The following is a 72,089-nucleotide window of genomic DNA, read 5'->3' as shown; positions in this document are numbered from 1 at the left end:
AGTAATATTTTTAGATTATTTCATATAGATTAATTAGTAATATATATGAAAATATAACTTTAATTAGATGTTAACATGTTTAGTTAATTAATTAATTAGTATCATGTTTAGTTAGATTAATTAGTAATATATATGAAAATAGTAATATGTTAGATTAGATGAAAATATAACTTGATTAGTTTGCTAAAAATTTGTAATATATAGTAATTGTCAAAAAATTTAATAATATGTAACATGTTCGATTAGATGAATTAAGTTAAAAGTAACATATTAAATTAATTAGTAACATGTTTAGTGTAATTTAATGTAATTGTAACATGTTTTGTTTTATTTGATTGTAGTTTGGTGACTTAGTAACATGTTAAATTTAATTTAAACTTATTGAAAATTTATTGCAACCGAGCTACGGAGGCTCGGTTTAGTATTTAGTATGTTAATAGGATAGTCTTGTTTGGTTAGATATGTCTTTTTTTTTAATTGCAGATTTTGGTTAGTCAATATTTTATGAGAAACTCTGCCGAATTTTTGGTAGAATAAAATCTATTTGTCAAAAAATTAACTCTTTCAATAATATATTTTAACGAATTAACTAATTTGTCGAAATTGGTTAACTTGTTAATGAACTCAGTAGTGAATTTGTATATAATAACGAATTCTAACTATTTTTAAAAATTAATATATGTCTTTCACAATTTCTCTTTCACTCTTACAAATTCGCTCTCGACTCTTTCAAATATTAACGATTCACTCTCAATTTACTAACAATTCATCACTCTCAATTTCCTAACAATTCATTCTAAATTTTAAATATTAACGATTTACTCTCAATTTTTACCTCTAAATTTCCTAACAATTTACTCTTACAAAATGAATTCTAACGATTCATTTTTATCTCTCAATTTCCCCTCTCATTCAGCGGAATTTCAAATTCAAGTAGAGATTGGATTACCGAGAACAATTGGTTGAGTTTGCATTATAAAACAGGGGTTAACGAGTTTATCCGCCTTGCAAGCAGACTCCCGAATGAAAACAGTCATTATCGTTGTCCTTGTAAGTCTTGCAATAACGTGAGATGGCAGGACATCGGGGTTGTAAAGAATCACCTTTTGAACAAGGGGTTTACCTCGGGATACACCGAATGGTATCATCACGATGAACGTCATGTGCTTACCCAAGTAGAAGATGCCAGCGAGACTAACCTGAAAGGAGTCGGTGGATTGCACGATGCTCTCCATGATATAATGGATCACGAGGACTTCGACGATTTTACGGATCCGACTCCGAGTGAAGCAGAGGAGCATGTGGAAGACTTATTGTTGGAAGCAGAATTGTACCTTGGATGCAAAGAGTTTTCACCTTTGTCGTTCCTGGTTTCGTTGATGCACATCAAAGTCACGAACCATTGGACGAACAAGTCGTTTACAGAATTGTTGCAGCTCTTGAGGAAGTCTCATCCAATTGGTAACCGAATTTCGGAAAAACACTACGAGGCTAAGGCGAAGCTAAAGCGTTTCGGCATGAGATACGATATAATCGACGCGTGCATCAACGATTGTGTGTTATTTCGAAAAGATCACGAGAAAGCTGAAGTGTGCCCAATTTGCAATGAGAGCAGATGGAAGCCAACCGGGAAGAATGTATCACAAAAGATATTACGATACTTTCCCTTGAAAGATCGATTGAAGCGATTGTACGCTTCTCGACACACATCGCTTGAGATGCAGTGGCACGAACGAGATCGCGTCAAAGAAGAAGGGGTTTTTTGACATCATGCGGATGGTTCACGTGGAAGAATCTAGACGAGAGATACCCAGATTTTGCTGCAGAGCCTCGTAACGTACGTCTGGGACTAGCTTCTGATGGGTTCAACTCGTTTGGGAAAATGAGTCTAGCGTACAGTACGTGGCCCGTGGTAATAACTACGTACAACTTGCTACCTTGGTTGTGCACGAAAAAAAGAGTACTTGATGCTGACGTTTTTGATACATGGACCGAGCTCACCTGGAAAAGACATGGACGTGTTCTTACAACCACTAGTTGAAGAGCCGAAAGAATTGTGGGATACTGGGTTTCAAGTGCGAGATGGGGCGAACGATGAAGTGTTTCGGTTGCGTGCCGCGCTTCTATGGACATTTGTTGTAAGGTATCTCGAAGATAAGAAAACTGTTGATGAAGTTCAAGTGTGGAAACTTTATGTTTTCTGGTCCGAAAATGTGTGCCTTACGGGATGATGAAGCCGATAGTTTTAGACGACGACCAGAAAGAGAAGGCGGAGTGGTACATCTATACCAATTGTCCATAAATCGATCCGTATTTGATGTAAGTGAATGGTTCATTTAAATATGTACATTACCTAGCTCATTGATTTACATCTAATTACGTAACGTTAACAGTGAGCATTTGAAACTTATTCAAAATAACTCTGAAGATGGAACTGAAGATTATGATATCGAAGCAATGCATAGAAAAAAAATTCAAAATTTGGTTTGCGAAAAAGGTAAAATGAAAGGAATCATTTGCTGAAAGCATACTAAAACTGCTAATGACATCATCTTCATTTGCATATTCCAGATTTATGACATGAAAGTTAGTGGTTTCGACGTGTCCGAAGAGCTTTATGCATTGTCCGCGGGATCTATGCAAATTGCTCATCAGTATCCGAGCTGCTTTGTGAATGGCGTGAAGTTCATCACTCGTCATCGTGATAACCAACGAATCATCCAGAACAGCGGTGTTTGTGTGCCCGTGAACGAGTTCAACTTTTATGGTCGAATGGAAGACGTCATCGTGCTGAATCATAGACATAACTGTCATGTCGTACTGTTCAAATGCATATGGTATGGTGACAAGTACAATGCAGGACGTATAGTGCACGTTGATAAGACCACCGGAGCAACGAGTTCGTATACCGCCAAAGAGTGGTTTACAGAAGAGCCGTATATACTCGCGACTCAAACGAAGCAAGTGTTTTACATCCAAGATCTCGTTAAGGGTCGCGAATGGAAAATCGTTCAGGAATGCACTCATCGAGAAATATGGGACATTCCTGAAGTTGACCCGACCACTTCAGCATCGATTCTCTTGACAATAGAATTGTCAAATATCGACCGTCTTAATCATCGACACGAAACCGCTACGGCCAAGCTTGTTACTATTGTTGAAGATGATGAAGAAGTGGATGAAGAAGATGAGGCATGCACCGTTTTTTAGGGAGACGATGTTGATGTCGATACTAACATTACATCGAGTGACGACGATGAATGACTAACACCATGTAATAACCACAGTCGTCGAATACTAATTAAATAGTAAATACTAACTACAATTCATTTTGCAGGATGTCGACTTCAGGTCAGGACCCATCAGGAGGAGATCATGATCCCCAGCAGATGCCGAGGAAGAAGCGGGGACCAACGACTATCCTCGTTTCCGCGAGAGTTGGTGTTGGGACTCCTGGAGTGAACATAGTTCGCTACGATCAGACACATCAGGCGTTCTACCAAGATGTCAGGGAGCAAAATCCATTGATCGCCTTCAGGAGATGCGGCAACAGATCGCCTTCCTCACCAAGATGCACAACCAGCCTCCCACGACTCCCCAACCTCCGCCTGCACCGCTACCAGGTGGCACAGATCAGCAATTGCTAGGTTTCACGCCGGGTTCTACGCCTGGTTCTATGGATTTCTTGCGAGACCGTCCTTACGGAAGCGACGGAACGAGCGGTCGCGCGTCAGGCAGCGGTGGACGAGGACGAGGAAGCGGTTCCCGAAGTTCTGGCAACTTATTCGATAGAGGGAATTCTACTATCGATAAGTTGTATAGGAAAAAAATTAGGAATTAACTTTTTCGTTTTTGTTAGACTGTATTTGTATTTTTAATTAAGAATTCTATTTTCAGAATATTATTTCTAATTTAGAATTTTGTTAATTAATTTTTATTTAATTATAGATAAATTTTGATTCAATTTTCTAATTTCTAATTTTGTAATTTTTTTAATTAAAATAACCTATTCGGTGCGACATGTCGCACCGAATATAATTGCCAGAAGATTATAAGTGCGACAAAATCGCACCGATATGAAATCACACGCCAATTTCAAGATTTTTGGCAGCAAAGCAGCTTGGGCATTATGTGCAACATGTCGCACCTGAAAGTGTCGTATATAAAGGTATCCATATTAGGTGCGACATGTCGCACCTAATACCTTTAACGACGGACTTTTAAGTGAGACTTTTGAGGCATTTGGTGCGACAATCGTCGCACCGGATGCCTATATATATAAGTTTGGGGCCTTAAGCATTTGCTTAAGTGGCCTACCATTAGGGCCGGCCCTGTATATAACCTGATTATTTTCATTTATTTTTCATATAAAAGAAAAATAATTTAATTTTCTCAAACGGCTAGCAATTTTTTTAAGGAAAACATACATAATAGTTTAGTGAATCTCAAAGAAACTTGCAGTTATATGTATATGTATGTATATGATATGTATATATGTATGTATATGATATGTATATATATGGCAGGCAGAGAGAACTGTTGAAGCGGCCAGGGTCCAGGAGGGATATAACAAAAGGATAAGGTTGGAAAAGAATAACGAAGGATATTTGTTCCTCGTGACATTGCCAAAGAGCATCAGATTTGTTCTTGGAGATCCATTTTGACTAATGATTAAAATGGCTGCTTTAAATATTCTATAATAAACATGAGATATAAATAAATAGTTGGAACTAGTAAAACTCTGATCAATCATATTTTCTTAGTTTTCGCTTGTATGAAATACTTTCGGTTTTTTAGTTCATTGTTTCTATTAAGTTGGGTATGATCATTATTTTGGGTGTTTTGGTCAATCTCTCAACTATCTTAATCACTAGTGTTAGTGTGGTTCCCACTTTGCTTGCACTTTTGTCACACTCGTCCCTCGTGGCAGCCATAGAAGATAATTGGATAAGCTAAGAGCACATTTCATTTTCTTTAAAAAAAAAAAAAAAAAAGAAAAAAAAAAAGAGAGCATATATCATTCCATGGAGTGCAAAAGATTATGCTAAAGTAATTTAGCAAATAAGGCCAAAAGCTAGCACTTGATATATCCGCTCTTGTTCTCTCTCTCCCTTACAAAACCAAAAGGATTTCCTCTCTGGAATTGGGCAAATAGATTTTCCTATTATTATTCTCACTCCTATTAAGGCTCTGTGGAGCGTAAACTCCACCGTCAAAAAAAGGAATTTATATATATACAGATACATACGTGTCTAATATTTTGTGTTTATAAAAAAAATACTAATATCTTCTAATAATAAGTTCTAGTCCTATATATACTCAATAACAATTTAACAATTTTAGAGTGAAATTCTGTTTAATTGATACTTATTAAAATTCAGAAATAATTTATGTATTGAGTTTCTAATATGCTTTAAATTTGTTTGGTTATGTGTGAAAAAAATAATTGAAAATTAGTAATTTGATAATCATTTTGCTTGTTAAACTAATGTGTCACGGGTGGGTGAAGTAATCTCCAAACCACTATAATTTAGAGTGAAATATTGGTTATTTTAGAGTTTTATAACTCCAACTTATAGTATACTTGGGCTTGTGGAAGAAAATGAAAATCCACTTACACTGGTCACAAAATTTCGTATTTGATGAGAATGAATTATCCATTCCAGTGTTGATCGGAATTTCACTCTCCATGGAAGGGAAATTTTTATTCCATTTGTGGAAATTTCTACTTCCATCCACTAAAAAAAAATCAAATAAATACTTTTTTTTAAGGATTAAAATGTAGTTTTTTTTAAATAAGGACTATAATGTAAAAGTGGGAAAATGAAGAATAATTTAACGAACACGGCCTCCTTAAAATCTCTCCGAGGGTCGATAGAGGAAAGAGTACCTTTATTTATATTCTTTGTGGTGGTTCACTTGGTATGGATCTTGATATGGTGGTTAGGGTTATGAATAATAAGGTTGAGGTTGTGAATAATAGGGTTGTGGTGGATATTGAAGAACTTGCTCGTTAGGAATTTCGACGATAAGAGTTACGATAAGATACGGACATTTTTAAAAATTAAAACTATATACTAAAAATATATTTGATAACTACATAAGAAAATTATATATGAGTACTATATAATAAGTATAAATATTTGAGAAGATTTAATGAGAATTTGAGTAATGGAACAGAATATGAGAATATTGTATTGTGAGATGTAAAGAAATATTGTGAATGAGAGTGATATTTATTGGAGAATGAAAAAAAAGTTAAAAAATAAATAAATTTTTTTTAAAATAATATTGTACATGACATTGAGGTTTAATGAGTCAACCATCTCATTTTAGGCCGTTGGATTTGCAATAGCAACAAATCCAACGGCCCAAATTTTTTTTTTTAAAAGAAGAAAAATAAAACAAACTGTCAGAGAAAGCAGCGAAGAGACGGAAGAAAGCTGTTCCGTTCGTTTTCGTTCAGCCACTGGTAGCTTTCATGCTGTTCACTGTCCTCCTTCCATGTCTTTCCGTGCCATTCACGGCCGGAAAGAAGCGAAATTCCGGCGTTATTCTGTGTCACAAGCCCATATAAGTTTTTTACTCTAAAAGTGCTGTTAATTTTAGAATTATGAAGTATAAATTATGATACACCAAATATATGTACAGTATCACTATTTCAACACTTTAAAGTAATAATCATTCTTTAGATTAATTTTGTAATTAACTTTTGAAAAAATAATTAATGAGATCAAAGTAATATAATAAATAATATTTTTTGAAAGAATCAATAGAGTAATTTGTGTAAATACCAGAATATAGTTAATTCATTGGAGTGAAAACATTTTTATGTGATATTTATTATAATTTATAGTAAAAGTAACTAGAATAAAGATTTGTGGTTGGAGATTTTTTCTATTAGTTTATGGACTATTTGTTAACATAAGTTAAGAAGTCTTTTGGATTTATGTTGTCTTGTCACGTGAAGTGAATACTGAGTTATATATTTAATAGTGGAGTGTGGAGGAGAGAGTGAATAATTACAATCAAAGCACTTGTTTTATTATGTTGAGTGGAAAGATTCTGAAGGAGTTACCGAATATGTGTACAAAGCCAAGCTTAGAGAACTGTTTCAGAAATATACGTGACTCATCCTTTCTCTTTCTTTTTCAGAATTAGTATCGAGTTTTCACCAGAGCAATATAACGTACTTGGACCGGGTTTTTTATTATTATTTTTTACTCCATTATTAAAAAAGAGAATATATATATACATGTATAATTGCTTCAGATCAAACAAGACCTTTGAATACCATCTAAAGATGTGAAAAATGGATGTCATAATCGAACCAAAGACTTTTTTGGCAAGGTGAGACAGCATGAATCTTCAATACAGTCCCAACACTGACCCATTCATGATTTATAATCAAATGAATTTCAAAAACTAAAAAGGAATCCATTCTTTTCTTTTCTTTATATATATATATATACATATACATATATATATATATGTGGCATACATAATCTTGTGTTAGATAAGAAAAATATCGGATAAGCTGTGTAATCCTATTTTGTCTGAAGAACATCGAACGTAATAGTTTAGAGGCTGCATAGTTGAAAAGAGCTTAAATGAATTGATTAATAATTGAATATTATCTATATCAACAAGATGCATATTTTTCTTCAGAAGCTTGTCGATTAAGAACTCTAAATTAAGAATGTTTGACTTGGGATAATATTTAGAATTAATTCATTTTTTACCCCCGGACTCGTACCTCGATTTCATTTCACCCCCTGGACTCGGAATTGTTGCAGAACTAATCTCAGAACTTAGACACGTGTTACAACTTGCCACTTCCGTCAGTATTTGGACGTTAAGTTTAACTTTTTGATGACGTGACAATATTTTAAAGGGTATAAGGGTATTTTCAATTATTCTAAATACTTTTAATATTTAAATATTATTATCATATTAAATCATTAAATATTTCTATCTCTCTTTCCTCTCTCTCTTTCATTTCTTCTTCTTCTTCTTCTTGTTTTCTTCTCTGCATTTTTTTCTTTTCTTCGATAATGAACAAAACTCATCAAACAATTCCATTTGTTTCACAAAAGATAGTAATTTTGGCAGAGAAAGGAATAATTTTTTTTTTGGAAAACCTCATAAATATCTCGAATAAATCCCTCAAAAAATATATAAATTAACATCAAAGAAGGGTAAAATAGTAAAAGAACACAGCTTCATCGTTGCTCTACCCGCCTCACGTTTCTTCTGTGGAAGTCTCGTCAGACCGAAAAAAGGAAAAGCTTGAAGCCATGAAAGCACTGCAATGCCATCTTCATCTTCTTCCTTCATCATCAAACCCTAACTTCTTCACATCCAAAAGCCCTAAATTCAACCTCGCTAGCTTCCACGTCACTCCCCGATGCTCTTCCCGAGACCTCTCCTCGTCGCCGGTGCTCGACCAGGTCGCCCGATCCGGCGTCGGAGACGCGTCCTTTCCGGTGGTTCGTCGTCCTGATAGGGAGATCTCCGCCGGCGAGGAAGGTCCGTCGCCGTCTCCGGAGGCGTCGGCGATCGACACTGGACTTGCGGAGATGGCTCGGAAGATGTCGATGTTCTCTCCATGAGAGAGAGTGGAATCGGATTCGCCGGAGAGGCCTCTCGTCGTCAATCTGGACTTAGCTTTGTACAGAGCCAAGGTCTTCGTTAGAAATTTCCGGTTCGCCGAAGCAGAGCAGATTCTCGAAAAGGTCAGCCAATCAGCTCAATTTTCTCATTAACTTTTGAACTGTTTATCTCTGAAGATTAGTTAGATTAAGAGTTAAATACAATTCCTTGCATTTTATGTAAACTATTGTAATTTGAGCAATTAATCTAGTTAATTACTATCTTTTGTGAAACAAATGGAATTGTTTGATGAGTTTTATTCATTATCGAAGAAAAGAAAAAAATGCAGAGAAGAAAACAAGAAGAAGAAGAAGAAAGGAAAGAGAGATAGAAATATTTAATGATTTAATATGATAATAATATTTAAATATTAAAAGTATTTAGAATAATTGAAAATACCATTATACCCTTTAAAATATTGCCACGTCATCAAAAAGTTAAACTTAACGTCCAAATACTGACGGAAGTGGCAAGCTGTAACACGTGTCTAAGTTCTGAGATTAGTTCTGCAAATTATTCCGAGTCCAGTGGGTGAAATGAAATCGAGGTACGAGTCCAGGGGGTAAAAAAGAATTAATTCTAATATTTATAATGGATGTCCTATTAAAAGCGTTTGGGTGACGACAAATTATATGTTGAAAGACTCTTGCTAATTGTACGCGTTTTAAGCTATCCTGTCCCGCGATAACGCTTCTTGTCCCAAAATAACTAAGCAATTACGCTTCGTGCCCCAAGTGCCTACACGACCCCGTTCGTTAACTTGTACGCCTTGCGCTACTTTATACCGCGATAATGCTTCTTGTCCTAAAGCCACTAAGCGATTGCGTTTTTTGGCCCAAGTGCCTAAGTGATCCTATGCGTTAGCTTGTACGTTTTACGCTACTTAATCCCGCAATGACGCTTCTTGTCCCAAGATGACTAAGCAATTACGCTTCTTGGCCCAAGTTCCTAAGCGATCCCATGCATTAGCTTAACGCCTTGCGGTACTCTATCATGCAATGACGCATCTTGTCCCAAGATAACTAAGCGATTATGCTTCTAGCTAGTCCCAAGATGACTAAGCGATTATACTTCTTGACCCAAGTGCCTAAGCGATCCCGTTTGGTAGCATGTACGCTTCGCGCTACTCTGCCTCGTGATGACAAAGGCCACCCCACGAGGCACGCCAGAAACGCCTCACCTAGGCGCACCGAAGACGCCCTAAGTGGCACACCAAAGACACCCTAAGTGACGCACCCTAAGACGCTCAATGTGGCACACTAAAGACGCCCCAAGTGGCGCACTCTAACACGCCCGAATGACGCATCAAAGACGCCTCACCTAGGCGCACCAAAGACGGCTCTCCTAAGCGCACCAAAGACGACTCACTTAAGCGTCACCTAAGACGCTCCGAGTGGCGCTTCAAAGACGCCCCACAAGGCACACCCAAAGACGCCACATGAGGCACGATAAAGACTTCCTCCGAGACACAATCAAAGCAATAACCGTTGAACAAACTAACACATGGTTTAAAGATGCCTACAAAGCGCGACAAAGCCGTTCACCTCAACGAGACACAGCGCGACATGATCGCTAATTAACAAAGACTCGCGAGAGAAAAATTCCCTAAAACAACTGGGAAGATTCTGAAAATTTGTAACTCGTAGTCCTACAAGCAACGACCTTGAGGGACTAATATTGTCGGTCGTTTTCGGAAATATTAAATTATTTACGACTTGCAAGGAGTTCCATGTCGAAACTCAAATGAGGCTCATAAAAAAAGTCCGATCCGAGCCCACAAAGATTAAAACTCTATCTAGGACGAGCTCAACAAGAAAGACAATAACAAAACGAAGAAAAAGGTCAAAAAGCCTCTAGCGTGTCGCGCGTTTGGCAATCCATAGATATGTTGATTTAGTAAAATAATGCAAGTAACAAAATTAATTGTATTGACAATAAAGAATACCTTTCTTTAAATTAGGAAAGCGATTACAATAAAAAATTAAAAATAATAATAACTACGTCATAGATATGTTGAAATATAATTGACGGCTTATATGTGGTAAATTTACATCGCTATGGACAATATATCTTGTTTTATATAGTATTGTTAATCTGGTTTTTGGATTAGCACTAAGAACCGTCCGTGGTTCGATCTAGGGCAGACCCTATGACCGCATGTATGTTGGGTTTGGTGAAGTTCTTCTTTTCTTATCGTGTTCGTGTTATTCAGATCTTTGGGTCTCCGGGTCCTTGAGTTTCCGGATCTTGGGATATTTCGCGTTCATCGTGTTCTTCGCGTTCTTCGTTGAGTTCTTGAGTCTTTGCTTCTATGAGTCTTAAACCCTTTAAATCTTCCACGTTATCCGTGTTTTTCACGTGTTCGTGTTCTTCGCGTTCATCGTTTTCTTCGGATCTTCAAGTATTCGGGTCTTTGGATCTTCCACCTTCTTCGTGTTCTTCACCGGATCTTTGAATCCTTGCACCTTCACCTAACTACAAGAAAATGTGAATCTAGAGGGACGCGGAGGGTTTTCCCTCGGCACGCGCTCTGACGCTCAACATTAGTCGTGTTGTATTGTGTTCTTGGTGAACGATTTGTACTTGTCTCTATGTTTTTGAGAGAGAGAGAGAGAGAGAGAGTTGTAGTGTGATTTTTGTAGAGTTTTGACAAGTTGAGAAAAACTTACATTATGTTGTGAATGAGTGAAGTATTTATAGGAGCCAAGGGTTTGGTGAATTGTACTTGGTTGAGTGGTGGAGATGGCCGGGTAGTCTTGGCCGAGTGAAGACGGCTGGATTGTCTTGGCCGAGTGAAGACGGCCGGGTGATCTTAGCCTAGTGAATACGACCGGGTGGTTTTGGCCAAGTGAAGATGGCCGGGTGGTCTTGGCCGAATGAAGACGACCGAGTAGTCTTGACCGAGTGAATACGACCGGGTGGTCTTGGCCGAGTGAAGATGGTCGGGTGGTCTTCTTTTTTTGACCGGCCGGGTGGTCATTTTCTTTGACCATCCAGGTGGTCATTTTCTTGGTCGACCGGGTGGTCATGTTTATGGTTTTGTCTTGAAGATTTATCAAAGAATGTAGCTTGAAAACATGCTTCGAGAGTCTATTTTGAGAGCTTATTTGAGAGACATCTTATGAGTGTTGATCTGGAGTTTGGCGCGTGAATTTGCTTGTGGGCTTGGGCGTTGCGTATGGGCTTGATATGTCATTTTTCGCTCTCGGGGTGTTATTTATACCAAGGATTTAAATACCATTTTCGGTGCCGTTTTGAGCCTCTTGATTTACGGAAAATCGACACGCTGACGGAAAATTGAATGGAAAAAATATATGGAAAATGGTAAATGAAATGCCGTTTTTCAAATGCCGTTTTCGATGAAAAATCAATTTGCCGATGGTAAACCGAACGGAAATAATGTTGCATAATATATTAAAAATATATACATACATATATTATCATAATACAATCATTAAGATGCATATAAACATCTTTTAATTTTTAAATTTGTAATTTATATGATATTTAAGCTCAATAATATCTATAGATTTAACATATAGACTTGATACATATTTAAACCAAATGGTGTTTATTTTTCTTTTGATTTTTTTAATACATTATTAAAGTTCACGTGATTGTGTGAATAGATGGTCTCAAGTAAAATAATGAGTAGTCATCATTTCTCTGTTGCATCCACTCTTTTGCTCTTTTCCCATGTCACATATAAGTACAATTTACTATTTAATATTAAAAAAAAAATTACAACCTCTTTCTTCTTCCTTAATAGCTCAGTTGCTCAAACATCTGTAAAAACTAAAAACCAATCGCACTAAAATCAAAGAGATAAATTTGGGTTTTAAAAATATAAAAAGACAAACCCCTCTCCTCCAGTTGCCGATTTTTTCTCATGCGCTTCGTTTCGTTCGATTTTCCCAAAATGAGAACGATATTTAGCGTGCTTTACAGATAAATAAAAATGAAAAGGTGTGGCCTTCGTTTTAACGAAACGACATGTCGTTTCCTGGAAAACCCATCAACATTCTACGACGAAACGAAAAAATACACGTTCGTCAGCTGTTAGGCCACCGGCAGCGGCGGCGCCGGCGAAAGTCGATGATTTTCACCGACGTTTGAAACTATGATTTATTCTATGTAAAAATAATGGCATAACCTTACCCCCCAGTTTCTTGAGCGACTTATCATGCGAGAAATTTAATTTGAATTCCCCGGAGCTTCGTCGTTGATGTATTTGGACCGTTTGGTTTTCCATTTGTGATTCCTCGGAGCGGCACGATATGGATATCGGAAGATTACGTCTCGAGGGCAAAGAGACTCGATCTCGGAGATTGAGCGATCATAAATCACGGGGTTCAGAATTTTCATGGCTAAAGAGCTTTAAGCAACACGATCACGAGGTTCGAGCACCCTAAACCACGGGGGTCGGGATTTTTGGAGCCACGGGGTCTTAAGCGACACATCACGGGGATCGAGCGACCCTAAACCACGGGGGTCGGGATTTTCAGAGCCACAGAGATCGTAAGCGACATGATCACGGGGATCGAGCGACAGGATTTTCGGAGCCACGAGTCCTTAAGCGACACGATCACGGAGACCGAGCAACCCTAAACCACGGGAAACAGGATTTTCAGAGCCACGAGGGCCTTAAGATCGTGCTTGAGGCAACACATTAGGTTATATTCATTGACAAATTTTTTTTTCACTAGGTGGATAACAAAAGTTTCCCTTCGCGGGAATTACATGTGGTGGGACAATAAAAGATGGTTATATAAAATAAAATAAAAAAGATTCCACACGGGGTCCGATCGTCGATGCGGATCACGATCTTATCTGGACGGTTTCTGGCTTTTAGGTGACAACGTTTAGGAGAGCTCTTTCCCCTTGAGCCACGTTTTCATCATTCCCCTTATCGACTGCTTTGCCGTGCTCACTTGTCGAGGCTTCGGTGTCGTTGACCATTTTGAGAACGACCTCTTTCAGTTCTCCTACTTGGATTAAGGACTCGATTTATCTCTTTAAATCGATGCATCAGAGGTCACATGTCCATAACACTGGTGAAACTTGCAGTACTTGGACCGGTCTCGTTTGGCGGGATCACTCCTTAGAGGCGCAGGTTCGGTAAACTTGTCGTGAGCTATCGCGAAGATCCTCTCAAGCGGGGCGTTCAACGGGGTAAAGTTCGAGTGGTCTCGAAACTTTTCCACCAGCAGACGCTTCGAGTCGGCATGAGGTCGTCCAGATGCGTCAGCACACACTTTTTCCTTTTCCAATCGTCATGCTCTTCATCCTCCCTTCAACGGTTTTCTTGGTCGCTTGTCCTTCGAATCTGGACAAACTCTTCCAGAGTGATGTATTTTCTGGCCCGGGCCGTGAGCTCGGTCATTATCTTTGGCTCTTTCTTGATCAAGGAGTTGAGGAAATCGCCAAGTAAAAGTCCATCGAGAATGGTTTAGTGTCGCTGTCTTCAAACTTGTCAACTTTGTTCAATTCCTCAGTGAAAGTCATAAGTATTCACACAAAGGTTCGCTTTTCCTATGATGTATTTTCCGGAGATGACTCTTTCCCAACGTCCTCTCTCTTAAGCCGCTGAAGCGGGTGAGAAATTGTTGTTACAACTCCTCGAAAGATTGAATGGTCCAAGGCCTTAGCTTGAGGAACCATTGATAGGCGGGGTCACTCAGAGTGAGGCAGAATGCCTGACACATGATCGTCGGTGAGTGTCTCCCCACTCTCATCCACATTTGGTACTGTTGGATGTGGCAAAGTGGGTCGGTTTTTCCATTGTAAGCGGGGATGCGTGAAAGAAGGAAGTCGCGTGTGAAATCCTCTGCGAGGATATTCACGGTGAATGGAGATACAACGTCTTCCATCATGTTGCGGATGTCTGGCGTCCATGTTTGGGCTGCTTTTATGCCTCGCACTTCGTCCCTCAGCTCTTGGAATAGTGTCATCACGTCCGTGTTGTCAGTGAGAGTTTCCGCCGGGGCAAGTCTTGTCCTGCATCCTCGCTCACTAGACCCTTGGTCGAGAGACGTGATGTGAGGTGTAGTCAGGTCGGCCGGGATTGGTCTCGTACCCGCTCAAGGGTTTGCTGGTTCTAAGGGGTGGGAATCCTGTGGAATCTCCCATCGAGCGTTGTGTTGTTGCCTTCGATCATCGCCATGGCGGGTCGCGGGTCTCGGGTCGTGGGCGCGTCTCGGTGGCGCGAACCTTCGAGTGTCTCCGCTATCCGCCATGTCATGTTCGTGGCCTCGGCGATCGAAGGCGGATGGACACGACCGATCCACTGTATCCTCTAAAAAGGAGTGAGAGCTTCGTGAGGCGGTCGGGTGGTTTTGTGGCCTTGACTCGGTAATCGTTCGACGAGTATCACGACGTCGGTAATGTTCACGAACTCCTCGTTCCCATTCGAGGTGGTTGTGGCCTATGTCCCGAATACTCAGATCGGGGACATTATATCGCTCTCATCTTGAAAGGGCTCGGGTGCTTCACCTTCGGGGTTATCGTTGGGGCCTTGCTCCGAGTCTTCAATCTCTGGTCCCAACGGGATGTACTCCGGTGCGCCTTTCTCGTCGAAGACATCGTTGTCAACAGCGCCTTGTGCTCCGAGTCTTGCGACAACGCCGGCGAGACGGAATATACTCGTCTTGATTGGCTCCATTCGTGCGTCTCGATCGCCTTGAATGGGTACAGGGAGAGTCTCCTCTCGAGGGGCGTTGTTATCTTAGGCTTGGTGGGCTCGGGCCCGAATGTTGAATGTGACGCTTCCCGCTGGAGGGGCGCCTCGCTCGGAGATGACTAGGTGGCTAGTCATTTATTGTTGGTTGTGGTCTACGGAGGAGGAAGTGCGTTTGCCGGTGGAGAGCTCGTGGTTGTTCTCGAGATCACCTCATTCTAGCACCAAAATGTTAATCGCATTTTTGGATTAGTACTAAGAACCATCCGTGGTTCGATCTAAGACCGGGTCCTATGACCGCACGTAGGTTGGGTTTGGTGAAGTTCTTCTCTTCTCGTCATGTACATGTTATTCAAATCTTCTGGTTGCCGGGTCCTTGGGTTTCCGGATCTTGGGATATTTCGCGCTCATAGTGTTCTTCGCGTTCTTCGTTGAGTTCTTAAGTCTCTGCTTCTTTTGTCTTCAACCCTTTAAATCTTTCACGTTCTCCGTGTTTTTCACGTGTTCGTGTTCTTCGCGTTCATCGTGTTCTTCGGATCTTCAAGTATTCGGGTCTTTGGATCTTCCACATTCTTCGTATTCTTCACCGGGTCTTCGAATCCTTGCACCTTTACCTAACCACAAAAAATGTGAATTTAGAGGGATGCAGAAGGTTTTCCCTCGGCATGCGTTCCGACGCTCAACACTAATCGTGTTGTATTGTGTTCTTGATGAATGATTTGTACTCGTCTCTATGTTTTTTAGAGAGAGAGCGAGAGAGATAGAGAGAGAGAGAGAGAGAGAGAGAGTTGTAGTGTGATTTTTGTAGAGTTTTGACAAGTTGAGAAAAACTTACCTTGTGTTGTGAATAAGTGGGGTATTTATATGAGCCAAGGGTTTGGTGAAATGTACTTGGTTGAGTGGTGGAGATGGCCGGGTGGTCTTGGCCGAGTGAAGACGGCCAATGATCTTGACTGAGTGAAGATGGCCGAGTGATCTTGGCCTAGTAAATACGATCGGGTGATTTTGGCCGAATGAAGATGGTCAGGTGATCTTGGCCGAGTGAAGACGACCGAGTAGTCTTGGTCGAGTGAATACGACCGGGTGGTCTTGGCCGAGTGAAGATGGTCGGGTGATCTTCTTTTCTTGACCGGCCGGGTGGTCATTTTCTTTGACCATCCAGGTGATCATTTTCTTTGGTTGACCGGGTGGTCATGTTTATGGCTTTATCTTGAAGATTTATCAAAGAGTCTAGCTTGAAAACATGATTTGAGAGTCTATTTTGGGAGTTTATTTGAGAGACATTTTATGAGTGTTGATTCGGAATTTGGCGCGTGAGTTTGCTTGTGGGTTTGGACCTTATGTATGAACTTGATATGTCATTTTTTTGCTCTCTCAAGGTGTTATTTATACCATGTGAAAATAACGGCATAACAAATATAATTTAGCTTATGTGTTACTAAGATACCACAAACACCAAAGGTTTAAATAAAGGTCAAGCTCATTCAAGCGTACGGCTGAAGAGGAAAAACCCAATATTACTTGAAATCAAGCTCATTAAAAAAGAGTCGATGTTCAACTTTATAACCAACTGAAAAAAAAACGACATTTGACTAATGACCTCAACTAGTTGATTTCATGCAAATTGATATCATTGGTGGACACGTCGTAAATTGATATCATCAATAGTTACCTCACAAATATATATATATATATATATATATATATATATATATATATATATATATATATATATATATATATGTTTATAAAAAATCCTTAAAAAAATATTTTGATAAAAATCAAATGCTTAAATTACAAAATTAGCGTAAAGAAAATTCAAAATTTTCTATAAGAAAAAGATGAAATGTGAATTACAAATAATTATAAATACAACAAAATAACATGTGATTATCCTTACCCGTCACAAATATTTATTATGAAATGTAAATGTCATACCAATACAATATTTAAGGGCCATTCGAATGATGAAGAGATGTTTAGTCATTCACTTAAATACTTGTACTCTGTATTAAATGCTTAAAATCTATCCGCTTTTAAAATCGATTTTGTAGTAGTAGAAAGAGGACATGGTCATATTTTATAATGAATTTCTATAATCATGTGGTCAGTTTATTTTTTTGCACTCGTATTTATTATTATAACGTACTATTGAATCTTCATTATTCACGATTTTCCATGGCAGAAAACAATGGGAAATCTAATTTACTTCTATGTATAATTTATCTTACCAGAGTATTATATATGATATATAGTTCCACATACTGTATAAAATCTTATATTTATGGCAATTCTACATTCACCACCACCACCATCCGTGTCTGCATGTATGATCTATAGCATATATATATATATATATATATATATATATATATATATATATATATATATCATTATATCTATAGCATATACGAAGTCAGAGACTGTATTCTTCTTGTATTTTAATTTACAAGTCCTAATTTGATCATCATATGCCTGTATAATTGTGTACATATAGTTTTATATTATTCATTTAAATATGAGATGATGTATGAAATAACAACAATCGATGACCAGACATATTCGATCAGATGGCTGTGTAACCCACCATCACATCAAAGTGCTATGGTTGCATTATTATTTTCAGTTTTGTTTCTTTCTTTCCCACTTTAGATGAAGATCCTCTTCACTTCAGTACGTTAATGATCTGAAAACTAAAATATATTCAGTCTGACGTATATAAATTTATCAACCCTCTCAGTTATAACTACTTGGTGTTCAATACTAAAAAAAACATCAAAGATTTGAATATAATAAAAGTTAAAAAAAAAACATCAAAGATTTGAATATAATAAAAGTTTATACTTCAATATTTGGCGAGTTATTCCACCGTTTTTTTCTTTTCTTTTTTTGCATGCGAATCATACTATCGTATTGTACTGCATGGGAAGTACGTAGTCAGTCCACATACTATGTAACTGGATTAATTATATTACCTATATAAATACCCAAAAAAAAAAGTGTTAGCTCTTTTTTTTTTCTTTTTCTTTTTTGCGCAAATAAAATGCAGGCTAAAGATATGCATAGATTCAAATTAAACAGCGGTAAGATCTGTTATGTAAGGCTGATATATTTTCCATCAGAGTGAAACTGTACACGAATAGTGTAATTTGATAACCCATTTTTTCAGCCTACACCTTCAAGTCGCAAAGTGAATCATAATGCTCTTCTTTTATTTTTGTCTTTTTGGTCAATTCAAATGTCACTATCCCAGTAGAAATCTTCTTATAATGCCCTTAATTAAATTTGATATTAAAGTTGATAAACACCTTTGTTTTTTTGGCTGCCTAGACTTTCAACGTCTAATTCTAGATGTATTACTACTGCTAATAAAACATGAATCGTAGCTATTATATGTTCCTTTTTTGGGGTACGATATGATTGCTCATTTTATAAGTAATAGGATTAGGATCATGGATTTGTCCAGTACGCATAAAGTTAGTAGCTCTTTATAACTATCCATTTTACTCAGTTATTCATTGTGTGAATGAGTAAAGTTTTTGCTTAGTCAGTGATGCTCAATTGATTTGTACGGAGTAGTGATTTGAATGACGACTTAACTCTCCGCTTATAATATTCTCCTTGATTATATGGATCCGCTGCAAATCTGAATTTCATTTATGATGAATTTGTATGTGTTTTTATTATATTTTTATATTTTTCGTATCTACTTTGATTTTTCGATTTTGTATGCTCTTCATATTTCAATTAAGATTCTTTTTTTAAGAAATGTTTCCAATTATAGAGCTGTCATCTTAGTTTTCTTTACCATATCAACAATACTGTACGATATTCACATATATAAACTCGTCTTGTTATAAGTTCAGGAATCAACAATACTGGATTAATTTTGTTTTGAATCAGCTTATGATCTTTGATGACATATTTCAAAATAATAAAATTAGTCTATGATCAGAGTGGTAATGATATCGCTGCTGGCTTTTTTTTTCACTCTAAATCATCATATCAAAAGTTTTTTTTTTTTTTTTTTTTTTCAATTTGATTACCTGTTGAATAGAGGCGCATCCCTTGACCGCCTAATATTTATCTTCTCTACAATATCGAACTTCTTAAAATTCACTTCTTGACCCGACAATGCCATGTATGTGCTGAGGCACTCCAATACAGTCCTTTCTTGCTCTCCCATGCCCTCGCAAAAAGACATGTATTGTTGTCAAACAAGAGGTGTGAAATGAATCATGAGTTTCGTAAAATAGTCAACGTTTTCTATAAATTGAAAAATAGCAATTAGCAACTTAACAAGTCCGTTTCATTAGAGTTCTATAAACAATGAGTCATTAAGATAGCTACAGCTTTTTTTGTTGTTCCAAGGGTATATGCTGTGCAATTATGTACTTTCTTTTTTTATAATGATTATCGATCATATCTTTGCTTCTTTCTTTGTAAACATATGTATTGCAGATGGTATCAACTCAAGCCCAAATTTTCGGGTTTTTTTTCAGCTAAATTAATTTTTGCCCCCCCACCTCCTTCCAAAATCTGGATCCGCCACTAGTCGTGATTATTTGGGGCGGATCTAAAATGTCACAATCTCTAGTTAAACCATGATAAGAATAGAGGTCGATTATGTCAGTCACGAAAATAATGTGGCATATTGTGGTTAAGCCCAAATAGCCACAATCTTCAAGGAGTCTCAGACAAGATGATCGAGGTGGTGGAAGTCAACTTGATCTCTTTGCCAAGAGGTTGGTTTTTGGTCTCCATCACCAATGTGAGACAAGCAAAAATGAGTTTAGAGGGTGCCAATTGATTTCTCCAGACGCACGTTGCGACATTCAACATTAGTCAATGGAGCTATGTGTGAGGTGGGGCTCTCATCTTTTCTTTAGAGTGTAGAGGAAAGGAAGTGAGGAATGAGAGAAAAATTTAGAAGAGATTTTCCTTGGTGAAGAATGACTTACCCCACTCGTGGGGTTGAGTGGAGAATTTATAGGGTTAGTTGTTGGACTTGCTCGTACGACCACTTGGGATTTTTTGGACGAGGTGCTAGGGCTGGGCAAGATGGAGAGCTAGTTTCGGCCATGTTCCCGGGGAGTTCGGCTTGCCCTGGGCTAAGATGGTGGAGAGAAGGGTTGCTCAGGCGCTGGGCGCAGGCAAGTGAGGCTCGTGCGGGGTAGGCAGCTTGTGCCCGAGCCTTGGCAAGCTAGGCGAGGGAAGGTGCTCGCATTGGGTGCTAAGTAAGGCATGAGCGAGGTGTAATGCTCACCCGGTTAAGTCGCTTGACGAGGAGGTCGGGTGCAGTGAGCCGCGCGACAAGGTGCATGCGAGCCAAATGTGGCACGGGCTGGCAGAGCAAGGTGCGGGCAAGTTGATTGGTCCGATTAGGCTTCAGACTATATTTTGTCTTGTTAGGTTTCTCAGCCATGTTTTTATGCCGTTTTTGCACTTGAGATGTCGTTTTTACTTTGTGAAAATGATGGCATACCAACTACTAATGAAAAATTAAAAAGAAAAAAATGACCAAAACAAACCACCTATTAACTTCCAATATTTCAAAATCTCACATAATTTGAGAAAAATTGTTTAAACAAAGAAAACATATAAAATCAATTAACATATTCAAAACTTCAAACCTTCCTATTCAAGAGTTAATATTGCTTAATCGTAATTACTATCTCTAGCTAATTACTCAATTAAATGGTGCTTAATCGATTAGCTCATTCTAATTATTGTCTCGTGAATTTCTAATTATTAAAACTATACTCAGTTATGAGTCACGCATAAACTTAAAATCATTAACACTCAATCAAGCAATCCTAAAAAGAATAATCATCAACCAATACAATGGAAATATTATCAGATCATATAATTTATATACAAATGCTTGCTCTATTCAACGTCGAGTAGGAAAAAATTAAATAGTTAAAGAAGAAGAAGAAGTAGAACTGGTAATAATGTTTTTTTTTAATTGAAAATGGTAATAATGCATAATGCTTCAATATAAACACGAGTTATTGTATCTTATGATATTTTCTTCCCTAATGACTTCATTGTATAGCAGAGTAAAGGCAATTATGATATTTTCTTCCCTAATGACTTCATTGTGTAGCATAGTAAAGGCAAAAAGGGGCATTATGGGAAAGTTTCCCTGGTATTTTCCGTGACCTGTCGGAGAGGTTGCCCACATAAAAACAATAAAAGAAAAATGTTTCTGAAATAATAATAAATTCGAATAAAGCGGATTAACAAATAAGAGCAAGTGCAACAATAATAAACATAATCCTCAAAAGAAGCACAAGTATACAATAAAATACGATAGAAAAATACCTCCAAATACTTCCATTTTTGCTCTTTACAAGCAACTTTCAGTATTATATTCTCCCTCTTTATATTAAAATAAAACTTTTTTTAGCTCTATAAAATTCCGCAGAAAGTTAGTCTACTCGCTCAAACAACTTTATATTTTTTTATACATATTTATTTGTATATCTTGCAATTTTTGTTTTAAACAACAGGTCTTGTAAATTTAGACACTTCAAGGAAAAAAAAAATACACAAATACTTCAATATCACCATTGAAAAATTAACAAAAATTTGCAAAAATAGTGGGCCAATTTACACTATTAACTCCATTTTCACGCACACTCACTCATACGCATATATCAAAAGTGAAGAGGGTATTAGCATAGCAGCACAAATAAAAAAGAACCCAGAAAAAAAAATAATAATAACCAAAGCAAAAGGAAAGGAAAAGAAAAAGAAAACCCAAAAACAACTTTCTTCTTCTCCATCACCACAACACAACACAACACAAGCCAGAGCAAAACCAAACCATCTTGTTTCTGTGTGTATAACACATATCCTCCATTTTGATGTCCATGATTTTAGAGCATGATTACATAGGGCTGTCAGAGACCATGGAGAGCAACAAAAACGGGTCTCTGAACCTCAAGGCGACGGAGCTGAGGCTGGGATTGCCTGGGTGCGAGTCTCCGGAGAGGGACGGTGGAGTCGCGGCCGCCAAGTCCAGCCTCTCCGTCAAGAGAGGCTTCTCCGACGCCATCAGCGAGAAGTGGGTTTTCTCCCACGGATCCAACGGCGGCGATGAGTCCGACCCCACCAATCAAACGGCTCTCAGAGATGCGGTCCCACCAGAGTCTCCCAAGCCTGCGCTGCATGGGAAGAAAACCTCCGCTCCTCCGGCATCAAAGTAATCTCCTCTTATTTATTTATTTCTTTCAAAAATAGTAGAATCGTCGCATCAAATAATTAGGCACGTTTATAAGAAGGTGGTGATGAGTATACAGGGCACAAGTTGTGGGGTGGCCGCCGATAAGGGCGTCGAGGAAGAACATGATGTCATCGCCGGAAAAGTGCGTTTACGTGAAGGTGAGTATGGACGGAGCTCCGTATCTCCGCAAAGTCGACCTCAACACCTACGAAGCCTACTCCGACCTCTCCGCGGCCCTTGAAAAGATGTTCACTTGCTTCACCATCGGTATCAAATATGATTCATCGTCTCAGTGATCTTCACGGACTGTGTATTCAAAGGTTTTTTTTTTTATTAGGTCAATGCGGGTCCAACGTCTCGGGGCTGAGCAAGAGCACTTTGATGGACTTGCTTCATGGCTCTGAATTTGTGCTCACCTATGAAGACAAAGATGGTGATTGGATGCTTGTTGGTGATGTTCCTTGGAAGTAAGTTTTTTTTTTTTTTTTTTTTTTTTTATAATTATTTTAGGCTTTATGATGAGCAAGTTGATGAGGATGAATGGAATTGAATGACCCAAATATAAACAATTTTGAGCCCAAAAATATAAATTATTTGTTGGTTCAACTGAATTTTTCTTAAGATCTTCACTACTGTTATAGCTGTGTTACCGGTCTTGTTTGTGTATGCTACATAACAAAAAAAAAAAAAAAAAAAAAAGGAAAATGGAACATATGCTATGAAATTTTATCAATTATTTTTTTTTGGTGTAAAAATAAATAACGGTAGCACTTTTGTGAAAAAGTTATTTTACTCTTTTTTTTCATGACAGATGAAATGACGGTTTGATAAATTTTGTTGTAGCATGATTGACTTGATGTGAATATTCCTCTCCTGTGAAAATGCTGTTATAACAGTAATTTTAAAAGCAAAAATTGAAACACCATACTGTTCCATATCTTTTTTTTTACTGTTTGCTTTCTGAAGGATGTTTACCGAGTCTTGCAAGAGGCTGAGGATTATGAAGAGTTCAGACGCTATTGGTCTCGGTACGTAATTCCTTTAAATTGTCGCTATAAATAAATAAAACAATAAAGCTTTATATACAAAGAATTTCTAATTGTTATTTTTAATTAATTTTCTTACAGCCCCAAGGGCCATGGAAAAGTGCAAAAACCGTAACTAGTTTGTGAGAACTACATGATCTGTGTGATATGGACCGAAACGAAGTAAAAATCTTCAAATGGGTCTTCAAAATCAGGCGTTCATGTTTCCATTATTCGTGTATGTTCTAGTGATATATACTATAATATAATGTGTAAGAGAAGAAAAAAAAATCTAGTAGGCGAGTTATGTAACTTTGAACTGTTTTTTTTTTTTCTTTTTCTTTTTCTTTCCTTCCCAAGATGTTGTGAATTTGATCACTCTCTTGCTCTGTACTATGTACTATTGTTTCTGTATGCTTTGAAACATACGTGATGAATATCTATATCTATATATGTATGTGTAAATGATTTGTTTGCCTTAATGGAGCGTGTTTAAGAGTTTGCGAGTTCTTGTTTGGTGGCCTTTAATCAAAAGTGCTTTTCTAAAGCAAAACAAAATTGACAATTCGGAAATCAATTGCAAATCAAAACAAACAGTGTCTACCAAATAGCAGGGTCTCACAGAACTGTACCCAAAAAGAAAAAAAAAAAGAAAAAAGAAACTCGGTGTTATATATTGTTTTTATTATTATTATTTGGAGGTATTGTCGAAGTTTGAGGATAAGGGTATAAATGTTGAGTGGATGGATGGACATTGCACTGGAAATGGACAAGTTACATGGTTTGTGATTGTGAGGGGTATTGTTGTCATTTAAATGTTTTTGGTGTTTTCCTACTTTTCCATATTTCAATTTCGCTAGTTGAGAAGATTGGATATGAGATGGGTTGGGTTGGTGTTAGGAGACATGTCTAAGCTGATGCCGATTGATGGCTTTGTAAGTATTTCGTCCAAATGCATGTAACCATGTGGCCCAACATGTCTTTTTTTGGTGGAATGCATTATTATACTACACTTATATTTTTTTGTTTTTGTTTTTTTATTTTTTATTTTTGGTTTATCATTTACTTCAGGATTTGGCCTCAATTCTTTAGTGCGTTTGGCTTTCAGCTCTTGCTCAGTTGGCAAGAGTAACGTGATTCTATATAGAGGGCTTCAGCGCTTTGCAACCGGAGATTTCGGGGCAGTTTGAGGTCTGGTTTCTAAAATCTTTATCGTAAACGTTTTCTTTCGGAGGGCGTTATGATAAGAGAAAATGAATTTTCTTGAACGTGTTTTTTTTTCATCATATTTGGGTTCATGCCATGCCGAAAGATTTACATTGTGTAGAGTGGTTGATTTGAGTTTAAAGGTTCGGTTAAATCGGTTGAACGTCTAGGCGTTTTAGACAATTAAAGGTTAACCGAAAAAATGGTCAAAAGTTTAACCGGTTGACTGTGAATTATTATTATTTTTTTTTAATAATTGATCCTAATTATCTATTGTAAGCTTGTAGTAAGTGTGTCATAAATTGCAACAAGTGGTACGTTGTTACAATATTTACCATTCTTTTGACTGGTTATCACCGCGAATTGTGAGATCTGGCTACAAAACTACATGATCTGTATGATAGCCAAATCTCACAATATCTAATTCGTAGTGTATTTTATGCAAGTGTTATTTTGAAGTGATCTGCATCATGATATTTATCTTCACCGATCAATTAGTTGCTATCTAATCCAAAACCTTAGCAATGACATCATACCTAAGACTTGGCTTTATAAAATAAATATTCTACTCATATGAGTCTTTTCACACAATGTGAATTTTCGAAAAGTGTGTGAGCAAAACTTGTCATAAACATCATAACGAAATAAACGATATATAATTTTCAATGTATGCACATGCATATAAAAATAGGTTTATAAATGTTTAAATTGTAAAGAGCGGGCGCGCGAGTTGTAGAAAACGTTGATAAGTGTATTTTATGTACACTTTTCTTCTATTTTCGAGCTCGAATTGTAGATTTTTCTCAGGTGTTTTTGATGGTTTCTCCGAATTTTCATTGTAATTTGCAAATTTTTAGTCTAAATATCAGTTTCAGGACTTCAATCGAGGTATTTCATAACATTTTGAAACTATTGGAAGTTGAAATGAGTCAAACACGAGTTTTTAGCATTAAAAAAGACAAATCTAGGTCCAGTTTTCAAGGATAATGCGACTTTCTATGAGCCGCAAACTCATATACCAACGCGCTGAGTAAACAACATGCGCGCCACGTAGAAACAATTTTCTATATTTCACGTATTTGTAGCGTTTTAGACCGTTCTTATTAGTTTTTCCTATATATTTACTTTATTGCAATTTAGACTTTTATTGAACACCATTTTCATTTAATACGTAGTATTATTGCTTTCAATTATCATTTTAATGTTTTTTATTATTGTTTTCTTATTTTGTAGGGTACGATGTAGCCGAAATCGATATGGTTAGAAATTTCACTAGGATTAGAAAATTACATGTTTGTTTTAAATATTATTGTGTGGTTGTTTGAATTCTCGTTTGTGTGTAATTATTGTAATAAAATTAGATGCCAAAATGATAATAGTCCATCAATCGTATAGATTTGTTAGACATTTGAGAGCTAGCGAATATTTAATTCATGAAAATTTTATTTCCTTTTCTAGTTTGTGATATCTAAGAGCCCCACCAACTGTTAATTTTCTCTTTCGCATGAAGTCAATTTTGAAGAAAAATATTGCCCATTGACATGTCGATAGAGTTTAGGAGAGAGGCAGAAACTATATTTAATAAAATTATAATACAGGTTATTATCTTTGTTAGAAAAAAATACCCATTCCCAATATTAACGTACAAAAAAAAAAAAAGAAAAAAAAAAAGAAGAAGAAGAAGAAGAAGAAGAAGAAGAAGAAGAGAAGTTAATAATGATAAAAGTTTCGTTGGACAAATGATTTTATCGTCGTATGAGTGAATTAGGGTTGATTAAAAAAACAAAAGAAAACGACAAGGCGTTTTATTTTTTCTTCCTCTAAACAAATGAACATCCTTGAGTCTCAAACTCTCATCAGTGTTTGTTCGTTTGGGATTTCATTCCATTCCAATTAGCGATTAACGGAACAAAATAGAAGATAAAATGAAGCTTAAGCAGTTGGAAGGCCTCGTTGGTGAACTTCAACAGTTCACCAATCCCAAAGTCTCCCTCTCTCTCTCTCTCTCTCTCTCTCTCTCTCTCAAAATTGACGATTCTGGTTAATTCACTCTCTGTGTGTTTGTGTTGTGTTATTGCAGTTTGAGCTGGAACAGTACCCAACTGGGCCCCACATCGCTTCTCGGATGCTATTCACTGTACCTCCTCTTCGCTTATTATTGTTCTTCAGTGGCTTCTAATTGACTTGGATACCACTTCTCATTGAAATCATAAAGTCTGGTTCTTTTCTAATAAACTGTGATATGATTGTGTTGGAAATTGAACAGGCAGAGAATTCATTTGGTGACGTGGCAGACAAGGTAGTCGCCGATTTCGGTTGCGGTTGTGGCACTCTGGGTGCCGCGGCCGCCATTTTGGGCGCAGAGTGAGTCAAGTAATCGAATTTTCATTTATTTATTTATTTATAAATTTATTTGTTCATGTAAAGTGTTTTTCTTTTGGTCTTGATTCGGTGTTTGGCTGCGCAGACAAGTCATTGGCATCGATATTGATCCACAGGCTCTTGAAATCGCGTTCGCAAACGCAGAGGAACTCGAGGTGAATTCAAATCTCGAGTTTTTCATTGTTTATTTGATATAATGCATTGCTTGATGAGAGAGTTTGGTTTCTTGAATGTACAGCTGGAAATAGATTATGTTCAGTGCGACATCGCGAACTTGAGACTGAGAGGTATTGATCAATTTCCTTCTCTCTACTTGAGACTTAAATTCGACGGCTCAAAGGACTAACACCGCAATGTTATATTGTAGAGAAATCTGTGGACACTGTTATAATGAATCCTCCGTTTGGGACTCGGAAAAAGGGCGTGGACATGGATTTCCTTGCCATGGCTTTGAAGGTAGATATGGGAGGTGGTCTATGACGTGTATTTATCTATGTCTGTTTACTCGATTATGTACGACTTTTGCAGATTGCTTCTCAAGCTGTTTATTCGCTGCACAAGACCTCAACGAGAGATGTGAGTCCTATGTGTTTGGGTGGTATTTGCTTGAGTTATGGTTTATTGTGTAAAGAGATTTTGAGAAGATCTGATAAGATTCTTATGAATATGTAAAGCATGTGAGAAGGGCGGCCGTGAGGGACTTCAATGCTAGCAGTGCCGAGGTTTTGTGTGAGGTAATCTTAAAAAAAAAAAAAGCTTTCTTTCTTGGCCTCGTCATCACATGTTCTTCTTCGGAGGATCGTTGAGTAATGCGTTGGTCTGTTTTTTTTTTCTTTCTGTTTATCAGCTCCGGTTCGATGTTCCACAGCTCTATAAATTTCACAAGAAAAAGTCGGTGGACGTCGCTGTTGACCTCTGGCGATTTGTGCCCAACGCTTAATCAAGCCACGAGATTGAGATTAAGGATTTCGCTTGAACTCTTTACCGTTTCGTTGTACAAAAAAAATTTATGTGCTCTACCGTTTGTGTTAGCGAGTGAGTTCACTGAACTCGATTCGATTATGAAGCTGTCAGGGTGACCATGAAGACTCCCATATGGTTGTAGAATCAACATTTATGCAAAAATCTGCTTCCAGAGAAATTTTTGCTGAAACGAAGACTATATATAAATATATTATGAAATTTAGTTCGTGTGTATTTTTCATCCAACAACGTTCTCATTCAACAAAATAGCATGAAACTTGACAAATGAACTTTTTAGTACAAGAAATAAAGGTGCACATGTGATACATAAAATACAATTATACCAAAAAAAATGCCTCTACACAAAGAAATGTGTTTATATGTTTTGATACAAGAAAAGAATAAATGGAAAGATGCGCTTTCAAGTTTCAACAAAATGTCTACCCACAAAATGTAGACATGTATACATGTTTCTTGTCTCTCTTCCTCTCAATACAAAAATAATTTAGTCTCATAATGAGGTGGTATCTTGGTCGTCAAGTTTCTCCCCGAGAGTGAAGCGGACGAACCTCCTGACGCGAATATTCTCGCCGAGAGCGGCGACGGTGTGCCTGACGAGGTCCTTGACCAAGAGAGAGTCGTCCTTGATGAAGGGCTGGTCGAGAAGAGAGAGGTCGGCGAGCCTCTTCCCCACCCGGCCCTCCACGATCCTCTCCCTTATGCTCTCCGGCTTCGACTGCAAGTCCTCTCTCTGCATCTCCAGCTCCTTCTCCCTCGCCGCCACCTCAGCCCCGATCTCCTCCACGGAGACGAACCTCACCTGCGGGCACGCCGCCACCTGCATCGCCAGGTCGTCAACGAGCTCCTTGAACCTCTCGCTGCGGCCCACAAAGTCCGTCTCGCAGTTGACTTCGATCAGCACTCCGATGCGCGAGTCGTGGATGTACGACCCGATCCGACCCTCCGCAGCGATCCGGCTCGACTTCTTGTCCGCCGACGCCAGCCCTTTCTTTCGCAGGTACTCTTGGGCTTTCTCCACATCTCCGCCCGACTCCGATAGGGCTTTTTTGCAGTCCATCATCCCCGCCCCCGACTCGTCCCTCAGCTGCTTCACCAGCGCTGCCGACACAGCCACCGTCGCAGCCCTGAAAATCCGAGGTTTGTTTAATTTATGTTAATTAAACATTGTCTCTACTTATGGGCATGAATTATTCGGGCAAAATTGTCGTTAATAAAATCAGTGGTTAAGTAACTATGAGTGACCAAACGTTGGCTATTATGCAAGCTTAAGGTTTTCATTTCGCTATTTGACTATAGAACTCGGGTATGTAGTTGATATTTTCCCAACCACAATATATATATATATATATATATATATATATATATATATATATATATATATATATATATAAAAGGTCCTTACTTTTCGACGGGTTCCTTGGGCTCGGCCTGTGGTTTGGGCACCGGCGGTTTCGCAGCCGTTTGAGCGGCGACTTCGGCGGCGAAATCCTGAGTCTTCTTCTCCAAGCCCTCGCCGAGGTTGAAGCGGACGAACCTCCTGACCTTGATGTTCTCTCCGACGGTGGCGATGGTCTGCTTCACGAAGTCGTTGACGACGACCTTGTCGTTCTTGATGTACGGCTGCTCGAGAAGCGCCAGCTCGTTGAGCCTCTTCTTGATGCGACCGTCGACGATCCTCTCCCTCATCTGCTCCGGCTTCGACGCCAGGTCCTCCTTCTGCATCTCGATCTCCCGCTCCTTCCTCACCGTGTCCTCCGGTACGTCCTCGGCCGAGAGGTACCGGACCTGAGGGCACGCCGCCACCTGCATCGCCACGTCATCGACGAGCTCCCGGAAGATGTCTCCGCGGGAGACGAAGTCGGTCTCGCAGTTGACCTCCACGAGGACTCCGATGCGAGAGTCGTGGATGTACGACCCGACCCGACCCTCCGCGGTGGCTCGGCTCGCCTTCTTCTCCGCTCCGGCCAGCCCTTTCTTCCTCAGATACTCCTGCGCTCTCGCCACGTCACCGCCGCTCTCCAAGAGGGCGTTCTTGCAGTCCATCATCCCGGCCCCGCTCTCTTCGCGCAGCTGCTTCACCAGCGCCGCCGATATCGATATCGCCGCTGTTATATAAGAAACGCATGAATTTCGGGTCTCTCATTTGTCGTCGTCACTTTTTTAACTCTTTTATTAATTGAAAAATATGATAATAAATCAATCGGTAGAATACATTAAATCAACCTGGGAGTGTTAGCCGATCTGATACATAATACATGTTCCTATGCCTCTATAAAAAGAAAAATACATGTTCCTACCCCCAGAAGAGTTAAAAAGTGATGACGCCTCGTAATATAATTGGAGGGACATAGAAGGAAATACAAAAACAAAAAAAAGATCCGGATTCGAACTAGTTCATGAAAGCCATTTTCAGTTACCACCTTTAGCAGGCTGGGAAGGAGGATTGCCGGCGCTTTCCGTTGTTGCAGAAGATGGGGCTTGGGTCTCTACCAGGGGCTCGTCTTTTACAATTGCTTCTTCGGGTTGCTCTACAGTGACCTCATCGGTGCTCGAGGCTTCAGAGCTCGCCTCAGCTTCTGGGACATCCTCTTCCAGGGTACTAGCAACTTTTTCGGCGACGGGCTCCTCGGGAACGGTCTCGCTCACGACCTCGCTCTCGGATTCCTTCGGCGCCTCTTCTAGAGAGCTAGCTTCTGTTTCGACTTTTTCGCCAACGGGCTCCTCGGGAATGTCAGGCATGGCCTCGCTAACGACGTTGTTCTCGGATTCCTTCGGCGCCTCTTCTAGAGAGCTAGCTTCGGTTTCGACTTTTTCGCCAACGGGCTCCTCGGGAACGTCAGGCACGGCCTTGCTAACGACGTCATTCTCGGATTCCTTTGGTGCCTCTTCTAGGGAACTAGCTTCGGTTTCGACTTTTTCGCCAACGGGCTCCTCGGGAACGTCAGGCACGGCCTCGCTCACAACCTCGTTCTCGAATTCCTTTGGTGCCTCTTCTAGGGAACTAGCTTCGGTTTCAACTTTTTCGCCAACGGGCTCCTCGGGAACGTCAGGCACGGCCTCGCTAACTACCTCGTTCTCGGATTCCTTCGGCGCCTCTTCTAGAGAGCTAGCTTCAGCTTCAACTTTTTCGCCAACGGGCTCCTCGGGAATGTCAGGCACGGCCTCGCTAACGACCTCGTTCTCGGATTCCTTTGGTGCCTCTTCTAGGGAACTCGCTTCGGTTTCGACTTTTTCGCCAACGGGCTCCTCGGGAACGTCAGGCACAGCGTCGCTAACTACCTCGTTCTCGGATTCTTTCGGTGCCTCTTCTACGGAACTAGCTTCAGTTTCAACTTTTTCGCCAACAGGCTCCTCGGGAACATTGGATTCTTTCAGGACCACGGTCTCGGTCTCTGTCTCCACTTTCTTCTCCCTCTGGTCGAGAAAGGCCGCGATGTCCTTATTCTTACGGAAGGCGAGCAAAAAGGGATTCGTAGCGGTGTGCAAAACCCCTTGGCTCACTTGAACGTTGGTCTTCGGAATATCCTCCTCCTTCTTCATCGTCAGAGTCAATCGTCCTTTAGCGATCTTCAAAACCCGGACTTTGACCTCTTGGCCGACCTCGAGCGTGGTCTCGCCCATCATCGTCCCGTACCCGTCGTCGAGCTCCTCCGAGACCGGCAAAAACCCTTCCTCGCCCTCCGGAAGACTCACGAAAGCCCCAGCCCGGATCATGTTCTTCACCGTCCCGTCCAAGTCTTGCCCTTTCGAGAACTTCGAAACCTTCCTCGGGTCGCCGCTCCTCGGCTTCGAGTCGCCCTTCCTCCCGGGCCCGCCGCCGCCCGAAGACTCCATCCGAGGCTGCTGTTCCTTGCCGGAATCCTCGCCGGAGAGCATGGAGAGAGAGATTCTCCCGCTCTCGGCGACGGGCTCGATCAGCCGTACCTTCACTTCTTGCCCCACGGAGACTACGCTCCCGACTTCCTTAACGAACCCCTCGCTCAGCTGCGAGACGTGGACGAGCCCATCCTTGAACGCCCCGAAGTCCACGAACGCCCCGAACGGCTGAACCGACACCACTTTCCCGTCGAACCACGCGCCGACGACGAGGTCCTCGTTCTTCACCGGAGGAAACTCGCTCTTCTTCGGACGAGGGCGCTTCGACTGAACCTTCGCCGGAGCCGGGGTTTCGGGCTCCGCGGAGACTTCTTCTCCTCCGGCGACCGGGGTTTCGGGTTCTTCCACGGCCACATCGGTCCCTGTGGCCGACGCTGAACAAACCCTCGACCGGCTATGCAGTAGAAGCAACGGGAAAGAAGCGGAGCGAGGCAATAGAATGCACGGCATGTTCACGGAGATCTTCTTGGACAAGCTGAACCGCGTAGAGGAACAAGTCTTCCTCGTGAAGACTGTCCCGGGTATGAGCGAGACATTGCTGATAGAGTACGGAATCACGGGTGTCATGTTGAGTCAAAACTACACCAAAAGCTTTTGCCACTACTAATACTACTACCACTTCATCAGTCGCTTTTATGCCTGATAAAAAAAATTGCATAGAAAAAAAAAAAGGCATAAGGAATTTTGACCGAACCAGGAACCAAGTTCGAACAATTTGAAAAGAAATCATCAATCTTTCATCATCTCTAAACAGACAGAAGTTTTTGCCGCCCAAATGTTTCCCAGGAAGAGCAACGTAAAAATCAACGTCATAATCGATGATATAGTTTCAAAGAAGAGATACCAAAAAAAAAAAAAAAAAAAAACACAGAGCAGTTGGAAAGAAAGCAGAAATGTTGTGTTACCTTGCTTGTGCAATGAAAGCTGAGGAGGTTCACTGAAAGCTGGGTGGCGATAGTGTTTGAGTGTCTTGAAATTTCATCCGCAGTGAAAGCAGAGGGAAATGAAAGGTGGGATTTTATATATTATCCTTATCTTTGTGCCACTCCTAATTTAGTGTCTGTGGTCATCGTTGTCCTTTTCGCCCAAAATATTTGGGCCCAACGTTATGGCTTAATTAGGCCCAAAGGCGTCACTGGAAATCGCTTCATAGAAACAATTCTCTTCTCATAATGTAATGGGAAATGGCCCTAAGTAATAGTGATTTGGAAAGTTTTGACCAAAATGTTGTGGTCCATGTTTTTGGACAATTATACTACCAATATGAGGAGAGATAAATCTTTGTTACCCTCTTTGCCCTTTAATTTTTAATTCTGTTCATTTTAATCCAAAACTTGCTCATAAAGCCAAAAAAGCTCTCACCTCTCATAGCTCTCTCTCTCTCTCTCTCCTCTGTTTTTCTCTCTCGTTCATTTTGACATACAAAAAAAGCTTACCTTTTTATGTTGGTCGTCCTCGCTCACCACCGACGAGCTCGAGCGCGTGAGCACATGAGGATGAACCTTGTTGAGATTCAGCACATGGCTTTGTTTCTAAATCACGACGCTGTACATGTTCATGGCCGCGATCCGGTGGTGAGGCAAAAAAATCATCTCAACTGCAAACCCTAAATTATCGCTCTCTAAATCATCTAGTTCAGGTATGTGTTGTTCTGGGTTTGTTGGTGCTATTACCCGCCGTCTATGTGTTGTTTGTTGATGGGTTTATTTGTGTGTTGTTCTTCGTGTTTTTGGACATTTGAGTTTTTTTTCGCGTTCTTGAATTGTAGATATACATGTCTACAATCTCTGAAATTGTAGACTGTCCCCGTCATACGTTGTTATTGTAATTGTAGATATACATGTCTACAATTCTTGTAATTGTAGACATATAGGTGTAGACCTATTACAATTCTTGTAATAAGTCTACAACAGCTGAAGGTGTAGACCTATATGTCTACAATTACAAGAATTGTAGACATGTATATCTACAATTGGTGTAATTGTAGATATACATATATACAAATAGTCTCATTGTAGATATTATAAGTCTACAGTTACTACAACTCTAGACGTCGATATCTACAATTGTTGTTAACTGTAGACTTATAAGTCTACAATTTATGACAGTTTTTATTACAATTATACATATCAATCTAAAGTTATTCTGATTTTTTAATTTTCTTATTCAGGTATGAGAGTGAACATATTTGTTGTATAAATGAGAGACAAGCCTCCGACATACAGATCACGTGTCGGCGGTAGACCGAAGAAGAGACGTATACATTCTCAAGGGGAAGAGCCTATTCTTAGGAAGTGTTCGCGATGTGGAGAAGTTGGTCACAACCGGACTACATGCAACAGTCCAGTTCCTTTGTCCGAGAGGAATGGATGAATTATTATAGTTGTATGTGTTTTTGGAACTAATTTCAGTTATTATAGTTTAATGACTAATTATATGTCTTTTTGAAACTTGGAGTGTATTTCAATAATGGATGAATGACTAATTATAGTCAATGATTCGGGAGAAGCTGACGAGCTTAAGGTTCGTTATCGGGATTCTCTGGGAGTCGGTTCAGGGGTTCGAGAATTTAACGAGTCTTAAATAAATCAAAGAATAATCCGAAAAATCATACAAACTGAGAATTCTGAATTAATTAACCAAAATTTAAATTCTCGAACATTCTTAAATAAATAATTAATAATCCCTGAATACAATCTCAAATCCAAAAATTAAAAATCGAGTCTAACGCTATAAAGCGATAAACGACTCACGAGTGAGATCGAGCTTTAAAATCTTTTTCTGAATTCACTACTCTTCGGGTTCGACGCGCTCAGTTTCCGCCAATTTTCGCTCGCTTTGACTTGATCTGCGACTGAGCTATGAAATTCAGAAATGAACATCGAGTCAATTTCTAAATTACTTAACTCGTCATGAAACCACATTTCAATCTCAGAATTAACTAACAGAAACCCGAGCCCGAACGAAATATCAAATCTCAAATTTCAGAATTCCTGAGGCTCAGATTTTCTATCACAAGACACTAAACAACAACAACAACAACAACACATTTCAGAATTCCCAGCCCAAAGAACCACACGACCAAAACGTAAAACACGGCCAAAAACAAGCAAACCAAGCACACAGCCAACCTTAGCTCACGGCCAAAAACACACAAGCAAACCAAGCTCACGGCCAAGACCCAATCCAAAACAACACTCATCCAAAACCAAGAACAAACCCATAACCAGAAGAATCATCACCGAAAGCAATTCAAATCTTCAACTAAAATCATCAAAACACGTTCACATCCAAAATCCCCAAATCAAAACCTAACCCTAATCAACATGGATTCCAATCTGAAGAAATCTCCTCACCTCTCTATGTTCCTGAAATCCGGCCTCCTCCACAAGCTCTCTCTCCCTCCCGGCGTTTCTCCTAGCTCGCGGCGGTGCACACTTCACGGTGGTCGAGCGCTCGAGGAGATTCGGTGGTCGCGCGCCTGGGCTCGTTCCTTGGCAGCGATCCACGCGAGAGAGCTAAGCAAGGAGAAGATGATCGGAGTGGTCGAGGTGCACGTCCAAGCTGGGCCTCGGCGGCAGCGGCGTTCTCCCTTCTCTCGGCCGGCGCGCGCGCGGTGGAGGATCGGTGGCTATGAGTCGCGCGATGGAGGAGACTCGGTGGTGGCGCGCGGGAATAGGAAAGGAAGAAGGAAGGCGAGGAAAGGTGGCGGTGATGATTTTGGGTGGCTGGCCGGGAAGAGAGCTTGGATGATGTGGTCTGGGATTTTTTTTTTCCTTGCTCTGTTTGCTCTCCAATGTCGCGCGGGTGAGGAGAGAAGAAGAAGAAGATAACGTGAAGAATGAAGAAGAAGGGCAAATATGTACTTGCTCACTTAAGCAACTACTAAAAATGTCTAAAACAAGAAACTCTATATTTTGGTCCAAATCATTGAATTGAGTAGTAGATCCGGCCATTTCCCTAATGTAATAGTAGTAAACAGCAAAGTAAATAGCCCATTTTTAAATTGATCAATTTGTAAAATTAGTGTAATAATGGGGAAATAACGGTAAAAAAATGCTCAATGTTTAGACAAAACACTATATAATACTCATTCTTTTTTTCTTTGGCAAAAATACCACATGTTACTATTTAGTAACGTCGTAATTACTTTCATTGTTAAGTTCAAATAGAAATTTTAACGGCGAAAGTATTTACGCGTAACTAAATTTGTAACATGAGGTATTTTGTCCAAGAAAAAAATGAGTATATAATTATCGGTTAGAGCAAATTTTGAGTATTTTTGCCGGCATTTCCTCTGATATAATTACAATGTACAATAATCAGGTTTCAAAATAATTTTGTCCCGAGGATTAATTTATTTAAAAGTAATAAATTGTTTTTGGTAATCGTCAAAATATTTAATTTTGGTGTCAAATTTTTTTTTGGACGATGTAACTTTGGCAATTTTGTTGAAAATTTGAAATTTTTGCCTATTTTACTAATTAATTGATTTTAAATGATTATTTTGTATAATTTTCCAAGTAAAATACTGTAAAAGTAAGTATTCATAAAATATTTTAAAATGATTTGTCACAATATCCGGTGTATTGTTGCAGAGTCTTGATACAAATGTTTCGATTGAAGTAATGCCACTATAGTTATGAGTTTGAAATTGAGATTTGATTTATGTAATGCAGTTCGGAGCTATTGTTATAGATAGGAAAAAAAAGCTTAGGAAACACATTCAATTGACTGATAATACCCGAATTGAAAGTGATAAAATGAGTTTATACGTTTATAGGATTTATATAGACCCATGGATCCATACATCTTGATCGGAAAAGAATCAATAGAAAAGGTCAATTCCGAGTCTTTCTTTTTCTTCGGAATTGATCGATATATTTATCGAAACAAACGAAAGACGAATCTTATGGAATAAGTTTGGATCCTATTCATAGGGATTCCTTAAAAATTCCAAAAAGAGAAAGTTCGAAACAATTGGGATTTTTTGGAGATTGGATGCAATTACTAATTCATGATCTCGCATGTACAGAATGAAAACTTCATTCTCAATTCTATAAGAATATTTATGAATTGTCCAGGCGGTAATGATAGTATCTTGTACCTGAACCGGTGGCTCACTTTTTCTAAGTAATGGGGAAGAGGACCGAAGCATGTCACTGAAAAACTCTACTGAGACAAAGATGGGCTGTCAAGAACGTAGATGAGGTAGGATGGGCAGTTGGTCAAATCTAGTATGGATCGTACATGGACGGTAGTTGGAGTCGACGGCTCTCCTAGGGTTCCCTCATTTGGGATCCCTGTTCTATCGCCTCATGTCATTTCTTGTTATTCTTGTATTATATTAATACGGTACTCGTTAACTCTTTTTTTTCTTTTCATGATAGAGTTCTTATGTGTTTCCACGCCCTATGGCCGCATTTGCCCTATTGATACGTCCGAAGGAATCAATGTTGGACTTATAGGATCCTTAGCAATTCATGCGAGGATCGGTCATTGGGGGGCTCTACGAAGCCCCTTTTATGAAGGCGTAGAGGAACTACACCAATCCATCCCGAACTTGGTGGTTAAACTCTACTGTGGTGACGATACTGTAGGGGAGGTCCTGCGGAAAAATAGCTCGACGCCAGGATGATAAAATGCTTAACACCTCTCATCCTTAATTACTTTATTTTTTTAGTGGTAAAAAGAACGTTGGGTACTTTAGATTTATCGAGTACCCCTTTTTTTCTCAAAATTATCCTTGTCTTTGTTTATGTCTGGGGTTGGAACAAATTACTATAATTCATCCTCGCCTATTAATAAGTCGATATTTTTCACAAATTTTGCGGACAGAGGCCCGTATTTTCATATTTGTCGTTTCTTAATTTAATATTGTCTGAATTTCTTTGAAGAAAATAAATTCCTTGAAATAGAGAAAAACCTCTTAATCACTCTCATCATTGTTTCAGAGTCAATAAATTATAGGATCTCTAGTTGAGGCATAAAGACCAATTTGGAGAATTTCCGGAACCAGTATTCAATTAGTTCGAACTTTTTTAGTCTTGAGCTGGGACCAAGGCAGCCCAATAAATTCTTCGATTTCTTCCGGAAGCAGATGATTATTCATCTCAATCGATCATCAGCAACACTACTTAATTTCTAATTCAATATAACAGGCAAATTCTCTCCCCACAAAGTACATAACTTATTCGAGACTTTAATCTTAATAAGTAATTTAATCTTCTGTTTTTTTAATCAAAACACTAATTTATAAACGATTTCTCTTTCTCTAAGGAAACTATTGGAGCAAGACTTATGTTATTTAGGAAAATATTCACTTAAGTTATTTAGGTTTTGATTTATTGTCCACTGTGCCATGGTGGTTTTATGTCCCGAAGAAGTTTTAGAATTCTTTTGGGTTAAGAGGTTGAATTCTTAGTTGGAATTTTAGCGGTGCAGACACTCGGACGTCTTTCTCACTTATGTTCAAATACTCTCATGTATCTTACACTCTATCACCAAAGACTCTCATTTTTTTTTTACTTTGGTCATTTAAAAATCCTTATACTCAATAAAAAAAATATGTATCCCCAAAGTTTGTATATGGTGTTTTTTGGCTATATTTGATTATAAGTATCGGTTGAGGTAAGAATTCACCTTAAACAATTTCGGTCTTACGGATGAAAGATCAATTTAGTTATAACATTGTTCTTCAAAATTCTGGCGATATGCTCCAATATATTACAACTAAGCTATATAAACAATTTGGAAACTATAAATAATAGCATTGGGCTTTTTATGCATTATTAAATGAACGATTACATAAATACATGAGCAATAAGCAAAGACAAGAAGATTGGTGAGCTCAAATTAAATAGTAAATGCGTATATATGAGGTAAGTCAATTTTTTGGGTTGAACATATCTATTTATAGTCTTCAAGGAGATCAGCAAGCCCTGCGAGGACACTCTCTTAGCGACACTATTTTGTTGTTGTGTGTCGGTACAATAAGTTTGATAGAAAGTACCATCGGAAGCAAGCAAATTAGAGAAATGACTAGATGTATATTCAACACCCAAGTCACAACGAAAACATTTAATGACATCATTATGTTGAGTTTTAAAAAAACACGAAACATATGATAAGTACCAAGAAAATCGGAAAGATGTTTCATAAGATAAACCCAACAAAATCGAGTAGAATCATCAATAAAGGAGACATAGTACCGAGACCCACCATTTGTAGGAATAGATGAAGGTCCCTAAACATTAGAATGTACTAAGTTAAAAGGCACTTGAGAAACAGAGACACTTTTAGGAGAAGATAAAGTTGAAAATTTTGCTAACTTGCAACCACAACAATCCGAAATATCACGAGTCTGCAAATTTTCTAATGCTCTTGTGGATCCTAAGGACTTTAAACGAGAACCAAAAACATGTCCAAGACGAGAGTGCCATAAATAAAAACTAGAAGATGAAAGACTTAGACAAAAGAAGACAAGTCAATACTAGAAGCTGCAACATCACGAACTCTCAGGTCTTCTATGATGTAAAGTCCCCTTTGCCAATGGCCTGTCCCAATCAGCTTCTCGGAATGATGATCATGCACATAACAACCAGGACGAGAAAACGAAACTAAGAAATCAAAATCACATAATCAACCAAGTGAGGCAAGATTCAAAGTAAGATTTGGAATATAATAAACATCAGAGAATGAAATTTTAGGGTTACAAATAGATCCGATCCCTACTAATGGCATATGAGTGCCATCAGCAGTCATGAAAAATAGAGAAGAAGCAGGTTTAATTGACAAAAAAATATTTAGAATCGGGTGACATATGATGTGAGGCTCTAGAGTCAAGTAGCCATATGGAGGAAGATTACCTGATGTGGAACTAGATGGCAAACTTATATGGGAGGGGCTTGACATGGCATGTGGCTGTGAGACAATAAACTTCTGAAAATGCTCTGTGAGTGTACCAATCAAGGTACCAGGAGAGCTCTCAAAATCTGGAAGTGGAACAACAATTTCCATGTTCGAGACATAACATGAGGAGGTCTCGGAGCTTGATTGTCAGATTTCCAGGGTGAAGATGCTTGCGTCTTGTTCAACAACTTGGCACATTGTGCCTTCCAATGGCCTTTAGCCTTGCAAAAGTTGCATTCTTTGTAGCCAGGATTGACTTGAGTCTTGTGTTAATTGTAGGGTCGATGACGGAGTGCAAAAATAAAGGGATCATAAAAAGTCAGAATCCCTTTGTTGATCTATCCTCTATCACCACGAGACTTCAAGCACATATCCACGGTCAACAATTCATTAACCACAGAATCAACTGAGGGAAGAGGAGTGCGATGCAGAATTGTCCCATGAAAACCTTCAAACTCATCTCAAAGAGCCATCATAAATTAAATGTGGCGTTGCTCCTCATGTCGAGCAATGTAAGATGGAAATGTAATTCTGCCGTCTCTGTCAAAGCAAGCTTATCTCAAAGGTTAGATATAGCAGTGTAAAACTCTTGAACACTCATTCTCTTTTGTTGAAGAGCCCGAATGTCGATCTCCAATTGATATTTCTTTGCAAACTTAAACTATCTGTATAGCCTTTCCAAATGCCCCAAAACCTCCTTACTCGTCTCGTATTTTGCCAATTTAACACCGATCGATTGCTGAACTGAGTTGTTGACCCAAGTAATAATTTGGAATTAGAAGCATCCCAAATATCCAATTGTTCAGCAAAGCCCTCGTCCTTCTCATTCGTCGTCTTTGTGGAGGTTCTAGAAACATAGCCCCATATATGTTTCCCTTTCAAGAAATTTCGCATGACATAACTCCAATACGAATAATTATGCCCAGTCAATTTCACAGTAATAGACTTAAGTAAATAATCTTTAACACCAGCGATATCAAAGAATCAAAGCAAACACCAACAACCAGATCTCCAAATTCATAAACGATTCCAAATTCGACAAAGAGAGCAAATCAGAGTACATACCACGGTGAGGATCAATTCGGTGCAAAAATCCCCCAAAACGATGTAAAACCCCCCAAAATCGGAGCTCGACCATCAAAAGTTCTAATTTTAGCGCAACCAATTCGAAGGTGACAAGATTTTCGCTTTGATACCATGTGAAAATTGCAAAGAGAAGAAGGATAAGAATTTGAGATAGGAATAGAGCTAAAAAGAGGATAGGGTTCCATAATGTAAAAAGTAATCATGAAAAGATACAAGAGAGAAAATAAATAGACAAATATAAATAATACTCTAAGACTAAAATACCCCTAATATAAATATATTATTCTAATACATACATCTCTCCTTGTATCTCTCTAATAATCTAATCTTATTTCCAATCTACAATTCACCCAAATAAAAAAGTTATGAATCCATCTCAGCTTTAAGTGAATTCAATTTATTTCCGTCATCGACCGAGGAAGATGAAGAAATTCAAGACTCTGACGGCGACGTAACCCCTGAGCATAAAAAATTTGGAGACAAGAATCGACGGCGATAGCAACATCGATATTCGCGAGGCCTTCCGATTCGATTTCATCGGTGTTGGTGAGAAGAACAACGCATTCGATTCTCGAGCAGCAAAGACAACGGCGATTTAATTCCATGGTGTTGGTTGTAAGCATAAATTTAAACGATCCTAATTAGCCAAGATCTTAGAACTAGATGTTTTTCACATATCATTAAAAGATTGAGGAAAACCTACCTCGATCCATGACGAGAGCGACGATGGTGACGGAATCATCGGAGTTGGTTTCTCCCTCTTGACCCCAAGTAGCTTTCTTGTGATGGCTCAGAAAAACTGCATACTGGGTTGAGAGATGACTAATCCCTAGGGTTAGCTTTATATAGATCCACCATCAGCGTATAAAGGGAAGTTACATTTTATTTATAAACCAATTGAATTTATCTTATTTATTATTAAACTAATGAGTATTAATACACTTGGGCCATAATTGTTTCACACATACAAACCCACGTTGTGGGCTTCAGAAACAATGGGTCCAACAGTCTCCCACTTGGCCCATGTGTCGTTATATACCCCACAGTTTAAGAATAAAACATAACTGCATGTAGTACAAGATAAATTCATCATAATATCGATTATATCATAAAGTCTCTATTAAGTATGAAAACTAATAAAGATCATAGCGGTTGTACGTCAATTTGTCGACATAGTCCCTTCCATGTACCACAATACTAGCTTCACACTTAACATGACACATAATAAGGTATTCATAATGGTCAGAATCTTGATCATATAATGCATTCATGTATATACTAATCATAAAAGAAAACAAGATTCATCACTTCATATAAGAAACAAAATAAACGAGCTCAGGGTGTCAATCACATAAACATAAAAATAACATCAACGTTGACATCAAAGGATCCCAATTCTTTCGACATGTTCAGTAAATGCCTTTGAAGACAATCCTTTCGTTAATGAATCTGCTACCATAAGTTTGTACTAATGTGCTCGATTGACACCCTTTGTTTCTGAACTTCTTCTTTAACGGCAAAGTATTTTATCTCCATATGCTTATCACCCTTCGAATACTTGTCGTTTTTAGAAAAGAAGACTGCTGCGGAATTATCACAGTAAATTTTCAGCGGCTTAGCGATAGTGTCGACAATTCCAAGACCCGAAATAAAGTTCTGGAGCCATAATCCATAAACCGTAGCCTCAAAGCATGCTACAAACTCAGCTTCCATAGTGGACGCAACAATGACAGTCTGCTTCGCACTCTTCCATGAAATCGCTCATTCGGCGGCTATAAGGAACATATAGCCAAAAGTGGACTTTCTGGAATCCACGCATCTGGCATAATCCTGAATCTGAATATCCTATCACCTCGAGGTGATCAGATCTTTTATAAGTGAGCATACGATCTTTTGTTCCTTGCAGATACCTAAGTACTTTCTTTGCAGCTTTCCAATGATCTATTCCTGGATTACTTTGATACCTGCCTAGCATTCCGACAACAAAATTGATGTCTGGCCTAGTACAAGTCTGTGCGTACATCAAGCTTCCAACAATAGACGCATAGAGAATTTGTTCCATTTTTTTGCATTCCAATTCATTTTTTGAACATTGATTGAGACTAAATTTATCTCCATTCTGAATTGGAACAACACTTGCAGAGCATTTGTCCATTTTGAATCTCTCAAGAACTTTATTAATGTATGCTTTCTGAGACAATCTCAACCATCCTTATGATCTATCACGAGATATATCTATTCCGATCACATAGGATGCCTCACCCATATATTTCATTTCAAAGTTCTTAGAGAGAAACTCCTTGGTTTGACGTAATAAACCAAGATCCTTAGTTGCAAGCAAGATGTCGTCAACATACAAAACCAGAATTATAAACTTACTCCCACTTATCTTCAGATATATACATCGGTCAACGATGTTTTCTTTAAATCCAAAAGATGTGACAGTATCGTTGAACTTGAGATACTATTTCGGGAAGCTTGTTTAAGTCCGTATATTGACTTCTTCAATTTACATACCATATGTTCCTTTCCGTCAACCACAAAACCTTCAGACCGATCCATGAACACTTCTTCATCTAAATTCGCATTTAGAAATGCAGTTTTCACATCCATTTGATGGAGCTCTAAATCATAATGAGCTACCATAGCCATAACAATCCTCAGAGAGTCCTTTTTAGAGACAGAGGAAAAGGTCTCTTTGTAATCAACACGATCTTTCTTAGTAAAACATTTGGCAACGAGTTGAGCCTTGTGTCTTTCGATATTGCCATTTGAGTCGAGTTTGGTCTTGAAGACCCATTTGCACCTGACTCTTTTACAACCTTCAGGCAATTCAACAAGGTCCCAAACTTCATTGTGATCCATTGATTTTAGCTATTCTTTCATGGTGTCTAACCACTTAATAGAATTCTCACTTTCTATGGCTTGTGAAAACGAAACTGGATAATTATCAATTCCTATGTCGTATTCCGACTCTTGTAGATAAACCACATAATCATAAGAAATAACGGATATCCGTTCTCTTATAGATCTTCTTAATGCGACTTCATGTGGTTAATCTATGATAGATTCATTTGGTACGACATCATTCAGTGGTGCTTGGTCGTTAATTTGTTGTTCTTGCAAATCATTATCATGGTCAACAGGAACAACAACTTGAAAAGAAGGTAGAGGCAAAGGTACTTGTACTCTAACTTCTTGGATTTCCACATTATGTGGTTTCAAACTCCCACTGACTCCACCATTTTCGATGAACCTAGCATTACAAGTTTCAACAATTCTCGTACTATGGGTAGGACAATAGAATCGATACCATTTAGATTTTTCTGGATAACCAATGAAGAAACCACTGATTGTTCTTGAGTCAAGTTTCCTTTCATGTGGATTATAAATTCTTACTTCCACTGGGAAACCAAAAATATGCAGGTGCCTTAAACTAGGTTTTCTTCCCGTCCACAGTTCAAAGGTGTCTTAGGAACTGCCTTACTAGGAACCCTGTTCAATAAATATACAGCGGTCTTTAAAGCATGCATCCATAAAGATTTGGGTAAAGAAGAATTGCTTAACATACTCCTAACCATATCCATTAAAATACGATTACGCCTTTCTGCTACACCATTTTTTTGTGGTGTTCCTGGCATAGTGTATTGAGCACAAATACCACGACTTTCTAGGAACTTAGCAAATGGACCAGGGCACTGTCCACTTTCATCATATCTTCCATAGTATTCACCTATTGGGAATATTGTCCACTTGAAGATAATGAATAAATGATTACTAAATTCGATAATAAGATTACTCTATTAGCATTATATGATTAGTGGGTTGAGTTCTAAACAATTAGAATCAATAACAACTATCTTCCATAGCCTCCGTATCTAACTGAATCACGTGCTGGGCACCTGAGTTCGGGCGGTGTGCTAAAACATGGTCGATGACTGATATACGCCTGGGAAACTATATCTAAAGTCATATATGTGGAACACATAGGTGAAGGCTGATCACTATGTGGGAGCATTCTGCACTTGTGGTAAGTGTACGACTTGGACAGGTCTTGGTTGTAGATGTGTCGTTTAAGGACCGTTGCGACACACTAACCGAGGCCGCTATGATGGTCACAGTGAGACTTGATCTGAATCCTGAAGTGATCATGGACACTGGGTCATGTTACTGAGCTCTTTGACTCATTCGCTAAAAGGCTATCCATGCTAATCACAGCTTATGTCTTGGGAGTCTCTCAGAGCATGATTCGAGTGGGAAGTGATTTACAGATACGGAATCCAGCCTTCCTGAAAGAAGGTTAATGTTCACTCACCTAAGGGTTGATTCCAGAACCGATAGATTGCTAGCACTTTCAAAGTAAGTAACGTTCGAAAGAATCTTTCGATGGGGAAATAACAATGCTTAGGGCTGATATGTATCAAGAAAAGTATAACGGAAAAATTGACTTCTCTCGATACGGGTTGAACCTGGAGGATCTTGATCAGAACTGACTATATCAGTGGACACTCGTCACGATGAGTAAATATAATTCTAATATAAAGGAGAGTTCAGTCTTGGCTTACAAAGTGGAGTATTTGACCAAGATTAAACGAATCGATGGAAAAAGAGAAAGGACTATTTCGTCTTTTTCATCGGATTTGTTAAGCTTCTATTACTAGGTCCATAGTCCCCGATTCGGCTATGATAAAGGCGGATAAGAACTTTCGTATAATAATGTTTATCATTATTAATCTCACTTGCTGTAATTGTGATTGACAACATTAATTCTGGAAAACGGGTATTCGCAGAATTAAATAAATATTTATGGTAGAATTGTTTATTTATTGTTTGATCAAGTAAATAAACAATTATTAATTATTTGTTTATTGTTTGACCAAGTAAATAAATGATTAATTGGGTTTTAAGCAATTGGGCCTTGCACAAAATATGAAAATTGAATTAGGTTTTTTTGGCACTAGGGTTTGCGCAAATTCCCCTTGGCCGTGTGCCTAAATAAAGGAGATATAATAATATAAGATATTGTCCTATATTTTCTCCTTATTTAAAGGAAAGTATTTAGGAGAATATATGAGAATATATTTAAAGGAAAATAATATATTCTCATTTATTCTCTCACTAAATAAAATATTCTCTATTTAAATAGAGAATAATATCCCATAGATATTGATCTGATGGATGAGAGAAAAAGTAGGATTCACTTGTTGAGATCAAAGGGCCTAAATTAAATCCTCTAGTGTGAACACAATAAAAGGAAATAATATATTCTGGAAGATTCCATGAATATCTCATTTTACTACTATAAATAGAGGTTCATGAGAAAGCAAAAAAAAAAAAAGGATTTTGACCTAGTAATTTCGTGGCTCTCTCTTGGCCGTGCGAAATTTTCTCTCCCTCCCCTCGGAAATTCGTTTCCATTCTTAGTAAAATAAGAGCGAGATCTCGAAACACCTAGTTTCGTGATCTAGTGAGATAAAGACTGTGCCCACTCATCTTTCTTATTCGTCTCGGAGATTACGTCTCGGAAGACTAAGGTGTCATCTTCGAGTCCTTCATCAAGACGACGCAAGGAGTACGCGATTGGTTTAGGAGCGCTCTGTAGCTGAACCGAAAATCAATGTAAGTATTCGTTTTTCTTCATATCGGTTGCTTGATAAATATGCTTTCGTGAATTAAATTAATTAAACATAACTAGATCTTGTTAATTATAACCATAATTTAATTAGCTTATGATCAGCGTAATTAATTATTTTTCCGCATGAATATGGTTATATGGGAGAATCATCTCCAACGAGTCGTATAAGAGCGATTGTTTGTGTCTGATACGCGCTTGATTCCCCAACATCACCATAGTTGCGTTATTTTTATAACTAGCACGCAAGCGGACGTATCGAACAAGTAATAGTGTTACGTAAGTAACGGATATCGATCCCACAGAGACTAGTTACTATAGCGACGTTAAACAACCTATAGCAAATTGATTTCACTGTATTAAGGTGGGAGGTGCAATAATTAACTACAATAAAAAGAACAAAACAGCAAAGGAAATTTAACACGAAACTTTGAATAAGAGAAAGTGGGGGTCACGACTTCACCAGAAAATTAAGACTCGGGGGTTTCGGGTTCATACAACTTGACCTACTCTACTCATGCTAATCTCATTCTCCCTATGATATTACTAGCCTTTCTCGAGTGATCTAGCAACCTACGCAATTGACGGATTATACATCCTATCGGCCTCTAATCCTATTAAAACAATCACTTTCAATAAACACGAGAATTCAAACGATTACATTAAGCTTAAGCCGTCTAGCAACCTAAGAACAAAACGAAGCATGGATTATGAGCATGAGTTTTCGCCATCTCTCAAGTGACATAAAACTCCTAAAAACAATCCTATAGATGGCCAATCTAAAGAACGCATTAATAACACGTCCACACAAGCATGAATAATTAAGTAAATCAAAGCATAATTTCACCCTAACGAAACCCCCTAACCCAATTTAATCCGGCTACATCGCAACCCCGCTAAAAATCTAGCCTCTAACGGAATCCATAGTTAACAACATAATGATCAAAACAATAATCAACATAATCATAAATAAGAAAAACACTATGAGATTCATGGCGGGAAGAATGAAACTATCAATTAATTGAGAAATAAAAGTAATGGAAAGTAAGGGAAAGAAAGAAAAACTATTAAAAACTGGAGTTCACGGTTGCTTGTTCGTCGGTTCGTCGACTCAACTTCGCTCCTAAACGAAAGCTCTCAAAAGAAAAGTGCAGCCAAAAGTAGAAAAAAACTAAAACAAATCCAGAATGAGTTAATTACGTTACAAGAGGTGTTTTTAGCCCTGATTGTGTGTTTTTCGGAGTGATCTGAGCCTTCCAATTCGATCCAAGGGTCAAAAATCTTCAGAAATCGCTAATTTCCTACTCCAGTAATCCGAAGGCGCGCGGCGCGCGGTAATCAATGCGCGGCGCGCGGACTCAGCTTCAGGTTATGCGCGCTCCGCGCATAAGACTCTGTGTGATTTCGTGGTTTGTGTCCCCGTATGCGCGGCGCGCGACTAGAGGCACGCGGCGCGCGGTCTCGGATTCTGTCTTCCCGCGGCGCGCGGTGGAAGGCGCGCGGCGCGCGTATTCGCCAAGTGTCTTGCCCATCTAATTTTTTACTCTATTTTGACCATTTTGACTCCGAATCCCATCATCTTTCCACGAAATTGCTTGAAGACGCTCTAATGCTCCTCTGAACCTGAAATTACTCAAAAACCTACTAGAAACCATTAAAATACTTGAGAACTCGTCGGTTTTTGGTTCGGAAAATAGGAGTTTTACGCGTGATTAACGCACCTATCAAATCCCTCCAAACTTAAACCGTTACTTGTCCTCAAGTAACAAAAGAAACGTAGAAACGTAAAATTACGCAAAAGAAGTTATCCCGACTAAAATTGGTAAATTTCAATGCCTTGACTACACTGATCGACTCATGCTTGCCTCAATTTCTAACCTCTAGACTTACATCGACATAGACATCTGTGGTTTTAAACTCCAAGTCAACTACCAAGTTTAAAAGAATCCTTACGAATACGTGTTAGTCCTCACCGTTTGCAATGTTGTTTTATCTGAAGTGACTTTTGCTTCCCAAGTCTTGTGACCCTCCCAATCCTAAGATGCAACCACAGGAATCATTTTATTTGTCTTGACAAAATCTTCGACTCGACACACCATACGCCTTCTCTTCCCCCTTGATCTCCACTAATGCGCACACGTCATTCCTGGCTTGTCAATAGGTCTTAGCGGCTTGTAATGTTCCGGCTTAGGTTAAGGTGGGAAAACGGATTTTTTTAGTGGTTTTAACATTAACCTTAGCGACTCCATCCTCACCAAAACATCCCCCTATGTCTTCACTCACTCATTTTTCTCAATGTTCTTGGCTTTGAAAATGCCTATCAAGAACATCTTACCTCGTTAGCCTTTCTTCCCCAAATCCCCACAAACTTTGACTCAACCACGACCACACTCTTCAAAAGAACATAGACCACCACACCATAACTACAAATAACTCAAATAGGCACGTTGTTTTTTTTTTTTTTTTTCGAAATATAACCAAATAAATCACCGGCGTGGTGTCTAAGAAGGCAACCTAACAAACACAAAGAGTGGGGTCATAGCATATATCACACAAGGGTAAAAAAAATTCACTCAAAGATATCACTCAGGAGTCGCTAAAGTTAATGTGGGTTCTTTGTGGGATTTCAAACTTTATTGGCTCGACTTTTTCTGACTAAGTATCGAGAGAGGATAAAATGTTCGGCTTTTTGTGAGTGGGTTCTACTTGATACATATTTCCGGGTCGGCTTTTTGGCTTGAAGGGTTATTCCTAATGCCTATATCACTCTCACCAGCTCAGTATGCGCTCAATTTCGCCTCGACTAGGGGTCCGAAAAGGTTCTTAGTGTGTTCGGTGGTCACTTCTTTGGACTAGTTAGGCGACTACTCAAGTTCAGCTAAGCATTGAGACAAACATTATTCGGGCTTTAGGCCGTACACAGAACTCAATCAGATTATTTTTCACTTGGTAATTCACAGATCTTTTCAAATACCTAAAGCTCAAGACTATCCATATCATCGGCAAACATTTAACGAGTCAATCAAAGCAGTCAGAACACTAATTTCTACCAATTATCCTAAAAAAAACACAAAAACCAGAAAAAAAAAAAAAAAAATTAACTACTAGTATACAGAGAAAAAAGCCCCCGCAAGACGGACAAACCTCCCCCCCCCCCCAAAGCAAAACAGGGGTGGAGGAACATACCTTTGCGGGGGTGGTCGAGCGCCCCTACTCGTCGCGGCCATGGTCATTGTCCTCGTTGGGATCGCGGGGAGCGTAGAGGTTTGACTCCCACGGAGGATATGTCGGTGATGTGTTCCGGCTTGAACATCGGGATGAGAGACGGGTAAGCTTTGATGCGACGTCCACGTGTTGTAGACGTTTTGGTGGAACTCGAGTCTATCGCGCTGCCGTTGGCCAAAGTCGGTGAGGAAGCTCCCAATGGCGTTATAGCGCTGGCCCAGTGTGTCGATGCTCTGGTCGATTCGACCCAAGTGGTGGTCGAACCGGTTCATCATGGCCAACACTTCGTTGTAACCGGTGGCGAATGTTTCGTTGTAACGGGTGGTGGGTGCTTCGTTGGTCTCGACCAGGGGTGGAACGTCGTCGGGGGCGTCCAAGATGGGGGCTCCCGGGATGCCTTGGTACTTCTCGGGAATGTCGATGAACCCGCGCCCGTCCGGATGTGCGGCCCCGTGCTTCCACTGCTTTAGGCTCATGATCTTCCGGTCGTCGATTGGGTCCCCCAATTTTTCTCGCGTCTCGAAGGCCGGGATTCGCAGTCCCTCGTTGAGGTATAGCTGCGTGATGAGCCCCCCATTACCGAATGTGACATCGGTGTCGCGATTTGCACAGAACAGAATCGCTCTTTTAGGATTTTTCCGATGTTGACGCCCCTCCCGGTGACGATGCACACCAATAAAGCCAGGCGTTGGAGATCCACTGTGTGCTCCCGCAGATTAGGAAGGATCGTGGCACAAATGAAGTGCTGCCACGCCTTTGCGTAACGGTTCAGGCTCGATATTGGGAGGTGGCTCGGGACTACCTGGCCATGCACCACTTTCGTCTTGTAGGTGGCTCCGGGATGGGCGAGGAGGCGAATCCACTCCTCTCATTGTGGATACAGGCACAGGTCGGCGTAGTCGTCATTCTCGGGTTCTGGGATCCAGAGATAGTCGTTGAGTGCCGGTGCGGAGATGTTGACCACCACATTACGCACTTTGACAAAGTTTCCCTCCGTGACGGAGAGATTGGCGTAGAACTCGCGCACTAACTTCGGTGATGCCGGCGTCTCTATGTTGCACAGTTTCTCCCAGTGGAATCCCCGGATTTGTGCCAGCATATTCCCGCGCAGTTGATTGGGTGCAAGCACACGCTCAACGATGAGTCCCTTCTTTGATATGGCGTCCCAAACCTCGTCGGCACCCTCCAGTAATGTCGATGGTCGAGGTAACGCCGCCCCCGACCGACGGACACGTTTGGGGTTGACTCTCGATGTCGAAGCTCGTTGCATCTGCAAAACACGATAGAAAATGAGTCGATGATATTATGATGAACGCCTATTACCCCTTTTTACCCCCCCCCCCCCCCCCCCCCCAAACATGTTCACAACTAGACTCCATACGCAAGGACCCGTAATCGTACGTAAATTTTTCACTTTTTCATTTGTACGTTCGTTCGGGTATTTCATCGAACACCTAGAGTGCATGCCAATTTTCTGATGAACCCTTGAGTCATGAAGAATATCTAAACCATACTTATAGCCACATTCTCAATTTTACTCCCTAACAACACGAAATCATCACCATATCACAACAAAAATTCGAGTTAGAGAGTCATACCTTGAAGTGTAGGGGATTGAGAGGATGAAGAGATGAACAACACCCCAAAAACGAAATACACTCACACGAATTGAAGTATATGAATAAAATGCAAGAATTGTGATGGATGAATTTCGTGTTTGTATGATGATTGGGGTCGGATTTTTATGAAAATGGGGTTAGGGTTCGAAGGAATTGGGGAAGAATTGAATTTTTTTGAAAAAAAAAACTGCCAAAGCCCCTTATTTAAAACAACTTACGCGGGTCCGCGCGCCGCACGGAGCGCGCATATTACTATGTGACTGTGCGAAAAAAAATTCTTTTCGCGCGCCGCGCGTACTGGAGCCCGCGGCGCGCGCTTGCATGTGTTGGGGTCGTGCCGCGCATGTGATGCCTCACGGCGCGCGGATGAAGCTTCGGCTTACGCGCGGAGCGCGCATAAGACTCTGTGAATGGAAAAAGCCGAAGGTTCCGTCTGCGCGCCGCGCAGTATGTGTCCCGCGGCGCGCGTCTCCTCGTTTTTTTTTTGGAAAACTAACAAGCAATTGAAATACAAATTAATAAAGGGAAACAAATATGAAAATGCAACGAAAGAAAGTCGGGTTGCCTCCCGATTAGCGCTTTAGTTAACGTCAATAGCTTGACGGGATACGTCTTTGATTCACGAAATGGTGGTGACGAAGGTCACCTCTTTCTCACTTTCGAACACCCCCCCAAAGTATGGTTTCACCCTTTGACCGGTGACTTTGAAGCGTTCTCCTTGCTTGTTTGCCAGTTCCACCCATCCGTGTGGATACACATTCACGACGTCGAACGGGCCCGACCATCGCGACTTCAACTTTCCAGGGAACAGTTTCAACCTGGAATTATAGAGGAGTACCTTTTGGCCCGACTTGAGGTCCTTCCTGACGATGTGCTTATCATGCCACGCCTTGGTCTTCTCCTTATAGATTCTGGCATTCTCGTATGCTTCTCGTCGGAGTTCATCGAGGGCGTTCAGCTGAAGGAGTCTCTGTTGGCCCGAAGCTTTGTAGTCGAAATTTAGCTTCTTCATCGCCCAAAGTGCCCTGTGCTCTAGCTCGACTGGCAAATGGCATGCTTTTCCGTAAATGAGGTGGTACGGGGACATACCAATTGACGTCTTGTAGGCTGTGCGGTAGGCCCACAGTGCGTCGTCGAGCTTGGCGGCCCAGTCTTTCAGAGAACTTCCCACCGTCTTTTCTAGGATTTGCTTAATTTCCCGGTTAAAGACCTCCGCTTGTCCGTTGGCTTGAGGGTGGTACGCCAATGTTTTCCGGTGTGTGACGCTGTATTTGGCGAGGAGTGCATCGAACTTCCGGTTACAAAAATGTGCTCCCCCGTCGCTGATGATGGCTCGTGGTGTGCCGAATCGGGTGAAGATGGTCTTTAAGAACTTCAAGACCACCTTCCCGTCGCTTGTCGGAGTAGCTCTGGCCTCGACCCATTTGGATATGTAATCCACCGCCAGGAGAATGTACTCGTTTCCGTACGAAGACGGAAATGGGCCCATGAAATCTATTCCCCAGACATCGAACGGTTATATTTCCAAAATGTACATGCAATAATGAAGTCTCGGCTATCTTTGAAGAGCGTTGGCCAATAGAAGCCGCTTTGAAGGACTTTCGCTGCCGTGCGGTTCGGACCGAAGTGACCTCCGCATTCGAGACCATGGCAATGTCACAGAACTGACTCCATCTCGTCCTCGGGAACACATCTCCTGACTATCAGGTCTGCGCACTGCCGATAGAGAATCGGCTCCTCCCAGTAATACCTCCGGACCTCCGAAAGAAATTTCCGCTTCTGATACGTCTTGAGGTCGGTCGGCACCACCTTGCCTACGAGGTAATTCACGATGTCTGCATACCATGGGAGGATGGCTTGATGGACGGCCAAAAGCTTTTCGTCGGGGAAGTCATCATTGATGAATGCTGTCTTGTCTGGAGCGTGCTCGAGCGTCTCCAGTCTCGATAGGTGATCAGCTACGAGGTTCTCTGTGCCCTTCTTGTCTTTGACCTCGATGTCGAACTCTTGGAGGAGAAGGACCCAACGGATTAGGCGGGGTTTGGCGTCCTTCTTCTCCATGAGGTATCTAATGGCCGCGTGGTCGGTGTAGACAATCACCTTGTTGCCGATGATGTAGGGTCTGAACTTGTCGAATGCGAACACCACTGCCAGAAGCTCCTTCTCCGTCGTCGTGTAGTTCACTTGGGCTTCGTTAAGAGTACGGCTCGCATAGTAAATCGCGTGGAAAGCCTTGTCTTTACGCTGCCCAAGGACTGCACCCACCGCATGGTCGCTAGCGTCGCTCATGATCTCGAACGGGAGACTCCAGTCTGGGGCGGTGATGATCGGGGCGGTGCTGAGTCTTTGCTTGAGGGCGTTGAAGGCCTCTAAACACTCGGTGGAGAAGGAGAACTTGGTGTCTTTCTCGAGTAGTCCGCATAATGGCTTCGTTATTTTGGAGAAGTCTTTGATGAAGCGCCTATAGAAGCCGGCATGCCCCAGGAAACTTCTCACTCCCTTGACCGAAGTTGGCGGTGGTAGCTTCTCAATTGTGGAAATTTTCGCCCGGTCCACCTCTAACCCGTCCTTCGAGACTCTGTGGCCTAGCACGATGCCCTCCTGTACCATGAAATGGAACTTCTCCCAGTTAAGCACGAGGTTAGTTTCTTCACACCTGTTAAGCACCTGAGACAAATTCTTCAAACATTGATCAAATGTAGGGCCAAATACAGAAAAATCGTCCATAAAAACCTCAATTGTTTTCTCCACCATGTCGGAGAAAATAGCCATCATACATCTTTGGAACGTGGCTGGTGCGTTACATAGCCCAAACGGCATTCGCTTGAAGGCGAAAGTGCCATAAGGGCATGTAAAGGTGGTCTTCTCCTGATCCTCTGGTGCGATCGTGATCTAGTTATAACCTGAATAACCATCAAGAAAACAATAATACCTGTGCCCTGTGAGACGGTCGAGCATCTGATCGATGAAGGAGAGTGGAAAGTGGTCTTTGCGCGTGGCGTTGTTGAGCTTGCGGTAGTCCATGCAGATTCTGTACCCGGTCACCGTCTGAGTGGAAATGAGCTCATTGTTGTCGTTTCTCACCACCGTCATTCCGCCTTTCTTTGGAACGCATTGCACCGGGCTTACCCATGCGCTGTCGGAGATCGGGTAAATGACCCCGACATCGAGCCATTTCAGGATCTCTTTCCTGACAACCTCCTTCATCCTCGGCAACGGCGCCAAAAACTTGTTGCGATATTTTTATAACTAGCACGCAAACGGACGTATCGAACAAGTAATAGTGTTACGTAAGTAACGGATATCGATCCCACAGAGACTAGTTACTATAGCGACGTTAAACATCCTATAGCAAATTGATTTCACTGTATTAAGGTGGGAGGTGCAATAATTAACTACAATAAAAAGAACAAAACAACAAAGGAAATTTAACACGAAACTTTGAATAAGAGAAAGTGGGGGTCACGACTTCACCGGAAAATTAAGACTCGGGGGTTTCGGGTTCATACAACTTGACCTACTCTACTCATGCTAATCTCATTCTCCCTATGATATTACTAGCCTCTCTCGAGTGATCTAGCAACCTACGCAATTGACGGATTATACATCCTATCGGCCTCTAATCCTATTAAAACAATCACGAGCAATAAACACGAGAATTCAAACGATTACATTAAGCTTAAGCCGTCTAGCAACCTAAGAACAAAACGAAGCATGGATTATGAGCATGAGTTTTCGCCCTCTCTCGAGTGACATAAAACTCCTAAAAACAATCCTATAGATGGCCAATCTAAAGAACGCATTAATAACACGTCCACACAAGCATGAATAATTAAGTAAATCAAAGCATAATTTCACCCTAACGAAACCCCCTAACCCAATTTAATCCGGCTACATCGCAACCCCGCTAAAAATCTAGCCTCTAACGGAATCCATAGTTAACAACATAATGATCAAAACAATAATCAACATAATCATAAATAAGAAAAACACTATGAGATTCATGGCGGGAAGAATGAAACTATCAATTAATTGAGAAATAAAAGTAATGGAAAGTAAGGGAAAGAAAGAAAAACTATTAAAAACGGGAGTTCACGGTTGCTTGTTCGTCGGTTCGTCGACTCAACTTCGCTCCCAAACAAAAGCTCTCAAAAGAAAAGTGCAGCCAAAAGTAGAAAAAAACTAAAACAAAACCAGAATGAGTTAATTACGTTACAAGAGGTGTTTTTAGCCCTGATTGTGTGTTTTTCGGAGTGATCTGAGCCTTCCAATTCGATCCAAGGGTCAAAAATCTTCAGAAATCGCTAATTTCCTACTCCAGTAATCCGAAGTCGCGCGGCGCGCGGTAGTCAATGCGCGGCGCGCGGACTCAGCTTCAGGTTATGCGCGCTCCGCGCATAAGACTCTGTGTGATTTCGTGGTTTGTGTCCCCGTATGCGCGGCGCGCGACTAGAGGCACGCGGCGCGCGGTCTCGGATTCTGTCTTCCCGCGGCGCGCGGTGGAAGGCGCGCGGCGCGCGTATTCGCCAAGTGTCTTGCCCATCTCATTTTTTACTCTATTTTGACCATTTTGACTCCGAATCCCATCATCTTTCCACGAAAATTGCTTGTAGACGCTCTAATGTTCCTCTGAACCTGAAATTACTCAAAAACCTACTAGAAACCATTAAAATACTTGAGAACTCGTCGGTTTTTGGTTCGGGAAATATGAGTTTTACGCGTGATTAACACACCTATCAACCATCTCTGTTAGACCTGACAATTTTCACATTTCTATCTAATTGTCTTTCAACTTCATTGACAAACACCTCTAGGGTATCTACCGATTGAGATTTTTCATGCAGCAAATAGATAGATCCATAACGTGAAAAGTCATCGATAAAAGTGATGAAATACCTTTCTCCACCAAATGATGGAACATCAAACGGCCCACAAATATCGGTATGTATAATTTCAAGGAGCTGTGAGCTTCTTGTGGCTGCTTTCTTAGGTGTGTATTTTGTGTGCTTTCCCTTAATGAACTCTACTCAAATTCCAAGATCGGTAAAAACCAAATCAGGTAGGATATAATTCTTCACCAACCTTTCGATTCTTTCTTTGGATATATGACCCAAACTTTTATGCCACAAGTAAGCAGATCTTTCATTAGATAAACCACGTTTAGTACCAACATTATGATGCACGGTTAAAAGAGTTTAAACAAAAAGGGTATTAAGCTTTAGTTTGTACAAACCATCACAAAGAATACCAGAACCCAAGAAAATATTTTGTTTGAATAAACTGAAACATCCATTCCCAAAATTAAAAGAGTACCCCGCTTTATCGAGTTTAGATATGGAAACCAAATTGCAAGAAACAGAAGGAACATAAAAGTTTGAAAATGGTCTAAATGATGCCCAGTGTCTAGGACTAAACGATAGGTTCCAATGGCTTCAACTTGGACTTTAACTCTATTTCCCATGAGGATGAATTTTTCATTTTGGCTTATGATTTGGGTTGTAAGAAATCCATGCATCGTATTTGAAACATGAGTGACACAACCAAAATCAAGCCACCAAGTAATATAAGGAACTTCAACAAAATTTGATTCGAAACATACAAAAGCACTAGGCTTACCCTTTCTTTCGAACCATGCCTTACGTTTCAGGCAATCTTTCTGCCAGTGTCCAGTCTTTTTACAGAAATGACACACATCATTGCTTTGTTCCTTCTTGTGGATTTAGGCAGATGACTCATTAAGCTTTGATAGTCTTTGCTTGCCCTTTCCAGTCTTCCATGGTTTCTTTCTAGCTCCTTTATGACCAACGAGATTGGCTGATTTTCCGGTGTCTTAAGCCTCGCTTCCTCTTGAATGAGCATACTTTGTAATTCATGCACATTCCATTTATCCTTCAGAGTATTGTAATGCACGTGAAATGTGCCATACTCAGGAGGTAAGGAATTGAAGATGAATGTTACGAGGAAATTTTCATTCACTTCCACTCCCATGGTGTTTAGTCATGCTGCAATGTTCTTCATTTCGACAACATGCTCATGCATGGTACAAGAACCATCAAACTTCATGGTGGTTAACTTACCCATTAGTGCCCTAGCCCGTGACTTATCAGCCGAGTCGGACTGAGAGCTTTCTCCCACAAACTTCATAAATTCCTTAGCATTTTCAGTTTTCTTAAATGTGGACTTGATGTTGTCTTCTACAATCATTCGCATAAACATTAGGCTCAGTCTGTTAGATTTTTTCCAAACTTTATGGAAAGATCTTTAGTTAGCGCTGCTAGCATCAGTAAGAGCAGCGGGTTCCTCACTTAAGAGGACCGAATCAAGATCCAGAACACCGAAGTGAAACTGAACTTGTTCAGACCATTCAGAGAAATTAAGACCATTGAACTTAATAACGGACGTGGCTTGCGACTGAAGAGAAACAGGAAAATAGGCTGCAAAAATAGAATATATATATGCTCACACATTAATGCTTTGAGTAATACTATAATACATATTCAGAAAGCGTAAAATAAACATAAGGTATACATTGAAGTCACCTTTGGGCAGATCAACAATATATACGATGAGGTAAACATAATTGATGCCAAAATTATAATTTCACATAATTGACGATTGACATACTTCAATTAAATATATTTGCAATCTTTGGATATACTAAACATACCTAACCAAATATATCAATTCACCACGATAATGTCCATGAATTATAAAACGAATAATCAACCTTCGGGCGACCCGAAATATTTTATAATCATGAACTTCAATATATCATAGTGTCATTTAATTTGTAAGCATCACCTAAATATGAGCAATTGAATTTATTTTAATTTGATATCTAATACTTTTTCTAATTCGGTCACTTTGGTGACTAACAAATTGAACATAATATAGATATCAATAATTAAATAAATAAAACATCATTCTATAATTATTATCTGGTAAAACAAGATATTATAAAACCATATTACTTTGGTGTTCAGGTTTAAGCACGGATCTAAATGTCGGCGAATGTGAAATCCCAAATTTTAAGCTTAATTAAAAATCTAAAATTTTTTTGTTCAGGTGACGTAAGTATTTTTTTTAGTAAAATAGTAGTGAATGATTTTTAATTATGTGGTAGTTTTTGAAGTTTTAGTTTTTACGTGTGTTTTGGTGTATTTTTGAATTTTAATATATTCTTTAAAATACAAATTATAGATATATATATATATATATATATATATTTTGTATACAAATTATATATTATAATTAAGTTATGTATATATATGTTATATATATATATATATTATATGATTATATATATACCTAATTAATTTATTTGTCCGTATATATATATATATATATATATATATATATATATATATGATTATGTATATATGATTAGGTAATATAGTATATTATATAATATATATGATAACTTTATACTATAGACATTAGTCCGTAGGTTTTACACGTTTATATATATATATATATATATATATATATATATATATATATAATAAAAGTAATAATAATAATAATAATTAATATATTAAGAATATAAGTAGGATTATGGTTTGGGCTTTTAGAGTTTGGGCTTTTAGGGTTTAATTAAGTCATATTTAAGTATCCCATCCTTTTCTTTTAACGCTTCTTCTCTGCTCTCCCTCCCACATCTCTCTTTTGGTTTGAAAATTCGTAGCTCTAATTAGGTATGCTTTCTTTTCTATCTGGTTCGGATTTCTTAAAAACGTTTTTTTTAAAACGCTTGCCCTGGTTTAAAAAGAAATGGTTTTGCGTTGATTCTTTTTGCAAAAGTTAGGTTTATGTTTCTTCTATCTAAATCAATCGAAAAATATTTTTATCAAATACAGAATATTTTCTGATTATTTTCAAATCAGTGCACGGACCTGAGACCTATTTCCGATTTTCATCCTTTAAACGCTTACTGTGGACTCAACATATTTGGTTTTGCGTTGATTCTTTTTGGAAAAGTTAGGTTTAAATGTCTTCTATCTAAACCTTTAATCGAAAAATATTTTCATCAAATACAGAATATTTTCTGATTATTTTAAAAAAGGTGCGCAGACAGTTTTTGACAAAAATTTTAAAGTTAGATTTTAGCACTTCTTTAATTTTTAATAAATAGTTAAAAAAATTATTTTTTCTGTAATGCCTTTACAAAAAGTGATCCAAATTATGTTTTATATGTACTGGAATTTTTTACAAAAGTTTTCTCAGAGTTTTAATTTTTCACCGAAACCCTAATAGCCAAGGGTATTTTGGTAATTTCACGTTGAATGTCGTTTCAGAAAATTTCCAGAACCTATAGTATGTCTTGAATCCTTTCTTTAGCTGATCTCCGGTAGCTTTTTATCCCAATTAGGTTCCGAGTCGTTTTGAGCGTCATTTTCCTTCGGCGATCTACGATCGTAACCTTCGATATCCAGGTGAGAATAATCTCACTACAACATAGATTAGTTCAAAATTAAATGTGATATTTTGTGATTCATGTTATGGTTTGTTTAAAGCTTTATATGTTGGAGTACGTTTTTCTTTATTTGATTGTGTGATTTATTGTAGTAGTTGGATTTATGTTTGGTCAACTATGAAGCGTTAAATTAAAGTAGATTTTTGAGAAGGTACGTGGTTAATATTTTTTTTTAGTCATGTACTGTATGAGCATATGTTTGAAATTTTTTATGTACATGTCATATCAGTATGTAATGTTTTCTTAAAAGTGGAAAGATAGAGATAAGCAAGTGAGTCGTATCGCCTCGAGAGGTATTAAGGAGAAGTTTCCCGGGCCGAGGCTCTAATGGGGAAATTTCTCGGGCCGAAGCCCTAATAAGTTTAAAAGATAGAGCGAAGTGTGGGACTTTATAACCCCCATCACTTCGTATCTAAAGTGTACACTGAAATTGATACGACTACCCTAGGGGCACCCCGAACTAAAAGTTGATAGAATCAAGAAAAGAAAGATCAAGTCACCGTTTAGTTTTAAAATACTAATAACCAGTTCATGCATTGCATTACTCTTTTTTTTGTGAGCTTTATATTATTCTCGCTGAGCGTAAGCTCATCTCTTCGAAAAATATATACGTCTGTGTTGTAGGTAAACAACTTGCAAGGAACTGAGCAGGGTGGACTAGCGGCATCGATAGCGAGAGGGTTGGGTCATGGATTCCATTCACGAATTAAGTCTTCCGCTACGAGTTATTAAGAAATAAAGTTTAAAGTTTTGTTTTCGTTCTTAAGAAATAAGTCTTCCGCTACAAGTTTTAAGAAATAATTTTTAAAGGTTTTTATTTTCGTTTACGTCGAAGTTTCAAAGCGTTTTATATTTTGGTTGAGATTCAGATTATGGATTATGTTTTAGTATTTTTGCTGCTATGTTTGGTTTTAAATTCGTATTTTCAATTTTGGTTAAGTACTTCTCGTGAAGTGTTCAATATGCAATCTTAATATTTTTCTTAAATGCTTTTGTTTCTTTTCAAGATCTTTAAAATTTTGGTTCGCTTTTATTCGATGTGTTTTTTTAAAAAAATAAATTCCTCCAAGTTTTCTAAAGAATTTTCTAAAGTTTAAAAAGTAAGATAAGTAAGACGGTCCGAAAAGTCGGGTCGTCACAGTTGGTATCAGAGCAACGAACCTACGACCAACTTCGCTATTCGATCGCACGGCTTCCCCCTACTCAAGTAAGTTAGTACTTTGTTTTGTTTGTATCTTAGTCGTATTTTTTTTTAGATGGAAAATGTTCAAGCTGCTCATTGACAATGTAGAGGTAGGTCACGAGGCCGAGGTAGAGGAAGAGGCAGAGTTGTCGCTGATGTCCTAGTGCAAGATGCTCATCATGCCGCTCCGTTTCCTGCACAACATGGACCAGCAGAGAATCCCAACGGTCCAGCCCCCGGACCTCAGCCAGCGGCCCAACCAGACCTTGCGGTGCATATTACTGCATTGCTGCAACATATCGAAGCTCAAGAAGCGGAGATACAAGAGTTGAGGAACCACCTCCCCCAAGTGAATGTAAATGTGGGAGAGGATCAACAAGCACCACTAGAACCTCCTCAAGGCGTACCTCAGATGAGCCAAGTTGTTGTGGCTGATGATCTTTTCGAAAGGTTCAGGAGGATGAGAGCTCCAGATTTTGAAGGATCGACTGATCCTTTAGTGGCTGATGAGTGGATGTCAGAGATGAAGAAGATCTTCAACTTCATGAATATCTCGGAAATTGAGAAGGTCATATGCGCGTCTTTTGTTCTGAAGAAGGATGCACGGTACTCGTGGGAGACAATAGCAGCTAGAAGAGACACACGCGCTATGTCTTGGGACGACTTCATCGAGGAGTTCAACAGTAAGTATTTCAACATGCGCGCAATGAACACTCAACAAAATGAGTTTACAGAGTTAAAGCAAGGCACGATGACTGTGACTGAAGCTGTGAGAAAGTTCAACCAGCTGGCAAGACTATGCCCTCACTTGGTTCTGAGCGAGTCAGAAAGAGTTCGAAGAATGATGAGAATGTTCCGACCGGAACTGGCTCTAGCCATTGATAGTGGAAGTCATCCACCATCCACTGTTGCAGACTGTCTTGAACGTGCAATGCGTGCTTAATACCATTTGGTTCAAGTGAATGAGGAGCGAGACCGATACATCAAGGCACGGAAGGAAGAGAAGACTCAAAGTAGGGGAATATGCAACAATAAGAAGTTTGACGAGCGTCTCTTCAACAACCAAGTCGACAAGGCACAATATCTCGAGAATGAAAACGGGAAGAAGATGAACCATCCTGAAAATAATGGTAATGCAAATTACAAAGTCAAGATGGAAAATAGGTCATTTCCGAAGTGCAACACATGTGGGAGGATACACCCAGGAGAATGTAAGATGGGCAGTATACTGTGTTACAAGTGCGATCAGCCAGGACACTTCCTTAAAGATTGTCCGAAGCATAATTTTGAGCAGAACAATCAGAATGGGCGACTTAACTTCATTCAAGCTGAAATTGAAGGGCCACAAATTTTTCAGACACTACCAGCAACTCAGACATCGTCGCCGCCTCAAGGTTGCATCTACGCCTACACTAATGTCGATGCCCTAGTCAGCACCTCGAATGTAGTAGCGGGTCAGATTACTTAGTCCGTTATGATGCCTTTGTATTGGTTAACTCTGGAGCAACACACATTTTTTGTGTGGAAAAGTTACGATGTTAGGCAATAGTGTAGAGAAAACTAGACAAGTTTTAAGGACGTGGCATTACCGTTCGGTGACGTTTTATCATTATCATAATACTTCTTAAAAAAGTACCGATAATAATTAGTGGTCAGAAACTAAGGATCGATTTCATCGTCTTATAGATGAAATTTTTCGATGTTATCTTGAGAATAAGAATAAGACAAGAGAACTCAATATCCCGAGCTCTTTTTAGATAGTTTTGCTATGTCCAAGTAAGAGTTTTTACGTTTCTTCTTGACTTTCTAGTTAATTTTCGGGACAAAAATTCTAATAAGTAGGGGAGATTGTGAAATCCCAAATTTTAAGCTTAATTAAAAATCTAAATTTTTTTTTGTTCGGGTGACGTAAGTATTTTTTTTAGTAAAATAGTAGTGAATGATTTTTAATTATGTGGTAGTTTATGAAGTTTTAATTTTTACGTGTGTTTTGGTGTGTTTTTGAATTTTAATATATTCTTTAAAATACAAATTATATATATATATATATATATTGTATACAAATTATATATTATAATTAAGTTATGTATATATATATTATATGATCATATATATATATATAATTAATTTATTTGTCCGTGTATATATATATATATATATATATATATGATTATGTATATATGATTAGGTAATATAGTATATTATATAATATATATGATAACTTTATACAATAGACACTAGTCACGTAGGTTTTACACGTTTATATATATATATATATATATATATATATATATATATAATAAAAGTAATAATAATAAGGATAAATTACAAGAATACCTCCTGAATTCAGGGGTCGGTAACGAACTGCCCCCTAAACTCGAAAAAGTCACAAAAAATCACCTGAACTCTCGTTCTGTTAAAGTATTGTCTCTTCTGTCAAAAATATTCCGTTAAAATTTGTATTTTGAGCACATGACTCTCACGTGATTATTATTTGAAGGGAAAATTAATAATATTGCTTAAATAATTAAATAAACCACTTTGTGTATGAGCACAAACATGTAAACCCACTGGCAGGAAGTTCTTTGTCTAGAAAGCCTTAACCCTGTTTCAGCATTTGACAATTTCAGCTGAGAAAAATTAAAAATATTCACTGACCTTTTCTTAAAAAACTTGAACACGCATTCAACATCACGGTCAAAGTACCTGAATATGGATTGCATAAAACAAATGATTGAGCAACTGATATGTGAAATCGGCTACATAGTATGATAATTGTATTCCAAACGCATGAAAAGAGGGGAAAAAAAACTTAATCTGATTAATACAGACATATTCAAGTAAAAATCCTTACATTTGCGCATTTCGATGTGATACAGAAACTGTGAAATCCCAAATTTTAAGCTTTATTAAAAAGCTAAAATTTTGGTGTTCGAGTGACGCTAGTATATATATATATATATATATATATATATATATATATATATATATATATTGTTTTTTTTTCTTATAAAGTAGTAGTGAATGATTTTAGTTATGTGGTAGTTTTGATGTTTTAGTTTTTATATGTGTTTTGGTGTGTTTTTGAATTTTATTATACTCTTTAAAATACAAATTATGGATATATATATATATATATTGTATATAAATTATATATTATAACTAAGTTATGTATATATATATTATATATATAGTATATGATTATATATTTTAATTATTTTTTTTGTACGTATATGTATGTATATAATTATCATATATAGTATATATATATATATGATTATATATATATATATGATTATGTAATATTATATAATATAATATAATATAAAAGTTATAATAATAGTCAGCGTGGATTAGGATATACATATACGTATATACTTATATATAATAATAATTATTATTATTTTTTTAAGAAAATAAGTAGGATTAGGGTTTGGGCTTTTAGGGTTTATTTAAGCCATATTTAAACATCCCATCCTCTTTTTTTGAACGCTTCTTCTCTGCTCTCTCTCCTCCATCCCTCTCTTGGTTTGAAAAATTCGTAGCTCCAATTAGATATGCTTTCTTTTCTCCCTGGTTCGGATTCCTTGAAAACGATTTCTCAAAACGCTTGTGCTGGTTTCAAAAAAATTGTTTTTGCGTTGATTCTTTTTGGAAACGTTAGTTTTAAGTGTCTTCTATCTAAATCTGCAATCGAAAAATATTTTTATGAAATACAAAATATTTTCCGATTATTTTCAAATCAGCGCTCAGACCTGAGACCTATTCCCGATTTTCAGACTTTAAACGCTTACCGTTGATTCAACAAATTTGGTTTTGCGTTGATTCTTTTTGGAAAAGTTAGGTTTAAATGTCTTCTATCTAAACCTTTAATCGAAAAATATTTTTATCAAATACAGAATATTTTCTGATTATTTTCAAAACGGTACGAAGACAGTTTTTGACAAAAATTTTAAAGTTAGATTCTAGCACTTCTTTTATTTTTAATAAATAGTTAAAAGGTTATTTTGGCCGTGGTTCCTTTACAAAAAGTGATCCAAATTATGTTTTATACTTACTGGATTTTTTACAGAAGTTTTCTCAGAGTTTTAATTTTCCACCGAAACCCTAATAGCCAAGGGTATTTTGGTAATTTCACTTTGAAAGTCGTTTCTGAAAATTTCCAGAACCTACAGTATGTCTTGAATATTTTTCTCAGCTGATCCCAATAGTCTTTTTCCGATTAGGTTCCAATTCTCTTAGAGCGTACAATTCCTTCGACGATCCACGATCGTAACTCCCGATATTCAGGTGAGAATAATCTCACTGCAACACAGATTAGTTCAAAATAAATTTGATGAGTGTTTATTCATGATATGACTTGTTTACAGATTTATATGTTTGAGTATGCGATTTGTTATTTGATTGCGTGACTAGTTGAAGTAGTTTGTGATTTATGTGTTGTATGCCATGTGATGTTACGTTAAAGTATATTGGAGATATATGTTTTATTCTAGTCATGTTTTTGGTATGAGAATATATATATAAAAGTTTTTATGCTCATGTCATATCAGTATGTAACGTAAGATTCAAAGTGAAAAGATAAAGTTAAGCAAGGGAGTCATACCGCCTCGAGCTACGGAGGTATTATGGAGAATTTCTCGGGCCGAGGCTCAAATGGGGGAAATTTCTCGGGCCGAGGCCCTAATAAGTTTATTAGCTAGATTGAGCGAAGTGTGGGCTTTGCAACCCCATATCTTCGTCTCTAAAGTGATCACTGAAATAGGTATGACTACCCTAGGGGCACCCCGAACTAAAAGTTGATAGAAGCAATAAAAGAAAGATCAAGTCATCAATTAGTTTAAAATACTAATAACCGGTTCATGCATTGCATTACTTTTTTTTTGTGAGCTTTATATTATTCTCGCTGAGCGTAAGCTCATCTCTTCGAAAAAAATATACGTCTGTGTTGTAGGTAAACTTCTCGCAAAGAACTGAGCAGGGCGGACTAGCGGCGTCGATAGCGAGAAGGTTGGGTCATGGATTCCATTCACGAATTAAGTCTTCCGCTACGAGTTATTAAGAAATAAAGTTTAAAGTTTTGTTTTCGTTATTAAGAAATAAGTCTTCCGCTACGAGTTTTTAAGAAATAATTTTTAAAGGTTTTTATTTTCATTTACATAGAAGTTTCAAAGAGTTTTATATTTTGGTTGAGATTTAGACTATCGATTTTGTTTTAGTATTTTTGCTGCTATGTTTGGTTTTAAATTCGTATTTTCAATTTTGGTTAAGTACTTCTCATGAAATGTTCGATATGCAATCTTCATATTTTTCTTAAATGCTTTTGTTTCTTTTTAAGATCTTTAAAATTTTAGTTCTCCTTGATTCGACGTGTTTTAAAAAAAAAATATTCCTCCAAGATTTCTAAAGAATTTTCTAAAGTTTAAAAAGCAAGATAAGTAAGACGGTCCGAAAAGTCGGGTTGTCACAGAAACCATTTGGGGAAAATCTATCACTGTGATCTTTTCTTCATCGTCAATCTACAAAAAATACCCAAAAATAGTCTCAAGTTTACCAAGAAGCCTAACAAATGATCGAAACAGTATCAACATATTAAAGTTTGGATCTCTATCGTAAAAGAAAACAAGATTAAAAAATAAAAATCACAAGCCAATATGTAAAGAAGTTATAAGATAATGAAATCATAAAGATACAAACTTGACAAGCTACAGACATACCAAAAGATTGAATTCGTTAAAATCACAGTGAATGAGACCATGTTCCGCCAATCGAACAATAAGGCATGGATAACCTCAAAAACCACTTCTGGATTTTGCAGGAGCTTCTTGAAGTCGGACCACGGCGAGGAAAACGCCGAAGCTCAAGCCGACATAGGAGTGCAGGAGCTTCTTGAAGTCGTCGCCGCCGCCGTCTTGCTCTGGTAGTCTGGTTCCTCTTTGTCTGCCATTGTTGATGTTCTCAAGCTGAGTAAGAGTGAGAGTTATTAAAAAAGGGTATTTATTTTTATAAATAAATGGTTTATTTAATTATTTAAGCAATATTATTAATTTTCCCTTCAAATAATAATCACGTGAGAGTCGTGTGCTCAAAATATAAATTTTAACGGAATATTATTGACAGAATGAGCAATACTTTAACAGAACGAGAGTTTAGGTGATTTTTTGTGACTTTTTCGAGTTTAGGGGGCAGTTCGTTACCGACCCTTGAATTCGGGGGTATTCTTGTAATTTATCCTAATAATAATTATTATTAATATATTAAGAATATAAGTAGGATTAGGGTTTGGGCTTTTAGAGTTTGGGGTTTTAGGGTTTAATTAAGTCATATTTAAGCATCCCATCCTTTTCTTTTAACGCTTATTCTCTGCTCTCCCTCCCCCATCACTCTGTTGGTTTGAAAATTCGTAGCTCTAATTAGGTATGCTTTCTTTTCTATCTGGTTCGGATTTCTAGAAAACGTTTTTTTTAAACGTTTGCCCTGGTTTAAAAAAAATGGTTTTGCGTTGATTCTTTTTGAAAAAGTTAGGTTTATGTTTCTTCTATCTAAATCTTTAATCGAAAAATATTTTTTATCAAATACAGAATATTTTCTGATTATTTTCAAATCAGTGCACAGACCTGAGACCTATTTCCGATTTTCATTCTTTAAACGCTTACTGCGGACTCAACAAATTTGGTTTTGCGTTGATTCTTTTTGGAAAAGTTAGGTTTAAATGTCTTATATCTAAACCTTTAATTGAAAAATATTTTAATAAAATACATAATATTTTCTGATTATTTTCAAAAAGGTGCGCAGACAGTTTTTGACAAAAATTTTAAAGTTAGATTTTAGCACTTCTTTTATTTTTAATAAATAGTTAAAAAAATATTTTTGCCGTGATGCATTTACAAAAAGTGATCCAAATTATGTTTTATACTAATAACCGGTTCATGCATTGCATTACTCTTTTTTTTGTGAGCTTTATATTATTCTCGCTGAGCGTAAGCTCATCTCTTCGAAAAAATATACGTCTGTGTTGTAGGTAAACAACTTGCAAGGAACTGAGCAGGGTGGACTAGCGGCATCGATAGCGAGAGGGTTGGGTCATGGATTCCATTCACGAATTAAGTCTTCCGCTACGAGTTATTAAGAAATAAAGTTTAAAGTTTTGTTTTCGTTATTAAGAAATAAGTCTTCCGCTACGAGTTTTAAGAAATAATTTTTAAAAGTTTTTATTTTCGTTTACGTCGAAGTTTCAAAGCGTTTTATATTTTGGTTGAGATTTAGATTATGGATTATGTTTTAGTATTTTTGCTGCTATGTTTGGTTTTAAATTCGTATTTTCAATTTTGGTTAAGTACTTCTCGTGAAGTGTTCAATATGCAATCTTAATATTTTTCTTAAATGCTTTTGTTTCTTTTCAAGATCTTTAAAATTTTGGTTCGCCTTTATTCGATGTGTTTTTTTAAAAAAAAATTCCTCCAAATTTTCTAAGGAATTTTCTAAAGTTTAAAAAGTAAGATAAGTAAGACGGTCCGAAAAGTCGGGTCGTCACAGCGAAATTCTCCGATTATATATCGGCGACGGCGTCGTTTTCGTCACCCAGACGGCCGGCGAGAGTGTTATTTGTCGTTTCGGTGTAAGTTGTCGTTCGAATATCGACGATGCGACATGCCGTTTTTTCTTAAAATGAGCGGATAATTTCGGTCTTAAAAAATTAGCACTAATACGTTGTCAGATTTTCATATAATCTGTGAACTCCCATCTGTGAATTGTGTTCATTGAAAATCTAATTGTGATATCTAACATCTTCCCCTGTATATATATCAGGGCCGGTCCAACAAAATCCGAGGCCTTAAGCGAGAATTAACAATTAGGCCTAAACAAAGATATAGTTATATATAAAAACTTATACAAATTTTATTCAATCGTCCCGAATCATTCGTTCATATTATCGTTAGCTTCTCCTTCTATTTCTACTTCGTCATCATCATCGTCATATTCATGTGTTTTTTCCTTTTTTCATAATCCGAAATAAATTTTTGACTCTTATGCTTTTTTTTAAATAAAGAAGAAAAACGAACAAAAATACTAAATAACAATCTAATAATTATTATTCTGAACAAAATAAAATACCTTAACGAAGCAAATAAGAAGTCTAATACATTTAGAAAGATAATAACCTGATAATTTTAACAAAAAATTGCTTGAAGACTTTCAAAGGAATGTGTCGTTCTCCTTGTTTTTTCCCCCAAAGTCGTTGCTCTTTCAAAACCTCCGTTGACACGTTCAAACCATAATTGCGTCTGACTTTTATAATTATAGTAGCTTCCTTGTAAATGGGCTTATTTACAACATACTAAAATTCCATTATTTACTATATTAAATAGTATGTTGGTTTTGTTAATAGGCAAATAGCTCTTACAATAATGGGCCTTAAAGAAAATATTAGGCCTTATCACAAAGCCATTTTTTATCTCAATATATTGAGGCCTTAAGCAATGACTTACTTTGCCTATAGTAAAGGCCGGGTCTGATATATATATATATATATATATATATATCGTTTTTCTAAACTTCTTTTTATATATATAATTATTTTAAATATATATATATATATATATATATATATAACTGATCTATTATCTTATATCGTTTATATACATGCCTCCATATATATAAGAAAATTATAATTTTAAATTTACATTATTTATATATTAGTTGCACTAATTTATATATATATATATATATATATATATATATATATATATGTATTCGTTTGTTTCGCCACATTATTTCCGTTCGGTTTTCCGTCGGCTCGTTGGTTTTCCGTCGAAAACGGCATTTCATTTGTCATTTTCCACATTTTTTCCGTTTGATTTTCTATCGACATGACGATTTTCCGTAAATCAGGAGGCTCGAAACGGCAACGAAAACGGCCTTTAATTTGTCAAGTCATAAAAAAAAATGATGTAATATGCATATAAATATCGTGAGGTAAAGAACACATTATATATGCATGACATAACGAAAAGGACTTTATATATGCATATGGTCCGTTTCAATTAAAGTGTGACAATTGAAAACTAACATAATAATGAATTTCTAAGCCTACACATATGCGATTATAGATCTTTCCAATAAAGGTAATTGAATTTCGATGACCACAATAGTGGCCGAATAACAATAATCGGTGAAAGACTTCAAGAATCAGATCAACAAAATACTAATAATTAATGCATAATAGTAATCAATCCCATAAACTTGCCACATAAACGTCATAATGACTTTACCCATTTAATACACACCAATTGATTTCCTCGGATATGAAAACTCAGAAGAAACCCATCAATGTGAGTATTAGAAAATAAAAAAAAAAGTAATCGGTGGTAAAAAAAAAAATTTCATATAAAGAATAATTTGTAAAACCTGAACTACACATCATACGAACTTACGAATACCATCCATGAAGGTTAATATTGAAACTCCAATCACAACAATCAAAATTCAAACGTCAAAACCAGAACAATATTTTTAATGATAAATAGGTATCGCATATGTGTTTCTACAGAAACCATAGTCGCAAACGTAAAACAAACTGAGACTTCGATTATAATCAGATCGTAAATAAAATTATATATAAAAATAAAAATCCGATACAGCATGATGATCGATCTCAGATATAAACGATTATGGAAAATAAAAATGTTCACACTCTGATACCACATGTAAGCATAAATTTTAACGATCCTACTTAGCCAAGATCTTAGAAATAGATGATTTTCACAGATCATTAAAAAGATTGAGGAAAACCTACCTCGATCCATGACGAGAGCGACGACGGTGACGGAATCATCGGAGTTGGTTTCTCCCTCTTGACCCCTTTAGTCTTGATAGTTTTCTTGTGATGGTTCAGAAAAATTGCGCATTGGGTTGAGAGAGGACCAATCAATAGGGTTAGCTTTATATAGATCCACCATCAGAGTATAAAGGGAAGTTACCTTTTATTTATTAATCAATAGAATTTATCTTATTTATTAGGGTTATTAAGTTATATAGCCACACGGTTATAGTGAATTGAGATATAACCCACCTTTCGTTAATTTCTTGTAAATAACTAAGTTAACTTATTAACATATTAATAAAAGACTTATTTAATCCAGCCAAACATGTAAAAAAAAAAAGTAGTTAATAGGTTGTCACGTATGCAAGTTGGCTATTTACAAAGTATTTACCAAAGTTTGGCTAATTTACAATTCTTATAGTTTAGGTGGCTTACGTAGCCAATTTTTTGTATTTATTATTAAACTTAAGGGAAATTTGCGTCAATGTCACAAATTCGTCGGTTTTTTGCATTTGTGTCACAAAGTTGTCAAAATTGCATTTGTGTCACGTATTTACATTCGTGTCACATGTGCAAATTTCAAATTACTCTCTCTCATCATTTAATCTTTTTATTAGTTACTCCATGTCTTCTGAAATTTAACAATACCTCATTAAAAATCACTTCATCTCCTTCTAAAACTTTTTAAAATTTTTGCGTGTGACTTATTTGCAATTGGATTGCCAATTTGTGACATAAGATGCAAATACCACTTTAACTAATGAGTATTAATACACTTGGGCCATTATTGTTTCACACATACAAACCCACGTTGTGGGCTTCAGAAACAATGGGTCCAACATTGGTGAGACCGAGGACGCGGATGTGGGAGTAGGCTCTGTTGCGCTCTATTCGAGTTAGGTCTCGGTTCTCTGATACTTCAGCTCTGCAATTGCGGAGAGAGAGAAGAAATAAATAACTTTTTTGCTGCAACAATACCCATTTGGATCTAGATTTGGAAGATGAAATTATGTAATCAAGAAGAGAGCTGATGTACTTGAGTTATCGAATCGCATATACTTTTTTTTTCTTTGCTCTTAAGTTGTTTTATTTCCACAAGAAGAGA

The 72,089-nt window shown here is 38.3% G+C and overlaps 3 protein-coding genes and 1 pseudogene across 4 annotated transcripts; 2 read left to right on the top strand and 2 right to left on the bottom strand.

Moving 5' to 3' along the window:
• The first annotated feature begins 21,957 nt into the window (after positions 1 to 21,957).
• LOC149400815 (auxin-responsive protein IAA27-like) lies at positions 21,958 to 24,085 on the top strand. The gene is made up of 5 exons (XM_089611179.1): positions 21,958 to 22,538; positions 22,636 to 22,826; positions 22,897 to 23,026; positions 23,526 to 23,587; positions 23,687 to 24,085. The coding sequence occupies exons 1-5, from the start codon at positions 22,201 to 22,203 to the stop codon at positions 23,722 to 23,724; spliced, it is 759 nt and encodes a 252-aa protein (XP_089467305.1). The 5' UTR covers positions 21,958 to 22,200; the 3' UTR covers positions 23,725 to 24,085.
• A 143-nt stretch (positions 24,086 to 24,228) lies between these two features.
• LOC149400814 (S-adenosyl-L-methionine-dependent methyltransferases superfamily protein) lies at positions 24,229 to 28,358 on the top strand. Of its 2 annotated transcripts, none has more exons than XM_089611181.1 (9): positions 24,229 to 24,775; positions 26,871 to 26,927; positions 27,057 to 27,154; positions 27,258 to 27,327; positions 27,411 to 27,459; positions 27,540 to 27,628; positions 27,701 to 27,748; positions 27,847 to 27,906; positions 28,020 to 28,358. In XM_089611181.1, exons 2-9 carry the CDS (start codon positions 26,916 to 26,918, stop codon positions 28,110 to 28,112), a joined length of 519 nt encoding a protein of 172 aa, XP_089467307.1. In that variant the 5' UTR covers positions 24,229 to 24,775; positions 26,871 to 26,915; the 3' UTR covers positions 28,113 to 28,358. The 2 variants fall into 2 exon arrangements, with proteins under 2 accessions (XP_089467307.1, XP_089467306.1); XM_089611180.1 differs by lacking the exon at positions 24,229 to 24,775 and adding an exon at positions 26,458 to 26,775.
• Positions 28,359 to 28,453: 95 nt separating this feature from the next.
• EMB2726 (elongation factor Ts family protein) lies at positions 28,454 to 33,055 on the bottom strand. The gene is made up of 4 exons (XM_089611178.1): positions 32,938 to 33,055; positions 30,577 to 32,671; positions 29,559 to 30,261; positions 28,454 to 29,280 (listed from the first exon to the last, which is right to left on the bottom strand). Exons 2-4 carry the CDS (start codon positions 32,597 to 32,599, stop codon positions 28,647 to 28,649), a joined length of 3,360 nt encoding a protein of 1,119 aa, XP_089467304.1. The 5' UTR covers positions 32,600 to 32,671; positions 32,938 to 33,055; the 3' UTR covers positions 28,454 to 28,646.
• Positions 33,056 to 48,610: 15,555 nt separating this feature from the next.
• Positions 48,611 to 54,712, bottom strand: LOC149400812 (uncharacterized; annotated as a pseudogene).
• Positions 54,713 to 72,089: the final 17,377 nt, after the last annotated feature.

This window comes from Urtica dioica, chromosome 4 (assembly GCF_054948205.1).
Source record: "Urtica dioica subsp. dioica isolate 48M chromosome 4, U.dioica_male_clone48M_v1_H2, whole genome shotgun sequence".
In the NCBI taxonomy this organism is placed as follows: domain Eukaryota; kingdom Viridiplantae; phylum Streptophyta; class Magnoliopsida; order Rosales; family Urticaceae; genus Urtica; species Urtica dioica.
The sequence above is the reverse complement of the archived record's forward strand: the minus strand, read 5'-3'. Positions and strand labels throughout refer to the sequence as shown.

What these genes read in the sequence shown, in the direction of transcription:
- LOC149400815 (XM_089611179.1), top strand. Translation starts at nt 22,201, where the DNA reads ATGTCCATGATTTTAGAGCATGATTACATAGGGCTGTCAGAGACCATG. An exon ending in GTTGGTGATGTTCCTTGGAA is followed by an intron (nt 23,027 to 23,525) that starts GTAAGTTTTTTT and finishes TGCTTTCTGAAG; the next exon opens with GATGTTTACCGAGTCTTGCA. An exon ending in TTCAGACGCTATTGGTCTCG is followed by an intron (nt 23,588 to 23,686) that starts GTACGTAATTCC and finishes ATTTTCTTACAG; the next exon opens with CCCCAAGGGCCATGGAAAAG.
- LOC149400814 (XM_089611180.1), top strand. Translation starts at nt 26,716, where the DNA reads ATGAAGCTTAAGCAGTTGGAAGGCCTCGTTGGTGAACTTCAACAGTTC. An exon ending in CTTCTCGGATGCTATTCACT is followed by an intron (nt 26,928 to 27,056) that starts GTACCTCCTCTT and finishes GAAATTGAACAG; the next exon opens with GCAGAGAATTCATTTGGTGA. An exon ending in CAAACGCAGAGGAACTCGAG is followed by an intron (nt 27,328 to 27,410) that starts GTGAATTCAAAT and finishes TTGAATGTACAG; the next exon opens with CTGGAAATAGATTATGTTCA.
- EMB2726 (XM_089611178.1), bottom strand. Translation starts at nt 32,599, where the DNA reads ATGACACCCGTGATTCCGTACTCTATCAGCAATGTCTCGCTCATACCC. An exon ending in TCCTTCCCAGCCTGCTAAAG is followed by an intron (nt 30,262 to 30,576) that starts GTGGTAACTGAA and finishes CTTATATAACAG; the next exon opens with CGGCGATATCGATATCGGCG. An exon ending in CCCAAGGAACCCGTCGAAAA is followed by an intron (nt 29,281 to 29,558) that starts GTAAGGACCTTT and finishes TCGGATTTTCAG; the next exon opens with GGCTGCGACGGTGGCTGTGT.